General features: G+C 34.5%; 1 protein-coding gene, 1 long non-coding RNA gene and 1 pseudogene across 2 annotated transcripts; 1 reads left to right on the plus strand and 2 right to left on the minus strand.

The window, feature by feature from the left end:
- Window positions 1-2563: 2563 nt before the first annotated feature.
- On the plus strand, window positions 2564-6562 carry LOC117933040. The gene is made up of 2 exons (XR_004654275.1): window positions 2564-4328; window positions 6194-6562. It is a non-coding gene; the product is annotated as an uncharacterized LOC117933040 (long non-coding RNA).
- A 29782-nt stretch (window positions 6563-36344) lies between these two features.
- On the minus strand, window positions 36345-37544 carry LOC117933202 (annotated as a pseudogene).
- Window positions 37545-40824: 3280 nt separating this feature from the next.
- Window positions 40825-41540, minus strand: LOC117933203. The gene is made up of 2 exons (XM_034854596.1): window positions 40980-41540; window positions 40825-40902 (listed from the first exon to the last, which is right to left on the minus strand). The coding sequence occupies exons 1-2, from the start codon at window positions 41538-41540 to the stop codon at window positions 40825-40827; spliced, it is 639 nt and encodes a 212-aa protein (XP_034710487.1).
- Between the last annotated feature and the right edge of the window lie 28185 nt (window positions 41541-69725).

Below are 69725 nucleotides of genomic sequence, written 5' to 3' on the forward strand. Positions count from 1 at the left end.
TAGTTTTTTGGATGATAATTTTGTTAGTTTATTTGATTAGGAAGTTATAAATTTGTTGCCTTAGCGATTATTGGTCAAATTTTTTTGAGGGCCACTGGAAAACCCATGAAGGTTGGCCTTTACCCTGACCGTTTTAATTGACAAGATTTTCTAAATCCTTTATTTCGTGATCTTTGTTTCCTTTTGTTTTGATTGATATTTTGTTTTCTATTTTTGTTATTTTAAAAATTAATTTCTTTTATTTTAAAACAAAACTTTTTTTCTAAAAAAAAACCCTTTTAAGAAATTTTTAATATTCATTTAAAGCCTCTAGAATCAAAATCTCTTTTCTATTTTAAAAATAACATGCAACCACATCTTAATCGATTTGCATCCTTCTCAATTTTCAACAAAAATTTTGGTTTTAAACGAAATGTGAATCAAAGCTTGTGGTCCCAAATAAATGGGACAATTTTAGGTTAAATTCGTGTATATTAATTTGGGAAATTGGTGAAACCCCTACATAAGAAAATCTTTTTCAAAATTTATTTTCGCTACCATCCTGCTATTTATTGTAATTATATTTACACTTTTCTTTTTAGGAATTGTGTACGAGATATGTATGATAATTAATTATTCCAAATTCTGATAATTTTTGCTAATTAATTAGATAAGCATGCTAGGATTTATTATTTATTATTTATTATCTAACCCCCATGTCTTGAGGAAGCGCATTAGGAGTTATATATGCTATCCAGGTGCGTTCCCAAAATTTCATGAATATGCATGTCATTGTCCTTGTTTGATGTCATATGTGATTGTCTCGATGCTTGTTTGATCATCCTTGATAAAATGCATGTCGTGTGTCATATTTCTGAATTAACCATTGATGTTTTATGATAGCGCTTAAGAAGTAGTTCAAGTATGCACCTTAACTTTCCTTTATTGTGATTGATCTCCTTATTTAGCATGCTACTTTTTGAAATCACCTAGTTTACTTAGGTATCTACAATTAATCAATTAATTGCCCCATTTCCCCAATTTAGTCAGTAAAGACCTCTTTAGGGCTTAGAGGGGTGCTACCTCCTAGAGTTACCTTCCCAATAAGTAACCTGATCCTTGGAACTAGACTCGGGTTTTTTTCAAAGACATGCTTTATTCCAAAAATTATGGAGTCACATTTTAGGGTTTTTATTTCTTGTTTTATTTTCCCTTTAAAATAAAAATAAAATAAGTGACGACTCCAACTTTTCCAAAACTAAATAATTTTTCACAAATAAAAAGCGAGTCTCGCCAATCGAGTGGGGACGCAAGTGAAAAATGCGGGTCCACACAACATTTTTATTATTGCCATATACATCAAGTCAACACTCATGTATATTTAAACATAGTATCAATAAGAATTTTCAATGTGTGCTTTCTCGTTTATCCCTGCAACCCTTCGTCTTTCTTCTTCTTAATTGTGGCTAATCCTGGTTTGAGATATCTTGCAAGGAAAAAGAAAAACTACAAAATGAAAGGAAATAGAATCAAAATCAACAATGTGATTGAAGTATTCACAAGTGATTGAAGTATTTAAATAATTGTCTAGAAATTGAACAACAATAAAAATAATTGATTTTAACTATTTCTTCATAGTAGGAAATAAAAAAGAAATGTATGCATTTATCGTGATAGCCTTATAAAAAAAATCTTTTTTTATTGTTTTTTATATAACTTAGTTTAATGATTATATTATTATGACTTTGTTTTTATTTTTCTAAATAATATTTCAAGATTATTTTTTTAAGAACTCATTTATCTTTATGTTTATAATTTTAATGGGTTTAAAAATACTTAAATATATCAAATTCTAAGATAAGTTGAATGACTTAAAAAATATTTAAATATTTAAAAGATCAAATTATAATATTTAAATTATTATAGGTATTTATTTCTAAATATTTAAGTCTATAATAAATATGCACCCCATTTCACCATCTACCAAGTAAGTCTAACGGTTGAAGTAGGAATCAAACTTCTTGATTTCATTACGAGAAATGAAGTAAACACATCATTAATTATCGGATTTATCTATCCAATTATCAATTATTATCCTCTCATTTAAATTTTTGATTTAACTACCCAACCTCATGAATTAGCTCTTAAAAATAAAAAAAATAAAAATCAAGGCAGCCATTATTTTAATAAACTTATCTATTTTATTATTTTTCTGTCCCTGCGAAAATCTTTTATGGATTACAACTTACAACCCAATGAATTTATTGGGCCGGGCTTGGGACTTTAGAGACTTTGCTTTTGTACCTAATTTAACTCAAAACCTTTTGATTGCAAGGAAGCTTATAAAAAGGGTTTCTTCATCAGTTTATTTTGGCAATAATAAGTGCCGTATTGTTGATGATAAAAAACAATCCCACAATGACCAGACTATTGTTGAAATGTCCATGACTAACAGCCGGTTTGATTATATTTTTTAAAACTTGTTTTCAAAAACTACTTTTAAATTAAAAAATAAAAAATAATTTTTTAATATTTTATAAAAATAAGGGTCTATTTGATTGGTGTCTCCGACAACTGTTTTCTATTCTTCGAAACAAAACACACAAAAAGCAAGTTTGGGAAGTGGTTGTTCTCTTGATTCCCATCGTTCTCCGTGTTTTCGAATCTCCCTTTTCAAAAAGTTGTTTCCCTTGTTTTTCCTACTGTTCAGAGAACAAAGAAAAAACGGCATCTCTCCGTGTTTTCAATTTGGTGTTCTCCGTGCTGTCCCTGTGATATTTCCTCCGACACGTCTGCAACCTCCAACACGTCTACTACGAGTCTCTCTACCAGCACAATACCAAGGTGCGATTCGCTCATTTTTTTCTATCAAATCCCTCTCATGGACGCAAATCCCAGGTGCGATTCGCCACCCTAGCTTCGCTCTTGTCTAATTTATCATGAAATTTCTGTAGGGCTTTTAGTTTTCAAGCATGCTTCTTCTTGGTTACTCTGTTTGGTTTTTGAGAAAATCTGGATTTTTTTTCTTGGGGTTTATAAGATTTAGGGATTTTTTTTTCTCCATAAGGGCAGTGATTCGCAAGTTCTTGGTAGTTCTGGGTCTAAAAACAAAGTACCAGAAAAGGAGAAAAAACCAGAAAGAGGGAAAAAGTTTCTGATGTTCATTCTAGAAAATACTGAAAGGTTGTGATGGGTTCTTGTGGTTCTCATTACCTCTGTTATGATATTGGATCACAGATCAGTTTTCGACCCTACCCTTTAATTTCTGTATACTCACATTATATACAAGAACTGGTAAATGCAATTAATGATTGAACTTAAAATTGCAGTACTGGTAATAATCACTTCTGGATGCATTTCAAAATTAACAAGTATGCAGAATGGAGTTTCTACAAGGTTTCCCATTAAAGATCTTTGGGCACTTCATTACTTCTTAGGTGTTGAAGTTCTTACCACTGCACATGGGTTGTTACTTACTCAAGGTAATTACATTTAGGATGTTCTTTCTTGTACCAAAATGTCTGGTGCTAAGGAAGTTCACATTTCTCTTTCCACCAACTCCGTTTTATCTCTCCATGATAGTGCAAACCTTTCTGATGCTACTGAATATCGATAGGTTGTTGGTAGCTTATAGTACTTGTTTATTACACGCCCTAATGAATTTATTATGGATTACAACTTACAACCCAATGAATTTATTGGGCTGGGCTTGGGATGGTTGTAAGAAAATCCCTGCTTTAGAGACTTTGCTTTTGTACCTAATTTAACTCAAAACCTTTTTGATTGTGAGGAAGCTTACACAAAAAGGTTTCTTCATCAGTTTATTTTGGCATTGTTGATGATAAAAAACAATCCCACAATGACCAGACTATTGTTGAAATGTCCATGACTAACAGCCTATTTGATTATATTTTCTAAAACTTGCTTTCAAAAACTACTTTTAAATTAAAAAATAAAAAACAATTTTTTAATATTTTATAAAAATAAGGATCTGTTAGGTTGGTGTTTATGAGAAATGTTTTCTATTCTTCAAAACAAAAAACACAAAAAGCAAGTTTGGCAAGTGGCTGTTGTCTTGATTCCCATTGTTCTCCGTGTTTTCAAATCTCCCTTTTCAAAAAACAACAAAAAGTTGTTTCCCTTGTTTTTCCTACTGTTCAGAGAACAAAGAAAAAACGGCGTCTCTCCGTGTTTTCAATTTGGTGTTCTCCGTGTTGTCCCTGTGATATTTCCTCCAACACGTCTGCCACCCCCAACACGTCTACTACGAGTCTCTCTACCAGCACCATACCAAGGTGCGATTCGCTCATTTCTTTCTATCAAATCCCTCTCATGGACGCAAATCCCAGGTGCGATTCGCCACCCTAGCTTCGCTCTTGTCTAATTTATCATGAAATTTCTGTAGGGCTTTTAGTTTTCAAGCATGCTTCTTCTTGGTTACTCTGTTTGGTTTTTGAGAAAATCTGGATTTTTTTTCTTGGGGTTTATAAGATTTAGGGATTTTTTTTTTCTCCATAAGGGCAGTGATTTGCAAGTTCTTGGTAGTTCTGGGTCTAAAAACAAAGTACCAGAAAAGGAGAAAAAACCCGAAAGAGGGAAAAAGTTTCTGATGTTCATTCTAGAAAATACTGAAAGGTTGTGATGGGTTCTTGTGGTTCTCATTACCTCTGTTATGATATTGGATCACAGATCAGTTTTCGACCCTACCCTTTAATTTCTGTATACTCACATTATATACAAGAACTGGTAAATGCAATTAATGATTGAACTTAAAATTGCAGTACAATAATCACTTCTGGATGCATTTCAAAATTAACAAGTATGCGGAATGGAATTTCTACATTTTAAAAATGCATATTTTGTATATTTAGTAGTAATAATCATTTTTAGATCCAATATTATAGCTCTCAATCCATTCTCTTCCAGAGATGTGAGACCCCAATAATTATTAAAAAACAAAAGTCAGCCCATGTTGCAGGTGTTTTGGACCTTTGGTTGCTCAGAGTGCTTAGGAATTGATTGCTAAGTCAGTTGTTTGGAAGGCCTCATTCTTGGGCAAACACAAGATACTTAATATTAAATTTATATTTTGGCTTCGTGTATTATATTAGAGAAGATACATTTTTCAAAATAAAAATCTACCGACACCATTCTTATATATTTTACAGACATTTTAGCAATAGACTATGGATTATTTTTGTTTGTTTTCAAACAACATTTTTAGCAAATGTGAGAAAGAACCTTCCATCATCAATGAACATTTGTTTCTTCTCACATAAGCATACCTACTAATATTATTGCAATTATTATATGAACTAGCTAGTAATTGAAGTTTTCAAATTCTTAATTGTTTTCTTCAAAAATCCATTTGGATTTAATCTTTGCCTATTGCAAGTTGTGTGACTCTCTAAGTGAAAACAGCCGACAGACATAAAATAAAAAGATGTGAAAGTCCATTTAGATGGGCTGGAATTTTCATAGCTTTCATCTTGTATTTAATTTATATTGTTTTGCCTTGGTGTTTTTCTTCCTCTTTATTGCTGATTTTGATATGGGTTTCTTGTATTTTTTCTGAATTCCATATGGGTTCCAAATTTGATCTTGAAGTGATTTTTCTTGTTCCTTTATCTTGATGTTCACTTGCATTTATCATTATTTTTTTCAATATTCAATATGAGACTCATTAATTTTCTCCATTTTTTCCCAGTGATTCTCAACTATATATATTTTTTTTTCTCCATTTTGGTTGATAAAAAACTAAGACCATGAAAAAGGGTAAACACTTTGAAGCCCTTATCTTGCTTTGTAGTTTCGAAAAGATAAAGAAATTGTTTGTCTTTTTCATTTGTTGGATGTTGGATTCAATATTTCAATTTCTCATAGTAGCAACCAAGTGGAGAATCATATGTTCTTGCAATTATAAATCTTTTATATTAACATTAGGCTAAGATAGATCACTTTTATGATTTCTTTGAATATTTCCTGGTTCATTAATGCATCTTCTAGAGTGCCGTAGGTTTTGAATGACCTCTGCTCTATTTAAAATGATTGTGATTTGTGTTTCATTAATTTGATTTCTCATTTCTTGCAAATGGGCCATTGGTTTTGGACCTTCGGTTTTGTATTACTGTGATTTTACAAGTCCTGCTCTTGGTCTAGTTCTTGTAGTGTAACAAAAAATGGTTTTTGTCTGTTCCCTTTCTTTGATTTGCAGGTGCTTATAGCATTGGAGTGCTTCACTACAAATTCTTCCTAGACCATTTGTACAACTTCCAAGGGAAGTAGGCCTGACCCAAGTATTAACTACACCACTGGGTTAGGTTCGGCTCAATTGTTCAAAGGTGGGCTGACAAGGAGAGAAGGTGTTGTATTCGCTTGTTGAGTCTATCTCCTGCTAGTTTGCGCTTTATTCTTTGCTTGTCGCTACCCAAAATGTCTCTTGTAATGATCTGAAATGTACTAATACTTGAATCGTTATTGTTTTTACATTTTTGTTTTAGCTACTAGATTACATCAATGGTTGATACCTTTTCACTGGATGTAGATGAACAGATTTATGAGTCCCTTTATTGCCTTTCATCAATTAGACTACAATGAAACATTCTTCTCATTGTAGTGTGTGCTTTGACATGGGGGTTTTCATGTAATGACTACTTTTAAAGTGAGTATAAACCAAAGGTGCATGCAAAGGGAATGACTACAAGCAATGAAGAACAATTAGTCCAAGGATGAGGTGAAGAAGTAGTGGTGGACAAATTTGTAGACTTCCATGCTGTATAATATACTAGTAAAGTAATCCTTTGTTCTAAAAAAAATATAACTCACACAGATAAATTTCATAATATATAGAATAGTTTTAAAAAAAAATTTAAATGAATCTAAAAATTATTTATATAATTACAATATCAAGTTAATTAAAAAAAATACTCAATTTTTTTTTTAAAAAAAACTTCCAAACATATTTTTTGCTTTTCTTGTTCTAAAATGCCTTTTTTATTAACTCAATCAAACATGTTTTTTTTTTTTTGAAAAACAAAACTATTTTTCAAAATTAAAATTCTCAAACGTAATTTTGTTTCTAAAAATATCAAAAACTGTTTTTTCATAATAATTTTTTAAAATACTTCCCAAACAGGCCGAAAGATGTTTGATAAGTTGTTTTTAAAAACAATTTAAAAAAATGAAAAACAAAAAACTTATTTGGATAAGTTGTTTTTTAATTTTTTTTGTTTTTAATTTTGTAAGAATTTGTAAATTCAATTTATATAATATAATTTAAATGTAATTCAAATCTTATTAAAAATGAAAATATTTATAATTACCAATAAATTAAAAAATAAATATATGGCTTTTAGCAAAACATGAATAATAAAATTATAAATTATATTTTTTATAAAAAAATTATTTTAGTATATATTAGAAAATAATTTTCCTCCAGACCAAACAACACCAAAAGAGAAAGATAATAAGTAGTACCTCATATATTATTATGGAAGGCATTAGAAAATAACCCAGATTTTTGCCTTCAAAACCTTACTTTGTCTGCTTCTCCCTTCCGGTTCAAACTCACACCTTCCAACGACGTAAGTGACTACACCTTGTTCAATTGTTTCTCAAATAAAACAGACAGCTCAAATTACTTTTTGTCCATCCCTTGCACCATTCTCTTCAGCAACCCAGTCTATGATGTTGGTTCTTACTATAATCTTGACCGCTTGGACCTATCCTCTTGCCACAAGATTTACAACGTTACGCTCCCAGATGATATAGTTAATGGGAAAATGATTTTTCCTTAACATGGTCAGAATTGATATGTGGAAACTGCGAAAGACAAGGTAAGAAATGCAGACTGAAGAGCAATGTTGGCAAAGAACCAGAAACTGAATGTATTGATAAGCCAGAAAAAGGTACTATATGAATTCATTCCTCTATTATCAATCTGCTTCCTCTGTGTTATTTCCTGGTCATACGACTTACTTTAGGGGGTGTCGTTTGTAGTAGATAAATTATATAGGAATTGGATCTTGAAAATATCAAAGCAGAAGGAAACATAATAACAGAAGAGGGAATGAAATTATAATTATAAATAAAATATATATATTTTTTCTTTTCTTTGACTTTGCATTCTATGTTTGAACTCTTATTTTTATTATTATTTTCTTAACTTAGGATTGAACCAGTGTGACAGATCCATGGTGAGCACTGTGACACACAGTAGTGATGAGAGGGGCTTACCAAGCTTAACAATCTAATAATTGTATTATTTTCCTTACAGGTGTATCAAAAAACAAACTGGTTACAGGTGACTTTCTACTCACTCATACTTACTTTTGATTAAGGATTAGGAAGAGAAAAGATTAGTATTTGACTCTTTCAGCATCTATTTAGAAAAACCTTTTCTTTCTTTTATTTTATTTTATTTTTTTCTGATCACATGCAGCGATAATCCTCAGTTTCTGTCTTCTGACTCTTGTAGTCATCACACTCTATCATGTGTATTGCTCAGACAAATTAGAAAGAGAGAATACAAAAAAGATAGAACAGTTTTTAGAAGATTACAAATCATTTCAAGGAAAAAATGGGTCAAGGAGGTTATGGAACTATGTATAGAGGAAAGGTTTTTAGTGATGTTCTTGTTGCAGTAAAAATCCTATACAATTCAAAAGAAAATGGAGAAGAGTTTATTAATGAGGTGGAAACAATGGCTAAGATCCATCATGTCAATGTGGTTTGCTTGGTTGGATTTTGTGCCGATGGAGTTAATTGAGCTTTAATTTATGAGTAAGACCAATGAGTCTTTGGAGAAGTATATATTTTCAAAATTTGTCAAGGGTTGTTAACTTAGGTGGGAGAAACTTCAAAATATTGCTTTAGGCATAGCCAAAGGAATTGAGTATCTTCATCAAGGTTGTGATAAAAGAATTCTCCATTTTGATATCAAACCTCATAATATTTTTGCTTGATCAAAAGTTAAATCCAAAAATCTCTGATTTTGGTCTAGCCAAATTGTGTTCCAAAGAACAAAGTGCAGTTTCAATGACAACAACAAGAGGGACCATGGGCTATATTGCACCAAAAGTATACTTGGAGAAGACTAGCCAAGTATACTTCCCAGAATAGGTTTATAATTAGTTAGATAAGGGAGAAGAGGTGTGTATTCGAATTGAGGAAGAGGGAGACACTGCAATTGCAAAGAAGCTAACAATTGTGGGATTCTGGTGCATTCAATGGTATCTAGTAGATCGCCCTTCTATGAAAGTTGTGATTCAATTGTTAGAAGGAGGAGACAATTTAACCATGCCATCCAACCCTTTTGCTTCCATAGATTCAACAAGAACAAACATCAGAAGGCGTAAAAGATCTCTTCAACAAGAGTTGGTAGTCATCTCAAAATTAATAGAGTGAAAGAAAAGTAATCTATATTTTTTATTTTTATGAGTGTGCAGCCTAGATATTGACCATATTGTACTCATTCATCAATGTAAGTTTATTGCTGCTATTTAGATAGTATTGTTTGTGCAAGAGATTTTTTCTAAACAAAAAATATAATAAATGGACAGGAGATTGTTATTCAAAGAGAGTAGGCTATAAAATTAATAAGTGGCTTTAAGAAAACTTATGGATTGGTTTGATCTCAAAGAGACTTCATAGGAAAAATTATCATGATTTGTAGAGAAATAAATGACAATTGAAAACTACTTCAAACTATATGGATATGTTACTTTTTGTCAAGCCTTGCATGAGTTTAAAACTAAAACCTTTTATTTTTATTTTTACTCAATATGGCAGCCTTCCAACACGTAATATTTTTTTCTACCCTAGTACTAGATTTACCCATAATATTTCCCTATAAAAAGTAGTTTCTGCCTCCCCTGCATCTCACATGATTAAAGTAAGGAGTTGAAACTCTTTTTAAACTAGGTGTTGGATCATATAGTGAGACACTCATTTGTTAGGGTACTTCATAATCATTTCATTAAAAAATAAAAATTAAATAAACAACCCCATTTAGAGATAGGAGTTACATCAATTTAGTACAGTAATTTTGATCATATAAGAATGCATGTGTATCAATAATCCTACATGCCAACTAAGAAAATAATGCTGAAAATTGGCCTATGAATTTTGAATTGTGAGGGTTACTGGTAACAAATGCATTACAAAAAAATTACTAAACCTCTCCAAGATTTACAACTATACATAAATAAGAATCTAAAAACAAAGGGAATTGGCTTACATTTTGTTTAGATAACACATTAATTTACATATAGAGAGAGAGAAAGGGAGGGAATGAGAAAAAGAAAGAGAGCATTTGCAAGTAGATTCATTGTTAAGTTACCTCCCATCTAAGCTAATTGCAATACTTGCATTATGTGAGGAAATTGAAACCCCCATTGGGTTGTTCTCCAGATCCAAAGTTGATATTTCATGAGAATATAAGGTAGGTTTAGGAGGTAGTTACAATAGTTCAACATCACCTTCCAACATGTCGAGTGCTTTGCTCATAGAAAGATGGTCCATGGGCCTCATTTGCACACACTACAATGCAACTATATATTTCTTTTCATCCTTTGTGACAACTTGCATTCCCATATCTTCTCTTTGTTCAATTCGATCATAAATCCATGATGGGAAGAATAATTCACTAAGATATTTGTTTTCATATCTGCTAAAATGTCTTTGTTTTCCCACCATTTCCATCAACAACATTCCAAAGCTATAAACATCAGCCTTATAAGACACATGTCCAACGTTTTTATAAAACAACTTTGGAGCAATGTATCCTAATGTTCCTCGGGCTGTAGTGAGAGATACAACCCTTTCATTTGTTGAATACAATTTTGCGCAAAGCCAAAATCTGAAACTTTTGGTGTAAAGTCTTCATCCAAAAGAATATTGTGTGGTTTGATATCGAAATGTAGAATTTTCATGTCACACCCTTGATGTAAGTATTTAATCTCATTCCCTACTCCAAGTGCAATTTTGTACAATCTGTCCCAACTTAAAGGAATGTTTTTTTCTCCTTTAAGGAAGATAAACTTATCAAGTGACCCATTTGGCATAAAATCATATATAAGGGCCCATTTTGACCTTTCTACGTAAAATCCAAGAAGTTGAACTATATTAACATGGTGAATCCTCCCAATTGTAGTGATTTCATTGATAAAATCTTGTCCATTAGCTTTTGACATGACCAATACTTTTACTACTACAACGTGGCCACTATGAAGTATTCTTTTGTACATAGAGACAAAGCCTCCTTGGCCTAACTTATTCTTGAAATTATTTGTTACCTTCTTTAAATGTGAATATGAGTACTTGATGGGTTGGAGATTTTTGTGATTTTGAAGAAACTCTTCAATATCATCATCTAATGATAAATGTCTTTGTTGAAACTTGTAGATTAAATAGCCCAAAAGACAAGATATCCCGAGTACAAAGCGTCCTCCAATGATTATCATGACTAATAGATCAAGATGAAAAAAATGAATATTTAAGAGTTATAATCATAGGCATGCTTATTATTGAAAATTTGTTTAATGGATATGAATAAATAAGCATAACGGCTTACTTTAGGTTCCCTTTAGCAATCTAATACAATAAAACAATCCAAGCAAGGGAGGAACCTAGGAACATCAACAATTGAATAGAACTTTAAAACAAAAAAGAAAAAACAACAACAACAACTAGTTAAACTGCATTGTGTAGTTTATTAAAAGTAGTTGCAACTAATATTTCTCTTAGAAAAAATTAGTAAACAATAGTAACAAGCACCATTCATGCAATTGGTATAAATAAAAGTGACATTTAGACATATAAAATACATAATATATTGAAAGCAAAAGAATATACCAATGCATCATCTTGTGGAATAAAAATTCAGAAAAAATGGTAAATAAGGAAAATACAAGATAGGAAGAATTGAATATTTACGTTGACCCAACCTTCAAATGTAACTTGATCACATAAAATCATTTTCCTTTCAATGTCCCTTAAAAGCCTAGTACCATGGGTTAGCATATACATTATGACATTGAATCATCTTTTTAAAGTCTTCCCACACGATTCAATAGGTGGATGATTACTACTCAAAAAGTACTCTTTTATAGCTTGAAACTAACTATTTTAAATACTTTTAAGTAGTAGTTAGTACCTCTTAACTCAATTGGCACATTAAGGAACCTAGTAAGGGTTACTAATCAGTTTTTGACAAGTTTTGGTGTTTTTGATAGCTATTTGATCATTGAAACAAGCCAAGAATGAGAGAGAAATTGGTGAAATCCATGGCAATGCAAGTTAAAGCTCAAATACATGAAGAATCTAAGCTTTGGAGCACTTCATAGCCCTTTGCCAAGCCAATCAGAGATGCAAGGAAGAAAACCAGAGGAAAAAAATCCAACAACTAGCATTTTTGCATGGCTATGCGAAATTTCGCACACCATGCGAAACCACTTGAGGCAACAAAAGGATTTTGTACACCATGCGAAATTTCGCATGGTATGCGAAATCTTCCTGTGCACCGACTCTGTTAGATTTTTATCTTCAAATATTTTGTGTAATTTCCTAGTTTCTCCTTGTAACCAACCTAGATATTTTCTTATATATCTTTTTGTATCTGTTGGAGGTAACATCATATATAAGAAGGGAGACAGAGGGAGAGAGGATATATGTTATGTTTTTCATAAAACACTTGTAAATTTCCCGTAGTAAGAAATATACAGAGCTTTTGCTCTACCTTTCATTCTCATTTTTGTTTTCACTTTTCTTTCTAGCCAAACACCCTCTGAGGATGATTTCTCAAGGGATGAGTGGCTAGGTTTTACGTTTCTTGGAGTGATAGAATCTAGGTGAAGGACCTGAATGCAAAGGTGGGAGTTGTCCTTGCTTCAAATGACAATAGTTGTTAACCATCAATGGTTTTTATTTCAAGGTTTAGCCTTAAATCCCTTAAAATCACCTTGAATGGCCAATACTTGGTAAGCTTTTCGGATTCTATGGATGCTTATTGCTAGATCCATGGATGTCTATTAGTTATCATTTACGAGCCATTGGAAGGTGGTTCAAGATGAGGATCTTTAGTGTTTGAAGCCATTAATGGGAAGCAATTACCATTTTCCATGAACCCTTAGGATTAGCTCTTAATTGCTAAATATAAAACCGGTTCGGGAGATAACCATCCTTTATGTTATTATCCCCAACGTGAGGAGAAGATCCGAAATCTCCCCCTTTGCCTAAGGAACATGATCCTAGTGACCTAAAGCTCCAAGAGATTTTTCTTTATAGTTAACTTCACTTATTGTTTTTGCTTAACTTAAAATCAATCTTTGCAACCACAATTCCATTTTCTTTAAAAGCTAATTTTTATAAGGAAAAACACCATTTTATTTCCTTCACTAGTGTCAATTGTACGATGAAAACCCATCCCTGTGGACGATCTTAGAGACACTATACTATGTTAGCTATGCTACCCTAGTGTGAGGTGATTTAGGTTTTATAAATTTTGTTGATAACACCTGTCTGAGCCAAAATCAAATGGCATGACTGCAATGGGGACGAATCAATGGACTTGCTTTAAGTCCACTATTTAGAAACATTTCCTCTAGCTACTTATCCACTTGTAAAAATGTTCCTAGTTTAAACCCGTTATCTCACTTTAACTTCCATGAAACACATAATTCAACAAAAAACTTAACTAATCTTTCATCTTTGTTGGGATTCCACACTTGTTTGAACACTTGATGTAGAATTCATCCTATGTTTCAAAAATATAAAATTATATAACTATATTTTAAGAACAAATATAATATAAAGACAATTATAATAAATGTAATCTAACTATATCTCAATTTTACCAATAGAAAGACATTATCAAATACAATTCAAACTAATCCATTATATAATAATCCATACAAACCATTCACAATTTACAAATGATAAGTCTAAAACATCTAATAGATTTTTTTTTTAAAATAAACAACATACTACAATGTCCTCCATTCATTAAACATTTGAATTGCTAAATTTCTTCTCTAAGCACTCTAGTGATCCGATGGTTCAATTATAGCTATTGGTTCACCTATAACTTGGTGGTCTTGCATATCGAACTCTTGTTCCAATGGGTCCATAGACATTTTTTTTTATGAGATTATGAAGAAGACAACAAGCAAGAATGAGTTTACATTGTATCTTCATTGGATAGAAACAAGCGCTCTTAAGTATAGCCCAGCGTAGTTTGAGCACACCAAAACATCTCTCAATAATATTTCTTGCGACAAAATGTTTTATGCTGAAAAACTCCTCATGGGTTGTTGGCATGTGTTCTTCTCTCCAATCATTGAGATGATATCTTTGCTCTCTATATGGGGCAAGAAAACTGTCTCCATTTGTATAGTTATCATCAACAAGATAGTAATAACCTAAAATGAATATTCCAAAATATATTTTGAAAAATAAATCATATATTAAAAAAATTAATAATTTGTAAGAAACACATAGTTACAATGTGGCATTATTAATCCATTTCCCCTAGTAACTGCATCTCGAAGCACTTGGGAATCAAAGGTTGATCCCTTCCAACCTAGTAATCTATAAATAAACTACATATCCTAAGATCAAGCTCCTATGACATTTGTTGCAATTTCATTCTTCCTTGTTCGATATTTAGGCTTGTCACTATAAGGTACATTCACTTGAATGTATATTCCATCTAAAACTCTTAGACAATTCTATACAAATAAGAGAATTAGTATTGCTATATTATGAATTAATTAAATCTACATAAACTAAATTTATATTTTATATTCCTTAAACCATTTCCATCTCTCATATGTGGAGCTTTTAGAGACCGGTTCTTGACTTTTTAGTAATACTCCTTGTAGGGGAATAACCACATTCAATACTGCATTGAAATGCCTACTAATAGATTCTTAATCTAAACCTTAAGAATCGAAATTTTATTACTCGATTCTTTACATGATGTGCAAGAATATGTAAAAATAATGCAACCATTTCTTCTACATCAACATATCTTCAATCCTTTAATTTACTAATAGGAGAAGGATTGAACATAACATGATGAAAATATGTCTATCCATCCTAAGCTGCTTCATACATGCTATATCACTCCCATAAATTAATCAATTAAGATTTTCAACTCGCAAAAACACTTTACTTGCAGGTCTTTCCATTAATGTCCATTGTTGATAACACTTCCTTGTAGTAGTACAAAGTTCAATAAACATACTAAGTATATTCACTATGACAGATTGAATCAGGTAAGTTTTTTTCTCTTTTCCATTTCAATAAGGTCCATAGCTATGCAAGAGTCTTAATCACTAGGGTGAAAAAAAAAAACCATTTTATGTTTTTAATAATAATAATAATAATAAAAAATTAAATGTTGTCTATAATTTATTTGATAAATTATAAAGAAAAGGTGTTTTGCTACTATAGAAAAAACCCATGATGCAAACAATTGTCGATCCATTTCATTAAGTTTTGCTTTAAATTTAATAATCTTTATAGTTGATGACAATGACTAATCAACTTTAGAATGAAATTTTGTAATGGAGCTTAACACTTCCTTGAGAAGAGTGGTATACAGGAGAGGTTCCCATCCAAAATCAAAATAATAAATAAAAATATTAGAAAATTTAAAATCCTATTCTTGTATCCCTTTCTTCCTAGTTTCATAAACCAAGGCAAAATCCTAGCCAATTTGTATTGAAGATCAATAACACAAATGCAAATACAAATTGAAGGAAAGTTAAAAATGATGAACAAATTATCGTAATTCAACTAGAATTAGACCACAAGATAAATGGTGATTAAAATGGAAATTGAAAGTAAAGTAGTTGTATTTCTGAAGAGAAAATACAAGAAATAGTGAAGAAAAACTGAAAATCCAAGAAAGTACCAAGATTTACAAAAATGCAAAGAAAATTTGATGGAGAAAATTTTCAAAGCTCTACAAAGTGCTAGCCTTTATACTGTGTTAGAAGGTAACAAAAAATAAAACAAGGGTTCAACACTCTGTTATGACAGAAAGTGCTGAGAAAGTGAACTATTAGGGCTCAACCCCAAAATTCCACTTAATCAACAATGGTCAAAGTCGTCATTAGACAATAAAATGTTGCTTGCAACTTTCTACAACTAAAGTAAATAAAAAAAATAAAGCAATACTCAAGTACCAACAATAAAAAAATGTTGCTTGCAACTTTCTACCACTAAAGTAAATAAAAAAATAAAGCAAACATTAAGTTGGGTTCTATGCTGAACAGAAGATATGCCCCAATGGGGCCAACCGACCTCCAAGGCCCCAAAAGTTCCCCTTCCAGCTAAAAGACCAGCCTTATCATTATTGATAGAGATAATTTTGGTAATAGCAACAACAACATTTCCAAAAGATATTATTCTGATGCACCCAATAAGAGAGATTTCAAAGAAAATTCTGGTAAAATAAGAATTCCTCAAATCAAGGCTTGATCATTGTATATATTCTTTGTAATTACTGTAGACTAGAATTTTCTATAGGAACATTTTTTAGTATTGCTATATACATCAAGTCAACACTCATGCATATTTAAACATAGTATCAATAAGAATTTTCAATGTGTGCTTTCTCGTTTATCTTTGCAACCCTCTGCCTTTCTTCTTCTTATGGTATCAGAGCCTTCCTATAACACACCAAAAACCATGACTTGCTCATCAATTTCTTCTCCTATCAAATCAACAACTTCTCTTCTCTTTGATTCTCAAAATCAAATCATCACCATTAATGTTGCTTCTCAAACCCCCTTGAAACTTACGTCCAACAACTATACTACTTGGAGAGCACAATTCAACTCGTTGGTTGTTGGTCTTAATTTCAAAGATTATATTGATGGATCAACCCCTTGTCCATCAAAAACCATAACTAAGAATAATACTGAAATTCCTAACCTTGCTTACCTATTTTGGATTCGTCAAGACCAGCTCATTTTTAATGCAATTTTGGGTTCTGTTTCTGAAGATATTTCTCCTTTCATTACACTGTCTGAATCATCCCAAGCAGCCTGGAAGAAACTTGCCACTATATATGCCAAACCATCCCATAATCAGATCCATCATCTAAAGGAAAATCTTACTCATCTTTCACATTACACTCTCACTATTACTCGATACATGTGGCAATCAAAAGATTATGATGATGCTCTAGCACTTGTTGATGCCCCGATTGGTGAAACCTTCCTCATTATACACATTCTTAATGGTCTCAGTAGTGAATTCAAGGAGATTGTTGTTGCTGTGAGAGCATGTGAGACCTCTATTATCTTCAAGGAACTTCATGACAAACTACTTGCTCATGTAGGTTATCTCAAAAGAGAAGACTTGAAACAAAACAAAACATCACTACAAATATAGCAACCAAATAGAATCCCAATAATCGAAGCAACTACAACCCCTATAAGTAAGGTAGATTTTACAACACTGGTGGTAATAGCAGTACTAAATAAAATCAAAATCCAAATAGAAACTCTAACCCAAAGCCTTATAAAGGGTATTGTCATCTATGTGATGAATAGGGTCATACAATTAAGCATTGCCTGAGGATTTGTGTCTTTCCATTGTCATTGTAGCCACAATTGCAATAATTTTTTCAACAGTTTTCACAACCTCCACTCAACTATCAACCGCCTTCATTTTCTTCCCAACTAAGAGCTCACTTTGTAGTACAATCAAATGGCTCTAATACAGGATGGTTGATGGATTCTGGTGCGTCTCATCATGTCACTTCTGACTTGCAAAATATGTCTATTCACTCAGAACATAATGGTACTAGTTTGCACATAACTCACACTAGTTTTACTAAACTTTTCTCCCTCTATTCTAATTTCTCTCAACCTTTTACCCTTTCTAATGTCCTTTGTGTTCCATCAATGAAAAAGAATTTAGTATTTGTTTCTAAATTTTGTCAATCTAACCATATCTCAGTTGAGTTTCTACATTTTTATTTTGTGGTGAAAGATCTTCGAACGAGGGCACCACTAGTGATAGGGCGTAATCGAGATGGTGTTTATGAATGACCATCCCGTGTGACTTCATCGACAACTATCCTTGTGTTTGCCATCTCAAAACCTCTTTAAAGTAATGGCACAATTGTCTTGGCCATCCCTTCATCAAAATTCTCCAACAAATTGTCTCATCTAGTAAGTTGCCTTTGTCTTCTTCCTTACGTGGTGAAGTTGCTTGTAATGCTTGCAAATGTAATAAGTTGCATAAAATTCCTTTTTATGTTTCTACTTTGACAAGTCATGTACCTCTTGAATTAATATATTCAAATGTTTGGGGGTCATCTCCTATTCAATCATTTGATGGTTTTCGTTATTATGTTGTGTTCATTGACCATTTCACAAAATATTTATGGTTGTTTCCAACAAAATTCAAATTAGATGTTCCCATTGTGTTCAAAAAGTTTAAATTGGTAGTTGAAAATTATTTTCAAAAACCAATCATTTCCTATGGTGGAGGTGAGTTTATTACTCTGAAAAAAAATATATATATTGAATCTCATGGTATAAGTCATTTTATCATGCCTCCATATACACCTGAACATAATGGATTCTCTAAATGTCGTCATCACCACATTAGAGAAACGGATCTCACACTCTTGACACAAGCCTCTTTCCCTTTTCAATTTTGGTCTTATGCCTTCATGACTGTTGCATACCTTATCAATCGCATGCCCACTTTCACATTATCTTTTCACACTCCTTTTGCAAAATTGTTTGGTTGCTCCCCGAATTAGTCAAAGTTGTGGGTTTTTGGGTGCCTTTGTTATCCTTGGTTGAAGCCATACATTAAACATAAACTTGACCCAAGGTCGAAACCATGTGTTTTTCTTGGTTACTCAAAGAATCGAAGTGCCTATTGTTGCTTTGATCATTCCATGAAACGTTTTTATATATCTTGGCATGTTGATTTTCTTGAAAATATCTTAATTTCCTTATTCTTTGCTTGACCAAAACTTGTCCAGATTAACACCAGACAATGTTTAGAATTGGTACCAACCAATCAACCCCACACCTTTATTTTCCATTATGCTTCTTAATCTCTCTCAACCCTTTTCTTCTCAACCTCTCCCCATTGATTCCTCTTCTTTCCTTATTCACAAATCCCCTAGGTCATTCTCTCCACTACCTATAGGTTCCCAAGTTCCCTTTTGCCCATCTCTCTCTTTGTCATCTTTATCATTGTCAGATTCTACTCTTTCCCCTAGTGATGCTCTTATTCGTGAAGAGCCCTTTTCCACTAAACCTCGCCCACCTCTCATTCATCAGAGTGGTCCACAACAAGTATGTTATTATCCTCCTACTCATACTCACCCCATGGTTACATGTTCTCAAAATAATATTTTCAAACCTAAAACTCTTTTTATTTCTACCATTTCTTCACCCCATTCTCTTATCGAACCTACTTGTGTCTCACATGCACTGAATATTCCTGAGTTGAGACAAGCAATGTCTAATGAGTTTGATGCTCTTGTCCATAATCAAACTTAGCAACTTGTTCCTTCTAACTCTCAACATAATCTCATTGGTTGCAAGCGGGTTTTTCGAGTTAAGAAAAATCCTAATAGCTCAGTTGCTAAATAAAATGCCCGTCTTGTGGCCAAAGGCTTTCACCAACGACCTGGCCTTGACTACATCGACACTTTCAATTCACTTATCAAGCCTACCACTGTTCCCCTTGTACTTTGCCTTGCACTTTCACAAAATTGGTCTATTCGGCAACTTGATGTGAATAATGCATTTCTTCATGGTTCTCTTTCAAAAGACGTCTACATGAATCAACCACCTGGCTTTGTTCATCCAAATTTCCCTGATCATGTCTGCAAATTATAGAAGGCTTTGTATGGACTCAAACAAGCTCCCCGTGCAAGGTATAATGAGTTGAAAAAATTTGTCCTTTCTACTGGTTTCTCTAATGCTCGATCAGACACCTTCTTATTTATTTATGCTTATGATGGCATCATTGCTTATTTTCTTGTTTATATGGATAATTTTATTCTCATTGGTAATCACTACGCTTTTCTTACAAGTTTTGTCCAATGATTATCTACAAGGTTTCCTATTAAAGATCTTAGGGCACTTCATTACTTCTTAGGTGTTGAAGTTCTTACCACTGCACATGGGTTGTTACTCACTCAAAGTAAGTACATTTAGGATGTTCTTTCTCATACCAAAATGTCTGATGCTAAGGAAGTTAACATTTCTCTTTCCACCAGCTCCGTTTTATCTCTCCATGATAGTGCAAACCTTTTTAATGCTACTGAATATCAACAGGTTGTTGGTAGCTTATAGTACTTGTTTATTACACGTCCTAATATTTCTTTCACAGTCAACAAACTCTCATAGTTCATGCATTAACCCACCACTGCCCATTGGGTTGCTATCAAACATCTTCTTTGTTACTTGAAAGGTACCATCTCACATGGTCTCTTTTTATGCAAGAACTCCCCACTTCATCTCCATGCCTTCTTTGATTCTAATTGGGCTGGGAATAAAGATGTTAGGACATCAACCATTGCCTACATTGTCTTCTTTAACCACAATCCAATTTCACGGGCTTCTAAGAAGTAATGCTCTGTTTCTCGTTCATACATTGAAGTAGAGTACCAAGCAGTTTCTTTTACTGCTACTAAACTTTCATGGATTCTCTCTTTACTCGTGGAACTCAATGTCTTTTTTCCACAACAACCCACTATATATTGTGATAATGTGGGGACCACCTACTTATGTGTCAATCCTGTTTTCCATTCTCGTATGAAACATGTTGAAATCGATTTTCATTTTGTCTGTGACCAAGTCAATAATGGCAATCTTAGTGTATCTCATGTCTCCTCCCAAGATCAGCTTGTTGATGCCCTAACCAAGCCCCTATCACACCTACGGTTGCTCTTATTATGGTCCAAGATTGGTGTCCTCCCAGGATGCCCACTCTTGCAAGGGCATGATAGAGATAATTCTAGTAATAGCAACAACAACATTTCTAGAAGATATTATTCCAATGCACCCAATAAGGAAGATTTCAAAGAAAATTCTAGTGCAATAAGAATTCCTCAAATCAAGCCTTGATCATTGTATATATTCTTTGTAATTACTATAGACTAGAATTTTCTATAGCAACATTTTTGTTATTGCCATATACATCAAGTCAACACTCATGTATATTTAAACATAGTATCAATAAGAATTTTCAAAGTGTGCTTTCTCGTTTATCCCTACAACCCTTTGCCTTTCTTTTTCTTAATTGTGGCTATTCTCTCAAGGAAAAAGAAAAACCACAAAATGAAAGGAAATAGAATCAAAATCAACAATGTGATTGAAGTATTAACAAGTGATTGAAGTATTTAAATAATTGTCTAGAAATTGAATAACAATAAAAATAATTGATTTTAACTATTTCTTCATAGTAAGAAATAAAAAAAAATGTATGCATTTATTGTGATAGCCTTATAAAAAAATCTATTTTTATTGTTTTTTATGTAACTTAGTTTAATGATTATATTAGTATGACTTTTTTATTTTTCTAAATTATATTTTAAGATTATTTTTTTAATAACTCATTTATCTTTATGTTTCTAATTTTAATGGGTTTAAAAATACTTAAATATATCAAATTCTAAGATAAGTTGAATGACTTAAAAATATATTTAAATATTTAAAAGATCAAATTATAATATTTAAATTATTATAGGTATTTATTTCTAAATTTTTAAGTCTATAATAAATATGCACCCCATTTCACCATCTACCAAGTAAGTGTAATGGTTGAAGTAGGAATCAAACTTATTGATTTTATTACGAGAAATGGAGTAAACACGTCGTTAATTATCGGAGTTATTTATCCAATTATCAATTATTATCCTCTCATTTAAATTTTTTTTGTTTAACTACCCAACCTCATGAATTAGCTCTTAAAAAAAAAAAGAAAAAAAATCAAGGCCAGCCATTATTTTAATAAACTTATCTATTTTATTATTTTTCTGTCCCTACGAAAATCTATTATGCATTACAACTTACAACCCAATGAATTTATTGGGCTGGGCTTGGGATGGTTGTAAGAAAATCCCTGCTTTAGAGACTTTGCTTTTGTACCTAATTTAACTCAAAACCTTTTGATTGTGAGGAAGATTATACAAAAAGGTTTCTTCATCAGTTTATTTTGGCAATAATAAGTGTGGTATTGTTGATGATAAAAAACAATCCCACAATGACCAGACTATTGTTGAAATGTCCATGACTAACAGTCGGTTTGACTATATTTTTTAAAGCTTGTTTTCAAAAACTACTTTTAAATTAAAAAATAAAATAAATTTTTTTAATATTTTATTCTTCAAAACAACAAAAACACAAAAAGCAAGTTTGGCAAGTGGTTGTTGTCTTGATTCCCATTGTTCTCCGTGTTTTCAAATCTCCCTTTTCAAAAAACAACAAAAAGTTGTTTCCCTTGTTTTTCCTACTGTTCAGAGAATAAAGAAAAAACGGCATCTCTCCGTGTTGTCCCTGTGATATTTCCTCCGACACGTCTGCAACCTCCAACACGTCTACTACGAGTCTCTCTACCAGCACAATACCAAGGTGCGATTCGCTCATTTTTTCCTATCAAATCCCTCTCATGGACGCAAATCCCAGGTGCGATTCGCCACCCTAGCTTCGCTCTTGTCTAATTTATCATGAAATTTCCGTAGGGCTTTTAGTTTTCAAGCATGCTTCTTCTTGGTTACTCTGTTTGGTTTTTGAGAAAATCTGGATTTTTTTTCTTGGGGTTTATAAGATTTAGGGATTTTTTTTTTCTCCATAAGGGCAGTGATTCGCAAGTTCTTGGTAGTTCTGGGTCTAAAAACAAAGTACCAGAAAAGGAGAAAAAACCCGAAAGAGGGAAAAAGTTTCTGATGTTCATTCTAGAAAATACTGAAAGGTTGTGATGGGTTCTTGTGGTTCTCATTACCTCTGTTATGATATTGGATCACAGATCAGTTTTCGACCCTACCCTTTAATTTCTGTATACTCACATTATATACAAGAACTGGTAAATGCAATTAATGATTGAACTTAAAATTGCAGTACTGGTAATAATCACTTCTGGATGCATTTCAAAATTAACAAGTATGCAGAATGGAGTTTCTACATTTTTAGATCCAATATTATAGCTCACCTTCCTCCTAACCTAAGCTCTCAAATCCATTCTCTGCCAGAGATGTGAGACCCCAATAATTATTAAAAAAACAAAAGTCAGCCCATGTTGCAGGCGTTTTGGACCTTTGGTGGCTCAGAGTGCTTAGGAATTGATTGCTAAGTCAATTGTTTGGAAGGCCTCATTCTTGGGCAAACACAAGATACTTGATATTAAATTTATATTTTGGCTTTATGTATTATATTAGAGAAGATACATTTTTCAAAATAAAAAATCTACCGACACCATTCTTATATATTGTACAGACATTTTAGCAATATACTATGGATTATTTTTGTTTTGTTTTCAAACAACTTTTTTAGCAAATGTGAGAAAGAACCTTCCATCATCAATGAACATTTGTTTCTTCTCACATAAGCATACCTACTAATATTTTTTTTTTTTGATAGTTAAAGACGAATTAAATAACACAAGGCAAAAAAGCCACAAAGCATACAGAGAGTATACAAGACGGCTAAGGTCTCACAACAAAAAAAAAAAGACAAAAAACTCACCAACCCTTAATTGGAGGCTAACCACTCCAAAAAGCCTATAAGGGAGTGCGACTCCACTCCACTATACAAATTTGCCCAGCCCCACAGATTACAAACAAAAGAATTTTTAAGTTTCAGAATACCTAGCTCCCCCCATCCCCCCTAAAAGCTAGTCGATCTATTCCTCTCTTTCTAAACCGTCAAAAAAATAAATAACAGATTGAATCTCCAATTTTTTTTTTTACCCACAAAAAAGCCCTTCCAGCTAAGTAGAACCTCCTTTACATTTTCTGGAAAAACCCACTAGGCACCGAACAAACCAAGGACCATCTCCCACAACACTCTGGCCACTGTACAATGTATGAGCATATGATTTACATTTTCCTCTTCGCAACCGCATAAGAAACATCGATTCGGAAGCTGCCAGCCTCTCTTTTGGAGTCTATTAAGGGTAAGAACCTTCCCCCAAGTGGCTTCCCACGCAAAAAATGCTCTTTTAGTTGGAACTCTATCCACCCAAATGCCATTTTTGGGGAAAATGAAGACAATGGGGCTGATCAACAAGCTGTACGCATTCTTAACACTAAACTGTCCGTTTTTTCCTCCCTTCCAAAAAATCGAGTCTTCCTCCAAAGTAACCCTTTGACCCCTTAAGACTTGAAGTAAATCACCTACCAAGTCCAATTCCCATTCATTGAAGTCTCTGAAAAACCTTAAATTCCAGCCACCTTGACCAAAGTTCTGGTCCCACATCTCTCCCACTGTGGCGTTCCTATGGGCAGCCACGACATAGAGATGAGGAAATCTTTGGGATAGCTCTACACACCCACACCAAGGATCAGTCCAGAATTTGATTTTGGTGCCTTTTCCCACATTGAAAGCTATATTATCCCAGCACCAATCTGCTTCCTTCAGAATTTCCTTCCAAACCCCGACACCGAATGCCCCATTTGCCTTCTTAATCCTCCAGCCAAGGTCCTCTTGCCCATACTTCACCATAAGCACTTGCTTCCAAAGATCATCCTTAGCTCGAGTGAATCTCCAAACCCATTTACCAAGCAAGGCTTTGTTTAAGAGGACTAGCTTTCTCAAGCCAAGCCCCCCCTTCTCCTTATCCGCATACACCCTTTCCCAATTGACTAAGTGGGTTTTTCTTTCCATATTTCCCCCTCCCCACAAAAAGTCTCTTTGCAACTTTTTTAGTCTTCTTTCCACAACCTTAGGCATACGGAACAAGGACAATTGATACAAAGGCATACTAACCAACGTATTCTTTATGAGAGTGATTCTTCCACCTTTGGAGATGTACTGCCATTTCCAAATTGCAAGTTTCCTCCTCATTCTCTCTTCCACCCCATCCTACACGGAGGAAGCCCTATTGGGCTCCCCCAAGGGCAGCCCCAAATAGGCTGAGGGTAACTAGCCTACCTTGCATCCAAGCTCCACAGCCATCTTAGCAACCTCTTCCACCACCCCTACTAGAATAATGTCACTTTTTGCCAAATTAATCCTTAACCCCGAAGCAGCTTCAAACCACAATAAAATCCAACTCAAGTAAGTTAAGTGTTCCTTCTTTGCCTCACAAAAAACGATTGTGTTATCAGCAAAGAGTAAATGAGATATGTTGGCAGCTACTCCACTACCCCGCCTGATGTTTCACCCAAAGATAAAGCCCCCTTCCACAACCCTCCTAATAAGAACACTCAACACTTCCATTCCCATGATAAACAGGTAGGGGGAAAAAGGGTCACCTTGATGCAACCCCTTAGAACTAGAGAAGAACCCAGCTAGCACTCCATTCACCAGAACTGAAAACTTGGCAGTAGAGATAGAACTCCACATCTAGCCCAACCACTTTAGCCCAAACCCCATTTTTTGTAAGACCCTCAGCAAAAATTGCCAATTTATGTTGTCATACGCCTTCTCAATGTCCAATTTGCATATTAGGCATTTCTCCCCCATTTTTTTGCCAAGAATCGATCACCTCATTTGCAATTAAGGAGGCGTCCAAAATTTGCCTACCCATAATGAACGCATTCTAATCCAAGGAAACCACTTTTCCAATCACTTTTTTGATCTTGCTAGCCAGCACCTTAGCCAATAATTTGTACTATCCCCCTAAAAGGCTGATAGGTCTGTAATCCCCCAAATCCTCTGCCCCTCCTTTCTTTGGTAATAGGACCAGAAGCGTGTTGTTGAGGCTCTTGAGGAAAGAGTTTTGTTCATGGAACTCCTTAAACATCTCTAAAATCTCCTCTTTCACGAACTCCCAATAGCTTTGCCAGAAAGCCATAGTGAAGACATCCGGTCTTGGAGTCTTGTCCCCATTTATGTCCATTAGAGTCAAATGGACTTCATCCTCAGAGAAGGGGTACTCCAAGGTTTCCGCTTCTTGCTAGCTGATCTGCTTCAAATTTAAACCCCCTATATCCGCCTTCCACTCCGAGTCTTCTATGAGCAACTATTGAAAGGCGTTTGCTACCCCTGCCTTTACATCTTGCTCCTCTGACAACCACACCCCATTAATTTTTATTCTGTCTAGGGAATTCTTTCTTCGATGTGTAGTTGCCATACGATGAAAATAACCTGTGTTTTTATCCCCTTCCCTTAACCATGACTCCCTTGATAACTATCTCCCGTGTATTTCCTCCAGGTTTACCCACTTAGCATAGCCCTCCTTGGCTTCCTTTTTAAAAGAAGTTTCCTCCTCTTTCAAACTCCTCTCACTTTCCACCTGATCCCAGTAATCCACTTGTTGGAGAGCTGCAGATTTATTACACTCCAATCTCCCGAAGACATCCCTATTCCAGATTTTTAGTTTCTTTTTAAACTCCTTCAGTTTTGTAGCCAACTTATAGCTAGCCCTTCCTCTGACCGACATCCCCTGCCACCAGCTATGTATAAGGTCTTTAAACCCTTCCACTTTAAGCCACATATTCTCGAATATGAAAGGTGAGGGACCTCTTCTTATGCATCCCCCCTCAAAAAGGAATAGCTACTAATATTATTGCAATTATTATATGAACTAGCTAGTAATTAAAGTTTTCAAATTTTTAATTGTTTTCTTTAAAATCCATTTGGATTTAATCTTTGCCTATTGCAAGTTGTGTGACTCTCTAAGTGAAAACAACCAATAGACATAAAATAAAAAGATGTGAAAGTCCATTTAGATGGGCTGGAATTTTCATAGCTTTCATCTTGTATTTAATTTATATTGTTTTGCCTTGGTGTTTTCTTCTTCTTTATTGTTGATTTTGATATGGGTTTCTTGTATTTTTTCTGAATTCGATATAGGTTCCAAATTTGGTCTTGAAGTGATTTTTCTTGTTCGTTTATCTTGATGTTCACTTGCATTTATCATTATTTTGTTCACTATTCAATATGAGACTTGTTAATTTTCTCAATTTTTTCCCAGTGATTCTCAATTGTATATTTTTTTTTCTCCATTTTGGTTGATAAAAAACTAAGACTATGAAAAAGGGTAAACACTTTGAAGCCCTTATCTTGCTTTGTAGTTTCCAAGAGATAAAGAAATTGTTTGTATTTTTCATTTGTTGGATGTTGGATTCAATATTTCAATTTCTCATAGCAGTAACCAAATGGAAAATCATATGTTCGTGCAATTATAAATCTTTTATATTAACATTAAGCTAAGATAGATCACTTTTATGATTTCTTTGAATATTTCCTGGTTCATTAACACATCTTCTAGAGTTCTGTAGGTTTTGAATGACCTCTACTCTATTTAAAATGATTGTGATTTGTGTTTCATTAATTTGATTTCTCATTTCTTGCAAATGGTCCATTGGTTTTGGACCTTTAGTTTTGTATTACTGTGATTTTACAAGTCCTGCTCTTGGTCTAGTTCTTGTAGTGTAACACAAAATGGTTTTTGTCTGTTCCATTTCTTTGATTTGCAGGTGCTTATAGCATTGGAGTGATTCACTACAAATTCTTCCTAGACGATTTGTACAACTTCCAAAGGAAGTAGGCCTGACCCAAATATTAACTACACCATTGGGTTAGGTTCGGCTCAATTGTTCGAAGGTGGGCTGACAAAGAGATAAGGTGTTGTATTCTCTTGTTGAGTCTATCTCCTACTAGTTTGTGATTTATTCTTTGCTTGTAGGCTACCCAAAAAGTCTCTTGTAGCGATCTGAAATGTACCAATACTTGAATCCTTATTGTTTTTACATTTTTGTTTTAGCTACTAGATTGCGTCAATGGTTGTTGATGCCTTTTCATTGGATGAAATAAATGATGTAGATGAACAAATTTATGAGTCCCTTTATTGCCTTTCATCAATTAGACTACAATGAAACATTCTTCTCATTGTAGTGTGTGCTTTGACATGGGGGTTTTCATGTAATGACTACTTTTAAAGTGAGTATAAACCAAAGGTGCATGCAAAGGGAATGACTACAAGCAATGAAGAACAATTAGTCCAAGGATGAGGTGAAGAAGTAGTGGTGGACAAATTTGTAGACTTCCATGCTGTATAATATACTAGTAAAGTAATCCTTTGTTCTAAAAAAAATATAACTCACACAGATAAATTTCATAATATATAGAATAGTTTTTAAAAAAAATTTAAATGAATCTAAAAATTATTTATATAATTACAATATCAAGTTAATTAAAGAAAATACTCATTTTTTTTTTAAAAAAAAAACAACTTCCAAACATATTTTTTGTTTTTCTTGTTCTAAAATACATTTTTTATTAACTCAATCAAACATGTTTTTTTTTTTTTTTTTTTTTTGAAAAACAAAACTATTTTTCAAAATTCAATTCTCAAACGTAATTTGTTTCTAAAAATATCAAAAACTGTTTTTTCATAACAATTTTTTAAAATACTTCCCAAACAGGGCGAAGGATGTTTGACAAGTTGTTTTTAAAAACAATTTAAAAAAATGAAAAACAAAAAACTTATTTGGATAAGTTGTTTTAAAATTTTTTTTTGTTTTGTTTTGATTTTGTAAGAATATTGTAAATTCAATTTATATAATATAATTTAAATGTAATTCAAATCTTATTAAAAATGAAAATAGTTTTATAATTACCAATAAATTAAAAAAATTAATATATGGCTTTTAGCAAAACATGAATAATAATATTATAATAAAATTATAAATTATATTTTTTTATAAAAAAAAAATATTTTAGTATATATTAGAAAATAATTTTCCTCCAAACCAAACAACACCAAAAGAGAAAGATAATAAGTAGTACCTCATATATTATTATGGAAGGCATTAGAAAATAACCCAGATTTTTGCCTTCAAAACCTTACTTTGTCTGCTTCTCCCTTCTGGTTCAAACTTACACCTTCCAACGACCTAAGTGACTACACCTTGTTCAATTGTTTCTCAAATAAAACAGACAGCTCAAATTACTTTTTGTCCATCCCTTGCACCATTCTCTTCAGCAACCCAGTCTATGATGTTGGTTCTTACTATAATCTTGACCGCTTGGACCTATCCTCTTGCCACAAGATTTACAACGTTACGCTCCCAGATGATATAGTTAATGGGGAAAATGATTTTTCCTTAACATGGTCAGAATTGATATGTGGAAACTGCGAAAGACAAGGTAAGAAATGCAGACTGAAGAGCAATGTTGGCAAAGAACCTGAAACTGAATGTATTGATAAGCCAGAAAAAGGTACTATATGAATTCATTCCTCTATAATCGATCTGCTTCCTCTGTGTTATTTCCTGATCATACTACTTACGTTAGGGGGTTTCGTTTGTTGTGGATAAATTATATAGGAATTGGATCTTGAAAATATAGTTATAAATAATATATATATATATATATATATATATATATATATATATATATATATATATTCTTTTTTTTGACTTTGCATTTTATGTTTGAAAAGGTGATCATCACTGAGGAAAACGTGAAGCAAGAATTCCCATGCTTGAACTCTTATTTTTATTATTATTTTCTTAACTTAGGATTGAATCAGTGTGGCAGATCCATGGTGAGCACTGTGACACACAGTAGTGATGAGAGGGGCTTACCAAGCTTAATAATCTAATAATTATATTATTTTCCTTACAGGTGTATCAAAAAACAAACTGGTTACAGGTGACTTTCTACTCACTCATACTTCCTTTTGATTAAGGATTAGGAAGAGTGAAAAGATTAGTATTGGACTCTTTCAGCATCTATTTAGAAAAACCTTTTCTTTCTTTTATTTTTATGTTTTTTCTGATCACATGCAGCGGTAATCCTCAGTTTCTGTCTTCTGATGCGTGAAGTCATCACACTATCATGTGTATAGCTCAAACAAATTAGAAAGAGAGAATACAAAAAAGATAGAACAGGCTTTAGAAGACTATAAAGCTCTCAAGCCCTCAAGATACTCCTACGCTGATGTTAAGAAGATTACAAATCATTTCAAGGAAAAATAAGGTCAAGGAGGTTATGGAACTGTGTATAAAGGAAAGCTTTCTAGTGATGTTCTTGTTGCACTAAAGATCCTAAACAATTCAAAAGAAAATGGAGAAGAGTTCATTAATGAAGTGGGAACAATGGGTAGGATTCATCATGTCAATGTGGTTCACTTGGTTGGATTTTGTGCCGATGGAGTTAAACGAGCTTTAATTTATGAGTTCTTATCAAATGAGTCTTTGGAGAAGTATATATTTTCAAAATCTATCAAGGACTACTCACTTAGTTGGGAGAAGCGTCAAAATATTGCTTTAAGCATAGCTAAAGGAATTGAGTATCTTCGCCAAGGTTGTGATAAAAAGAATTCTCCATTTCGATATCAAACCTCATAATATTTTGCTTGATCGAAACTCTAATCCAAGAATCTATGATTTTGGTCTAGCCAAATTATGTTCCAAGAAAACAAAGTGCAGTTTCAATGACAACAACAAGAGGGACCATGGGCTATATTGCATCAGAAGTATTGTCAGGGAACTTTGGAAATGTGTCCTATAAGTCAGATATTTATAGTTTTGGAATGTTGCTGCTGGAAATGGTAGGAGAAAGGAAGAATCTTGATGTCACAATAGAGAAGACTAGCCAAGCATACTTCCCATAATGGGTTTATAATCAGTTAGATAAGGGAGAAGAGGTGTGTATTCGAATTGAGGAAGAGGGAGACACCTCAATTGCAAAGAAGTTAACAATTGTGGGACTTTGTTGCATTCAATGACATCTAATAGATTGCCCTTTTATGAAAGTTGTGATTCAAATGTTGGAAGGAGGAGGAGACAATTTAACCATGCCATCCAACCCTTTTGCTTCTATAGATTGAACAAGAATAAACATCAGAAGGTGTAAAAGATCTCTTCAACAAGAGTTGGCAGTCATCTCAAAATTAATAGAGTGAAAGAAAAGTAATCTATCTTTTTTATTATTATGAGTGTGCAGCTTAGATATTGACCAATATTGTTTGTGCAAGAGATTTTTTCTAAACAAAAAATATAAAAAATGGATAGGAGATTGTTATTCAAAGAGAGTAGGCTATAAAATTAATAAGTGGCTTTAAGAAAACTTATGGATTGGTTTGATCTCAAAGATACTTCATAGGAAAAATTATCATGATTTGTAGAGAAATAAATGACAATTGAAACTACTTCAAACTATATTATTGGTATGTTACTTTTTGTCAAGCCTTGCATGAGTTTCAAACTAAAACCTTCTATTTTTATTTTTACTCAATATGGCATCCAACACGTACGCAATATTTTTTCTACCCCAGTACTAGATTTACCCATAATATTCCCCTATAAAAAGTAGTTTCTGCCTCCCCTGCATCTCACATGATTAAAGTAAGGAGTTGAAACTCTTTTTAAACTAGATGTTGGATCATATAGTGAGACACCCCTTTGTTAGGGTACATACTTCATAATCATTTCATTAAAAAAATAAAAATTAAATAAACAAACCCATTTAGAGATAGGAGTTACATCAATTTAGTACTGTGATTTTGATAATATAAGAATGCATGCCTATCAATCATCATACATGTCAACTAAGAAAAAAATGCTGAAAATTGGCCTATGAATAAATTGTGAGGGTTGCTGCTAACAGATGCATTACAAAAGAAATTACTCAACCTCTCCAAGCTTTACAACTATACATAAATAAGAATCTAAAAACAAAGGGAATGGGCTTACATTTTGTTTAGATAGCACATTAATTTACATATAGAGGGAGAGAAAGGGAGGGAAAGAGAAAGAGAGAGAGAGCATTTGCAAGTAGATTCATTGTTAAGTTACCTCCCATCTAAGCTAATTGTAATACTTGCATTATGTGAGGAAATTGGAACCCCCATTAGGTTGATCTCCCGATCCAAAGCTGATATTTCATGAGAATATAAGGTAGGTTTAGGAGGTAGTTGCAATAGTTCAACATCACCTTCCAACATGTCGAGTGCTTTGCTCATAGAAGGACGGTCCATGGGCCTCATTTGCACACACCACAATGCAACTATAACCATCTTCCATATATATTTCTTTTCATCCTCTGTGACATCTCCCATTCCCATATCTTGTCTTTGTTCAATTCGATCATAAATCCATGATGGGAAGAATAATTCACTAAGATATTCCTCTTCATATCCACTAAAATGCCTTTGTTTTCCCACCATTTCCATCAACAACATTCCAAAGCTATAAACATCAGCCTTATAAGACACATGTCCAATGTTTTTATAAAACAACTCTGGAGCAATGTATCCTAATGTTCCTCGGGCTGCAGTGAGAGATACAACACTTTCATTTGTTGAATACAATTTTGAAAGGCCAAAATCTGAAACTTTTGGTGTAAAGTCTTCATCCAAAAGAAAAATGTGTGGTTTGATATCGAAATGTAGAATTTGCATGTCACACCCTTGATGTAAGTATTTAATCCCATGCCCTACTCCAAGTGCAATTTTGTACAATCTGTCCCAACTTAAAGGAATGTTTTTTTCTCCTTTAAGGAAGATAGACTTATCAAGTGACCCATTTGGCATAAAGTCATATATAAGAGCCCATTTTGACCATTCTACGCAAAATCCAACAAGTTGTACTATATTAACATGGTGAATCCTTCCAATTGTTGCGATTTCATTGATAAAATCTTGTCCATTAGCTTTTGACATGACCAATACTTTTACTGCTACAATGCGGCCACTTTGAAGTATTCCTTTGTACACAGAGCCAAAGCCTCCTTGGCCTAACTTATTCTTGAAATTATTGGTTACCTTCTTTAAATGTGAATATGAGTACCTGATGGGTTGGAGATTTTTGTGATTTTGAAGAAACTCTTCAATATCATCATCTAATGATAATTGTCTTCGTTGAAACTTGTAGATTAAATAACCCAAAAGACAAGATGTCCCGAGTACGAAGCGTCCTCCGATGATTATCATGACTACTAGATCAACATGAAAAAAAAATGAATATTTTAGAGCTTATAATCATAGGCATTTAGTTATCAAATCAAACAAATACATTTGTTTCAATGGGAGAGGAAATTAGATGCATTTGCTTGCAAAAAATTTCAATTTTCAGTATCTTGAATTCATTATATTCCATGGCCTTGGATTAAATGAAATTCTTTCAAATTCAAAAAGATAATTCCATGGAAAAAGTAAAATTTTGAATTTCATAGAATTGAAATTTCAATTCAAATCCAATTTTGATCAACTGAACAAAGAGAAACCCTCTATTCAAGCAAAAGAATCTTGCAATCTGCAATCTTGAAAGCAAGAATTATTCGGATGATAAACAAAATACTGATCATGTTCATTCTACAACAAAGTAAGAATTGGAACTTGGAAGTATTACCAGTCTTTTCAAGAAACCAGGCACCTGATAAGAGAGAAAACATAAGCTAAATTAGAAATAAGGCAAATTAAAGAGGGATTGTTATTATTAGAGAAAAAGAAGAAACAACATTGAAAATAGGAAGAATGATAATGGAAAGTTCAATTTGTAAATCATGGAAGATGACGGAAGGAACTATCAAAGTCGTACCAATTCCAACGGTCCCAGAATACCCAGAGAGTTCAAGAGTATCTTTACGTCATGAATGATTAAAACCAGTAAATTTCATAATAATGCTTTTAATTTCATAATAATAATAAAAATAACTAAATATAAAACTAATTATTTTCAATTAAAAAATTTCCCAAGTTAATTCATTAGGCTAACCACCAGGCCGGCTAACTCATGACCAAGTTAACATTTGAATAGAACTAAACTTTATCTTGAACAAGAAAGGAATCTGATTGTAAGTCCAAAGGGGTCTATCATGATTTTTAAAAGTATTTCGAGTTTTTATCATGGTTTTAAAAATCGGACCGACTGGCCGGTTTTTAAATTATAATCCTCAGTTTCTGTCTTCTGATGCGTGTAGTCATCACACTTTCATGTGTATAGCTCAAACAAATTAGAAAGAGAGAATACAAAAAAGATAGAACAAGCTTTAGAAGACTATAAAGCTCTCAAGCCCTCAAGATACTCCTACGCTAATGTTAAGAAGATTACAAATCATTTCAAGGAAAAATAAGGTCAAGGAGGTTATGGAACTGTGTATAAAGGAAAGCTTTCTAGTGATGTTCTTGTTGCAGTAAAGATCCTAAACAATTCAAAAGAAAATGGAGAAGAGTTCATTAATGAAGTGGGAACAATGGGTAGGATTCATCATGTCAATGTGGTTCGCTTGGTTGGATTTTGTGCTGATGGAGTTAAACGAGCTTTAATTTATGAGTTCTTACCAAATGAGTCTTTGGAGAAGTATATATTTTCAAAATTTCTCAAGGGTTGTGAACTTAGGTGGGAGAAGCTTCAAAATATTGCTTTAGGCATAGCCAAAGGAATTGAGTATCTTCACCAAGGTTGTGATAAAATAATTCTCCATTTTGATATCAAACCTCATAATATTTTGCTTGATCGAAACTTCAATCCAATAATCTCTGATTTTGGTCTAGCCAAATTATGTTCCAAGGAACAAAGTGCAGTTTCAATGATAATAGTAAGATGGACCATGGGCTATATTGCACCAAAAGTATTATCAAGGAACTTTGGAAATGTGTCCTATAAGTTAGAGATTTATAGATTTGGAATGTTGCTACTGGAAATGGTAGGAGGAAGGAAGAATATTGATGTCACAATGGAGAAGACTAGCCAAGTTTACTTCCCAGAACGGGTTTATAATCAGTTAGATACGGGGGAAGAGGTGTGTATTCGAATTGAGGAAAAGGAAGGCATTAAAATTGCAAAGAAGCTAACAATTTATGGGACTTTGGTGCATTCAATGGTATCCAATAGATCACTCTTCTATAAAAGTTGAGTCAAATGTTGGAAGCAAGAGACAATTTAACCCAACCCTTTTGCTTCCATAGATTCAACAAGAACAAACATCATAAGGTGCAAAAAGATCTCTTCAACAAGAGTTGGTAGTCATCTCAAAATTAATAGAGTGAAAACTAATTTATCCTTTTTATTATTATGAGCGCGCAACCTAGATATGGACCATGTTGTACTCATTCATCAATATAAGGTTATTGTTGCGATTTAGATAATATTGTTTGTGAGAGAGATTCTTTTTAAAACAAAATTATAATAAATGGATAGGAGAATTAATAAGTGGCTTTAAGGGGAACTTATGGATTGTCTTGATATCGAAGATACTTCATAGGAAAAATTATCACAATTTGTAAAGAAATAAATGACAATTGGAGACTTGAATGGTGGATATGCAAGCATGATAACTTATATGTTATTCTATATCTCCATGAATCAAGGAACTTTTGCTTGCATTGTATCATTTGGTCTACGTATCAAAACTGATAACATTTGAGTATGTTGCTTTTTGTCAAGCCTTGCATGAATTTCAAACTAAAACTGTATATTTTTATTTTTACTGGATTAGTCTTGCACACTTTTAAAAGTATTTATTATTAACATAATATTTTTTCTAAGACAATTATGTCGGAAAGGAAAAGTGACATTTTTTTTTCTCTTTTCTTAACCTAAGCTTTTGCAATACACAAACATAAATCCTATCCTCTCTTTGCTTCCATTGCTATTCCAACACCACCATTCTCATTGGCTAAGAGCAATATGGGAGCCTTCCAACACGTAATATTTTTACTACCCCAGTACCAAATTTACCCATAATATTCCCCTATAAAAAGTAGTTCCTACCTCCCCTGCATCTCACATGGTGAAAGGAGCTGAAACTCTTTTTAAACTAGGTGTTAGATCACATAACAAGACAACCCTTTGTCAGGGTATTTCATATTCATTTGATTCAAAAATAAAAATTAAATAAACAACCTCATTTAGAGGTAGAAGTTACATCAATTTAGCATTGTGATTTTCATCATATAAAAATTCATTCCTATCAATCATCCTACATGTCAACTAAGAAGAAATGTTGAAAATTGGCCTATGAATTTTGAATTGTGAGGGTTGCTACTAATCGATGCATTACAAAATAAATTACTCAAACCTCTCCAAGCTTTATAACTATATTGACCTAAGAATTTAAAAACAAAGGGAATTGGCTTACATGTTTAGATGGCACATTAATTTGCATATATATATAGAGAAAGAGAGAGAAAGAAAAAGAGAGACAGAGAGACAGAGAGAGAAAGAGATAGAGAGAGCATTTGCAAGTAGATACATTGTTGAGTTATCTCCCATCTAAGCTAATTGTAATACTTGCATTATGTGAGGAAATTGGAACCCCCATTGGTTTGTTCTCCCGATCCAAAGCTGATATTTCATGAGAATATAAGGTAGGTTTAGGAGGTAGTTGCAATAGTTTAGCATCACCTTCCAACATGTTGAGTGCTTTGCTCATAGAAGGACGGTCCATGGGCTTCATTTGCACACACCACAATCCAACTATGACCATCTTCCATATATATTTCTTTTCATCCTCTGTGACATCTCCCATTTCCATATCTTCTCCTTGTTCAATTCGGTCATAAATCCATGATGGGAAGAATAATTCACTTAGATCTTCCTCTTGATGTCTACTAAAATGCCTTTGTTTTCCCACCATTTCCATTAACAACATTCCAAAACTATAAACATCAGCCTTATACGACACATGTCCAACATTTTTATAAAACAACTCTGGAGCAATGTATCCTAATGTTCCTCGGGCTGCAGTGAGAGATACAACACTTTCATTTGTTGAATACAATTTTGCAAGGCCAAAATCCGAAACTTTTGGTGTAAAGTCTTCATCTAAAAGAATATTGTGTGGCTTGATATCAAAATGCAGAATTTGCATATCACACCCTTGATGTAAGTATTCAATCCCACGCCCTACTCCAAGTGCAATTTTGTACAATCTGTCCCAACTTAAAGGAATGTGTGTTTCTCCTTTAAAGAAGATAAACTTATCAAGTGACCCATTTGGCATAAAGTCATATATAAGGGCCCATTTTGATCCTTCTACGCAAAATCCAACAAGTTGTACTATATTAACATGGTGAATCCTTCCAATCGTGGCGATTTCATTGATAAAATCTTGTCCATTGGCTTTTGACATGACCAATACTTTTACTGCTACAATGTGGCCACTCTGAAGTATTCCTTTGTACACAGAGCCAAAGCCTCCTTGGCCTAACTTATTCTTGAAATTGTTGGTTATTTTCTTTAAATGTGAATATGAGTACCTGATGGGCTAGAGATTCTTGTGATTTTGAAGAAACTCTTCAATGTCATCATCTAATGATAAATGTCTCCGTCGAAACTTGTAGATTAAATAGCCAAAAAGACAAGATATCCCAAGTAGAAAGCGTCCTCCAATGATTGCTATGACTAATAGATCAACATGAAAAAAATATATGAATATTTTAGAGTTTATAATCATAGACATTTAGTTATCAAATCAAACAAATACATTTGTTTCAATGGGAGAGGAAATTAGATGCATTTGCTTGCAAAAAAATTCAACTTCCAGTATCTTGAATTCATTATATTCCATGGACTTGGATTAAATGAAATTCTTTCAAATTCAAAAAGATAATTCCATAGAAAAAGTAAAATTTTGAATTTCACAGAACTGAAATTTCAATTCAAATCCAATTTCGATCAACCGAACCAAGAGAAATCCTTTATTCAAGCAAAAGAATTTTGCAATCTGCAATCTTGAAAGCAAGAATTATTCGCGATGATAGACAAAAAACTAATCATGTTCATCCCACACCAAAGTAAGAATCGGAACTTTGAAGTCTTGATTCATGCCCAGTCGGTGTATCAGCTGATTAATGTCCAGCTGGTGCTCCTTGATGGAGGGAGTAATCAACACAATTTATAACCTATTACACCATGAACTAGGGTAGCAAAGAAAAAGCTACTATAGCATAGTGACTCTAGGATCGTTCACTGGGAAGGGTTTTCAAACTGAAAATGATACCAATTCAAAGTGAATTGGTGCTGTTTCATTTCAAGATTAGCTTAAGAAATAAAACACAAACTTTGGTTGAAAAAAGTTTAGATTTAGACTAACGGCACAACAAGTAATAGAAATTACTTATGAAGAAAAACATTCCTTGGAGATTTAGGTTCACAGGGGAGGTTCCTCATGCAAAAACATACCTCCGGTCAGTTGGTTCATTTCCTCGCATTAGAGAATTAACATAAAGTCAATTCTCTAACCGGTGCTGCACAAATGCATCCCTTAATTGGATTTCAGCTCTAATTCTCTCTCACTGATGCAACTTGCAATGATTCGAGCCTCTCACTTAGCCTTTACCATTCAAGGTGATCTTTAACCTTGGACTTCCTTTCTCAAGCTCGCAAGAGATAACTAATGGATGTCTCCTTAGAGTCCAAAAGCTTACCAAGTGTTGGCAATTCTAGAAAATCCTACCTTTAAGTCACCTCCCAAAGGCTCGCAAGGGGTAAACTAGTGCATCTCCATGGATAGAGATCACTTGCCTTACCAAGTGTTGGCCTAGGTGACTCCAAGGCGTTTTAAGTTAACTAAAAATATAGAAACCATTCACGGGACACACTTTCTCTTCATTCATAGCTGAAACCACAAAGCTACTAATTCTTGCACTTGGAACCTTTCCTGGCAATCTTAGCTCCAAGGAACTAAAGGTTTAGTTACTCATTCTCTGGGGAAACCTCCTTAGAGAGTGCATAACTTAGTAAATGAAAAATACAATCAAAGTGAGAAGGTAAAGCAGAGCTCAAGCTCAGTATTTTGCTTTCTTTCAAACTTTTACAAAAGGTTTATCACCCCGAGAACAGGCTCTCCGGGCTCTATTTATATGAATATTACATTAGTAGCTATTCCATGGATATTTAGCCTTTTTCCTAACTTAGAAGCTAAGGAATCCTATAATTGGTGGGTTACAAGGAGAGTTTGGGGATTTAAACAACAAAAATCTAGTGAAAAATATCTCACAGTGTCGGTTACAAATATCGGGAAGCACTAAGGACCATTTCGCAGGTGAAAACGTGGTCTACGGAATTTCGCAGATGTACAAAAAGGGCTGCGAAATTACTTCGCAGCAAACGGCTAATTTCGCACTGCTGCGAAGTGGTCTTTCAGCTTGTGGTGATCGGCTTCCAACTTATCGTGAAACTTCAGGAGGAATTCCACAGTACTGTGCAAAAAGGCTGCGAAATCATTCCGCAACAAAAGGGTGATTTCGCAACACTGTGCAAAATTCTTCCTTCAGCTTGGAGTGATCGGCTTCCAATGGCTGTAACTCCTTCATTTCAACTCCGAATTGTGTACCATTTGAAGCATTGGATTGTTGACTTCCTAAGCTTTAAAATGACATATAGCATGTATAAATTGGACTTCAGGAAGTGCTCCAAAAGTGGCTGACATGACTGTCATCAAGAATGCTTCATGGCAGATTTCTCTTTACTTCCCCTCCTTGCATTCCGGATTTGCTTATGGCAAAGGACTTCAAAGTTTTGGTTCTTCATGCTTCTGCTCTTTCCATTGCTTTGCCAAGGATTCCAAATAACTCTCCTCAATCTCGTATTGCTTTGGTGATCAAAAAGCTATCAAAACACCAAAACTTAACACAATTTGATTAGAATTGATTGTAAGGGGCCTTAACATGTTAATTGGGTTAAAAGACAATAACTACTACTCAAAAGTGTTTAAAAGGATTAATTACAAGCTATCAAATAGCACATTTGAGTAGTAATCAAGTCTTACCGGTCTTTTCAAGAAACCAAGCACCTAATAAGAGGGAACATGGACTAAATTAGAAATGAGGCCCATAAAAGAGGGATTGTTATTATTAGAGAAAAAGTAGATACAACATTAGAAAATATGAAGCATGATGATGAAAAGTTCAATTTGTAAATCATGGAAGATGATGGAAGGAACTATCAAAGCCGTACCAATTGTAATGGTCGTCCCAGAAAACCCAAATTGGTCAAAAGCATCTTCACGTCCTGCATGATTAAAGCCAGTAATCAGCAGTACTTTTAGCTATAGAAGATCGAAAGCCTTATTACCAGAAATGAAAAATAATTGTACAGTCTACATTTACATACAAAGCCAAGTGTAAAACAACAATTCATTTAAAACAAAAAAGAAAAAAGTTTGTCTTCCAAGAATATAATTGGTAAAATCAAGACAACAATTTCAAGATTTTTAAATAAAATGAGCTGTCAATAATTGGGACTATTAAGGATTACCTTGGGTTGTATAGGGACTTCTAAGTGTATTAACTGTTAACAAGAGAAGATACAAAATTCAAAATGGGAAAGATATAAGAAGAAAGAAATTAATGGAAGTTGTCAAAAACTAAAAATGAAAGACGACAAAAGAAACTCCAAAGGCCTTACCAAAAAACGCGATCACTGGCATCAGTACATTTTTCAACTTATTAAGCCCTGCATGATTAAATCAAGCAACTGAAATTAGTTATAGAAATTGAAGACCCTTAGCAAACATAAGATTGTGTTTAGTTATCCTAATTACTTATAATTGCAATTGCAATGTATAGTTGGATTTCCAATGATTATTTTTTTCTTTTTTGTTTTAAAATTGATATTAGTGTTCATCAACCATTTGATTTGAAAATTTTCAGCACTCACAGTTTCTTCCATCATCATCAAGGCATTGTATAGTGTTGTTGCTGAAATTTGGCATGCACCATCTGCCTTTTGCTTCGCATTCATGGCAGCGAGAGCGCAAAAATGAAAGCTGGACCCCCATAAGCAGCTTTTCTTGCAAATCTGATCTTAAAAGATTGCTGGGCTCTGACACAGCCATGAAATTGCCAGTGACAACAGTGAAGCCAATGGTGCACGAATATGGAAGATCTCTCACATGCATGTAGCGTCCAGCTAGCGCATAAGCATATGGTTGTGAGGAAGAGAAAGTAGCATCGGTGCGGTTGCAGGGAACAATAGGAATGTAGTATTGATCAAAGATTGGTCTTGCGCAGTTCATCAAAACTACAGTATCCAGTTCTTCAGGATATTCATATCCATATACATATATATCATCTACTGTCAAGGAATAGAGAGGAAGGGAGAAACAGTTGCTCTTCTCTAGCCCAACAACTACAATTCTGATGGTATAGTTATCGTAGTTGATCTCCGCAACATGGTATTTCCCATATAAGATTGTACGGCTGTTTTCACAAGCCAATTCGTATGCAGGATCGGGATGACCACAGCCAAGCGGGTCACCTTTTAATCGAAATGGGTTGCTGATGTTTTGAATATCTCCGCAAGAAGAGGGCCTGCAGGGCTGATTTTCAGTAGCAGCGCAAAATGAAAGAAAACGGACATGGAGGAGTGTTATGAGGCCTACTCCCACAAGTTTTGCTTGTCTCAGCATCATAAATTCAGATGCAGAGAGAGACGCTTCTTTGGTTTGGGGCATCCCCAAGTTTCTGAAGATAAAATTACAATCCAAGGAGCAAAGCTGCTTAGAAATCAACTTTCTAGCCACTTGATTTGTCTATGCATTGGTGTCACAATCAACTACCCAAAATTTTCTTTTTTATTTTTCTCTTCATATTTGGCCGGCGGGTCATCATCAACGTAAAACCAAACTAAGTACATTGGAGTTATAAGGAAACCTTGTCAAACCACAACTAAGTACATTGGAGTTATCGGGAAACATTGTCTATATATTTATATACATACTTGGAAAACAAAAATGTTTTTAATTTCATAATAATAATAATTAAAATAACTAAATATAAAACTAATTATTTTCAATAAAAAAATTTCGTAATATCAATTTTTGAACTCAAGGTACGTGCAAAGTGACGTGGTTTATAGTCAAAATGATTTTGTTTTGAAGTATTAAAACAAATGAAATCAATTAGTTAATTCGTCGGGCCAACCACTGGGTCGGCTAACTCATGACCAAGTCAACATTAGAATATAATTAAACTCTACTTTGAATAAGGAATGGAAGTCCAAACTACGGAAGGCTGGAGGAACAGACCAAAATCTATGGGGATGAGCAATTGCTTAAAAATGGCAATCTCTTTCTGTTCTTGTTTATGAGATGGTTTGTAGAGATTGGAGCGAGCCAAGATGAGTGCAAGGTATCAAGATGCAGCGACCATGGCCCAGTTATCAGGTTCCACTTCCAGCTAAAAGACCAGCCAAATCGTTGTGGCTATCCTGGGTTTGAGATATCTTGTATAGAAAAGAAGCTGACCATTCTAGAGCTGCCATCCGTAAGCCTCTCTGTAAAGAAGATAAATTACAACTCTCAGGAGATTATCGTCCTTGAACCAAATTTTTACCTTCAAAGACAGCTTCAAAACCTTACTTTGTCTGCATCTCCCTGCCATTTCAAACTTACAATTTCCAACTACCTAGTTGATTACACCTTCTTCAATTGTTCCTCAAATAAAACAGACAACTCATTATTTTTTGTCCATCCCTTGCACCGTTCTCCTCAGCAACCCAGACTATGCTGTTGGTTCTTACCATAATCTTGAACGCTTGGACCTATCCTCTTGCCACAAGATTTACAATGTTATCCCCCCACAAGATATAGTTAAAGGGGAAAATTATTTTTCTTTAACATGGTCAGAAATGATATGTGGAAACTGAGAAAGAGAAGGTAAGCAATGCAGACTGAAGAGCAATGTTGGCAAAGAACCTGAAACCGAATGTATTGATAAGCGAACAAAAGGTACTATATGAATTCATTCCTCTATAATAGATCTGCTTCCTCTGTGCTATTTCCTGATCATACTACAGAAGAGGGATCTTGAAAGTAATAACAGAAGAGGGAAGGAAAATATAATTATAACTAAAATATTTTTTTCTTTTCTTTTCTTTTCTTTGACTTTGCATTTTATGTTTGAAAAGGTGATCATTACTGAGGAAAACGTGAAGCAAGAATTCCTATTCTTAAACTCTTATTTTTATAATTATTTTCGTAACTTAGGATTGAACCAGTGTGGTAGATCCATGGCGATCACTATGACACACATAGTAGTGATGAGAGGGGCTTCCCAAGCTTAACAATCCAATAATTGTATTATTTTCCTTACAGGTGTATCAAAAAACAAACTGGTTACAGGTGATTTTCTACTCACTCATACTTCCATTTTGATAAGGATTACGAAGAGAGAAAAAATTATTATTGGACTCTTTCTGCATTTATTTAGATTTTTTTTTTCCTGTGTTCACATACAGCGGTAATCCTCAGTTTCTGTCTTCTGGTGCTTGTAGTCATCACACTCTATTATGTGTATAGCTCAGGTAAATTAAAAAGAGAGAGTACAAAGAAGATAGAACAGTTCTTTAGAAGATTATAAAGCTCTCAAGCTCTCAAGATACTCCTATGCTGATATTAAGAAGATTACAAATCACTTCAAGGAAAAATTGGGTCAAGGTGGATATGGAACTGTGTATAAAGGAAAGCTTTCTAGTGACATTCTTGTTGCAGTAAAGATCCTAAACAATTCAAAAGAAAATGGAGAAGAGTTCATTAATGAAGTGGCAACAATGGGTAGGATCCATCATGTCAATGTGGTTTGCTTGATTGGATTTTGTGCCGATGGAGTTAAACGAGCTTTAATTTATGAGTTCTTACCAAATGAGTCTTTGGAGAAGTATATATTTTTAAAATCTATCAAGGACTGCTCACTTAGTTGGGAGAAGCTTCAAAATATTGCTTTAAGCATAGCTAAAGGAATTGAGGATCTTCACCAAGGTTGTGATAAAAAGAATTCTCCATTTCGATATCAAACCTCATAATATTTTGCTTGATCAAAACTCTAATCCAAAAATCCCTGATTTTCGTCCAGCCAAATTATGTTCCAAAAAAACAAAGTGTAGTTTCAATGACAACAGCAAGAGGGACCATGAGCTATATTGCACCAGAAGTATTGTCAGGGAACTTTGGAAATGTATCCTATAAGTCATATATTTATAGTTTTGGAATGTTGCTATTGGAAATGGTAGGAGGAAGGAAGAATTAATCTTGATGTCACAATGGAGAAGACTAGCCAAGCATACTTCCCAGAATGGGTTTGTAATCAGTTAGATAAGGGGAAAGACGTGTGTATTCGAATTGAGGAAGAGGGAGACACTGCAATTGCAAAGAAGCTAACAATTGTGGGACTTTGGTGCATTCAATGGTATCTAATAGATTGCCCTTCTATGAAAGTTGTGATTCAACTGTTAGAAGGATGAGACAATTTAACCATGCCATCCAACCCTTTTGCTTCCATAGATTCAACAAGAACAAACATCAGAAGGCGTAAAAGATCTCTTCAACAAGAGTTGGCAGTCATCTTAAAATTAATAGAGTGAAAGAAAAGTAATCTATTGTGGACCCCGCATTTCGGCTCATGCGTTTCCCACTCGATGGCGAAACTCGCTCTTTATTTTATTTGATGAAAATTCGATTTTTAGAAAAAGACTTGGAGTCGCCACTTATTTTTGTTTTATTTTTAAAGGGAAAAACAAAATAAGAAAAAAAAACCCTAAGTGTGACTCCTGAAGAAAAAAACGGGTCTGTGAAAAACCGAGTCTAGGTCCGGGGGTCAGGTTACTCATTGGGAAGGTACGGTGGTGAGCCGTAGCACCCCTCTAAGCTCGTATATGTACGACCTCTACTAAACGAATTGAGAAAATTGTGGCAATTAATTAATTAATTATGGATACCAAGAAAAATAATCAATATATAAGTCATGGTGAAAATTAATATGCACAAAAACGATGATGAAATCTAATTATAAGAATACACAAAATAAATAATAAGAGGATTATGCAAAATGATTTATTGAATTAAATAAATAAAAGATATTTAAAAAAAGGTTTTAAAGAAGTTTCAAATGATTCTATTAAAATGATTTTGAATTAGTGATTTCCATTTATTTACTTAAAAAAAAAACAGAATTAATTTATTTTCTCAATTTCAGTTGTGTTCAATTTTCAAAAAAAAAGCTATTTACACTGATTGTATCAAAAGAATTTATTACAAGATTTCAATTTGGGCACAAAAATTATTTTTACTTGCTTTTACTAGAAGATAATGAATGTTTACAATTTTATTTACAAAAGTATTTAGATTCATTTTCATTTAAAAGAATGATTTTTATAAATTATTTAAAATGACATAACTTTATTTACAAAAGAATTTTTAATTAAAAGAAAAAAATAAAAATAAAATAAGTAAATAAATCATCAATTTCTAAAAATGACTTTTAATCCAATTTTAATTAAGTAGAAAGAATTCATTAAAAAAAAAAAACATTTTTTTGGATGATTTTATTAAAAATTAATTTTTGGGACAACTTTATTTACAAAACAATATTTGGAGAATTTTTGTTAAACAAATAAATTTTTGGACAAATATTATTTAAAAACAAATTTTCAAATTCCATTAAAAACATTTCTTTTGGGATTTTTCTAAATGCATTTTTTTTTGAATTTTTATAAATAAAAAATGAAATAAAATAAAATAAAAACTTTCTTTTATTAAAAATAATATTTTAAAATTGTTGTTTTATTAAAACACATCTGTTGACTTCCCCTTCTCATTTAGACAAAATTTCTAGTTTGTTTGATGTTCAATTCTGTACACACTCAATAAATACATGCGAACGAATATTTATACAAACTAATAAAAATAAAACCAAATAAAAAGTAAGAAATAAAATATGTACCCAAATAAACTTACAATAAGTTCCACGTGTCATCAATTCGTACTCAGCCAACAAGATTGCAGAGTGGGTCCATGCAAAAAACAAGAATGACACAGATGTAAATATCCAGAGATGTATAAAATCCCAAACAAATATTCAAACCCAAATTCCAATTTCAAATTAGTCCCATAAATTTCATCAATTAAAATGAGCCCAAATTACTATAGGTCTTAACCTAGAACATCCAAATTAATAACAAAAAAAATACAAACACAATCAACCAAACCTAAAATTGGATAAATTAAAATAAATTCTACTAGACCTAAATTTAATACTCCCTAATTTAAGTCTAGTTCAATATACTCCACAATTGTCCCATGCCCAAATTAAACAATTCAAATTGGCTAAGCCCATATAAAAAAAAATACATAGTCAAGAGAAATAATATTCCAAGCCCAATACAATAAGCTCAAACAAATAACAACTTAACAATAGGCCCGAATCCAAATAAACAATATGCAATTGATATAATCCAAATATCCTCAAATTAATTACCAAATACAATATGCCCACAAACCCAAATTAACAAATTTCAAATTAATTCACTCACAATAAATTAAATCGAATTACGTATTGATCTACCAACAACAAATTAACCCCAAATTTCATGTTAATTCAACAATCCAAATTTCACAAACAACAATTACCATTAAAATAAAATTAAATAACAACAATAATAATAACCATAACAATAACAATAACAATGAAAATGACAATAATAATAATAATGATAATAATAATAATAATAATATTAATATTAATAATAATGGAAATGGGAAGGGGGTTGCCGACCGGCGTCATGCCACCGTCGTGGAGCGAGAGAAAAAAATGGAGAAAAAAAAAATGAGGGAAGGAGAAGAGGAAATGGGAGGCTCGGCCACCTAAAAAAATGGAAAAGAAAAGAAAAAAAACCAAAATCCAAAGGGAGAAATGAGAAGAGAGAAAGAGGAGAGAGATGAGAGCGTGGGTGTGTGGCCGGCCGGGAAGGGAAGTGGAGTGTGGGGAGAGAAGGAAAAAAATGGAGAGAAAAATAAAATAAAATCCATGGGGCATGTGTGTCTTCGGGTGGAGAAAAAAAAGAGTGGAAGAGTGAGGGGGGCAGAAGAATGGAGGGGGGAGCAGCGTGGAGCCGGCGGCAGAGAGAGGGTAGAAAAGAGGAAAAATGAGAGAGAAGACTGGAGGAAAAAAATGGGGGGAAAATCTTGAGAATTGGGGGGGAAAACAAATGGGGGGCAAAATGGGGAGAAAAACAAAAAATGAGAGGTAAGGAAAGTGGGGGGGCCGGCCATGTGGGAAGAGTGGGAAGAGAGAGAAGAAGAGGGTGGGGTGGTTGGGGAGTAGGAAAGAGAGAGGAGAGAGGAGAGAGAAAAATAAAAAAATAAAAAATAAAAAAATAAAAAATAAAAATAAAATAGATATAATAATAATAATAATAACAAATAAAATTAATAAGTAAAAATAAGATTTAAAATAATAATAATAAAATAATAAAATAATAATAATGATAATTTACAAAATAATGAAAGGGTGAGTGGGCCTAAAATAACACATGTAATTCGGATTTAAAATTGGACTTTAAATTAATGTAAAAATAAAATTGGGACAAATTTTGGGGTCCACAAATATGCCCCTCTTCGGTAGAGTTCACGAGTAAAGTGAGTGTATACACAAACGAAACGAAGTGAACTTTGCCGAAGAACAAGAAAGACCACCAAATTTGTCCTAGTATGACATGGGCTCTGAGCTCTCTTGAATGATAAGGCTAGGGAAAAATGACTCTGAACGCCAAAAAGAGGAATGATGGTGACTCTAGGTGCCTGAATGAGTATGCACGATAGCTCTGAAAGCCAATGCCAAGCTGGACAATGGCTTTGAATGCTTAAAACTGATAAAAGAAATGACTCTGAATGCCTAAAACTGGAAAAGATGGCTTTGAACGCTTATGAACGAAAATCGTGGCTCTAAATGCCAAAGCGATGATGTGGCTCTGAACGCTAAACCGAAAAAAGAGGATGGCTCTGAATGCCAAACTGGAAAGGAATGGTGACTCCGAACATCAAACTGGGCAGAAATGGTGGCTCTGAACGCCAAAATAAGAAAGGATGGTGGCTCTAAACGTTGAAAATGGAGATGCGGCTCTGAACGCCAAAAACTGTGAAACGATAATGGCTTCGAACACCAAAACTGAGAATGATGGTGACTCTGAACGCCGAAACTGGAGATGCGGCTCTAAATGACGAAACAGAGGAGTGATGATGGCTTCGAACGCCAAGACTGGAAATGTCGATGGCTCTGAACGTTGACTGAGAAGTGATGACGACTTTGAACGCCAAACTGAAAATAGTAATGGCTCTGAAAGCCAAAACTGAAAAGCGATGATGGCTCTGAACGCCAAACTGAAAATAGTAATGCCTATGAATGCCAAAACTAAGAAGCGATGATGGCTCTAAACGCCAAAACTGAGAAGTGATGAAGGCTCTGAACAACAAACTGAAAATAGTGATGGCTATGAATGCCAAAACTGAGAAGCGATGATGGCTCTGAACGCCGAAACTGAAAATAGTGATGGCTCTGAACGCCGAAACTAAAAATAGTGACGATGGCTCTGAACGTCAAAACTGGGGAATGTGACTCTGAACGTCAAACTAGGAAGTGATGATGATGGCTCTGAACGCCGAAACTAAAAAGTGATGGTGGCTTTGAACGCCAATCTGGGAATGTGACTCTAAACGTCAAACTAGGAAGCGATGATGATGGCTCTGAATGGCGAAACTAGTGAATCTGGCAGAAAGGCTCCAGAGAGGCTCCAAAGAGTGTCAGGACACAAAATCATCAATCCGACACATCTCGTAACTGAGGGCGATCACGCAAAAGCGAGAATCTGCAAATCATGCATCAACAGATATGTAATCTCGGTCATCCGAATCCATAACAGCATCACACTCATCAAGCTAAGATGCATCTCTCAGATAGAGGGGCATGATGGTATCTAAGTGCCGAGAAGTACGTGCCTGGATGACTCTCGAGAGGCTCCACTGAGGAATCATCATAACAATAGCGAACAAATCATCGTCTCGGCACGTACTCCATAAGTGGGAACGATCATGTAACTCTTTGGAGATCTCCAAACCTCATCCGAAATGGAAATATGCCCCAGTGTGGCATCAAATATACGATAAGTCAGAAATCCGGTAATACAGAGTCATCTATCATCGGACATGTGATCTCTATGATCCAAATCAAATCCAAACATCCAGGGAACTTCTCTCAGAATAAAAAAGTATGAAAACAACCCGATGTCGAGAAATGCAGACCTGGATGAGTGGCTCCACTGAAGGGTCATCATAAAATAGTGAAAACGTCATCGTCTTAGCGCATACCCCGCAAGTGGGGATAAACATGCAACTCCGTGAAGATCGACAAATCTCATCCAAGACAGAAATATGCCCCAGCATGGCATCAAGAGTATAGTAGGTCTGGCTGAATGGCCCCAAAGAGGCTCCACTGAAGGATCGTCATAAAATAGTGACCACGCCATCATCTCAACACCTATATCGTGAATGGGGATAAGCATGCAAACCCGTGAGGATCTGTAAAATCATATCTGAAACGGAAATATGCCCCAGTATGGGCTCTGAACGCCGATACTGAGAAGTGATGGCTCTGAACGCCGAAACTGAAAAAACGACGAGGATGACTCTGAACACCGATACTGAGAGAATAATAGCTCTGGAAGCCAAATCAAAAAACTAACTCCAAACACTAAACTAGAAGAATAATGGCTCTGAAGCCAAACCAAAAAACTAACTCTAAATGCTAAACTGAGAAAATAATAGCTCTGGAAGCCAAACCAAAAAGCTAACTCTAAACACTAAACTAGAAGGATAACGGATCTGGAAGCCAAACCAAAAAGCTAACTCTAAATGCTAAAATAAGAAAATAATAGCTTTGAAAGCCAACCCAAAAAGCTAACTCTAAATGCTAAACTGAGGAAGTAATAGCTCTGGAAGTCAAACCAAAAAGCTAACTCTAAAAGCTAAACTAGAAAATAACAGCTCTGGAAGCCAAACGAAAAAAGTAACTCTAAACGCTGAACTAGGAAATAATAGCTCTGGAAGCCAAACCAAAAGCTAACTCTAAAAGCTAAACTAGAAAATAACAGCTCTGGAAGCCAAACCAAAAAACTAACTCTAAATGCTAAACTGAGAAAATAATAGCGCTGAAAGCCAAACCGAAAAGCTAACTCTATACACTAAACTAGAAGGATAATGGCTCTGGAAGTCAAACCAAAAAGCTAACTCTAAATGCTAAAATAAGAAAATAATAGCTCTGAAAGCCAACCCAAAAAGCTAACTCTAAACACTAAACTAAAAGATAATGGCTTCGGAAGCCAAACCAAAAGCTAACTCTAAGGGTTAAACTAGAAAATGACATCTCTGGGAGCCTAAACAAGATGACAGTAATGGTTCTGGAAGCCTAAATGAGATGACAGAAATAGCTCTGGGAGCCTAAACAAGACGACGGTAATGGCTCTGAAACCTAAACAAGATGACAGTAATGGCTCTGGAAGCCTAAATGAGATGACAGAAATAGCTCTGGGAGCCTAAACAAGACGACGGTAATGGCTCTGAAAGCCTAAACAAGATGACAGTAATGGCTCTGGAAGCCTAAACGAGATGACAAAAATAGCTCTGGGAGCCTAAATAAGACGACGGTAATGACTCTGGAAGCCTAAACAAGATGACAGTAATGGCTCTGGAAGCCTAAATGAGATGACAGAAATAGCTCTGGGAGCCTAAACAAGACGACGGTAATGGCTCTGCAAGCCTAAACAAGATGACAGTAATGGCTCTGGAAGCCTAAACGAGATGACAGAAATAGCTCTGGGAGCCTAAACAAGACGACGGTAATGACTCTGGAAGCCTAAACAAGATGACAGTAATGGCTCTGGAAGCCTAAACGAGATGACAGAAATAGCTCTCGGAGCCTAAACAAGACGACGGTAATGACTCTGGAAGCCTAAACAAGATGACAGTAATGGCTCTGGAAGCCTAAAGGAGATGACAGAAATAGCTCTGGGAGCCTAAACAAGATGACAGTAATGACTCTGGAAGCCTAAACAAGATGATAGTAATGGCTCTGGAAGCCTAAATGAGATGACAGAAATAGCTCTGGGAGCCTAAACAAGATGACAGTAATGGCTCTGGAAGCCTAAACAAGACGACAATAACGACTCTGGAAGCCTAAACAAGACGACAGAAATGGCTCTGGAAGCCTAAACAAGATGACAGAAATGGCTCTGGAAGCCTAAACAAGAGGACAGAAATGGCTCTGGAAGCCTAAACAAGAAGACAGAAATGGCTCTGGAAGCCTAAACAAGACGACAGAAATGGCTCTGGAAGCCTAAACAAGAGGCTCTGGAAGCCTAAACAAGACGACAGAAATGGCTCTGGAAGCCTAAACAAGATGACAGAAATGGCTCTGGAAGCCTAAACAAGACGACAGAAATGGCTCTGGAAGCCTAAACAAGACGACAGAAATGACTCTGGAAGCCTAAACAAGATGACAGAAATGGCTCTGGAAGCCTAAACAAGATGACAGTGATGGCTCTAGAAGCCTAAACAAGACGACGGTAATGACTCTGGAAGCCTAAACAAAATGACAGTAGGGGGATGCCCTAGGTGATAACTCATAAAGATCAGTAAATGGGTATGACAATCATGAAACCGACACGAGACACGGCAAACCCAAAGAGAGGGGTGTATGACCCAGTGGAAAAGCGCTAAAGGGGGTATGCCCCAGTGTGACGACTCATGAAGATCAAGAAGTAGATCGAGCAGTAAAAGAATCTGCAAAAGATCCGATGAACTCAAGGAAAGGGGTATGCCCCAGTGTGGCATGCTGCTGCAAATCTCAATCCGCTGGAAATGGCTGAAAGGGACCCTACGAGTCTTGAACGACGCTCCGCTGAGAGCTCATATCGATGAAGAGCTCAGGAATAATGGTCAATGAGGCGAACACAATATATCTCGGCCGAGTGATGGAAACTGTAACGGATGTGTGAGAGAACGATCGCCTCCAGGGCTAAATGAGGGCAATATGCCCCAGTATGGCATCAGATGTACCCGATCTGTCCTGATGACCCGAGAATAACACCAATGGGACACGTAACAGATCTGATATGTACGCCACTGAAATGATGACGCGGGAAATCCAGGCGCCAGAGACAACTCCCTCCAGGAATCACGACTATATCAAAGGGTACGAATCTGGCTGAACGACTCAAAAGAGGCTCATCGGAGTATCCGGACAAAATGAAATCAAACATCAACCTGGTGTGTATCTCATAACCGTGGATGATCATGTAAACCAGTGGGGATCTATAAGTCTCGATCAAGATGGGGAATATGCCCTAGTGTGGCATCGAGAATGTAACATGTCGAAAAAAAAATCAGATGAGCTCAGATCATCTATGCCTGCAACTGAATCAAACCCACATATCGAAGAGGTGTCCCTCGGAAGGAAGCATGACGACATCCAAGCATCTAAAAGCGCAGACCGGGCTAGATGGCTCTCGATAGGCTCCCTTAAGGGATCATCGTGAGGATAGCGAATATATCATCATCTCTGCATACATCTCGCCAAATAAGGATAAGCACGCGACTCCCTCCTGATCTGTAAATCTCATCCGAACCGAAACATGCCCCTATATGGCATCGAAATGTATGATAGGTCGGAGATCAGATAGCATGGAATCATCTATCCTCAAACATGTGACCTCTGTGAAGATCCATAAAGACCCTCCGAAACGGAATATGCCCCAGTATGGCATCAAGTGCGCGACAGGTCCGAAGAACAAATGTCATGAAATCATCTATCGTCGAGCATGTGACCTCCGTGAAGATCTGTAAATCTCACCCAAAACGGAAATATGCCCCAGTATGGCATCGGATGCACGACAGGTCAGAAATCGAGCGACATGAAATCATCTATCATCGAGCATATAACTCCAGTCGTCCGAATCCATAACTGAATCATGCACATATATCCTAGATGTGCCTCTCCGATGGAGAGGCATGATGGCGTCCAAGTGTCGAGAAATGCGGACCTAGCTGGATGGATCTCAGGGGCACCATAAGGTAACGACCATGTCCACGTCTTAGTGAGCATCTAGTAAGTGATGATCGTGCAAGTCTGTGAGGATCCATGAACCTCCAAATGAAATGGGATATGCCCCAGTGTGGCACCAGAGGCATGATAGGTCAAAAATCAGGTGACACCAAATCAATCATCATCAAACTCACGATCCTGGTAATCCGAACACAACTGAATCAGACCTACACATCAAAGAGGCGACTCCCAGAATAAGAAGCATAACAATATCTAAATGTCAACCAGATCTCAATCACCTGTCCAAGTAGAGGCTGCCGAAGACGACATCTGATCCCATGGCCTCAGGGTGGTCTTAAGACACGGGACGTAACGTAGGCCAAGGTGATAGGGTGATAGAAACGAAAGAAAACTAAGCTCAAATACCCGATGATCAAAACTCATGCCCTCATATATGAAATGCAACGTGTATAGTGAATCCCATGAGCCATGGACCTGAGGATGTCTAACGTGAATATGATATCGATAAGGAGACAAATGAAGCAAAATGAACTGATAGTGATATGTGTAATGATGATGCGAAGTGAGCATCGAACCCGAGATGGGTCGCCGTAAGGAGAGAATAAGATGTGAAGGGAATGAGATGAATCACAAGCAACGATAAAAGCGACAGCGAAACAATGAATGTGTGAAGCAAAGTGGTGATCAACTCAGATCAAACATGAAGTGAAGTCACATCAATAATGAATGTAATGATGGAAAGGACAATGACTCGGAGTCCTTAGGAGAAGGTCACTCATCTCTCTCACAAATAGATATGACAAAGCAATACAAATAACATGGGATCTCAGATAGCTCACATACGAACTCCCAATAACGAACATACTCGATAAAAATGACCCCCAAACATCAATATACATACTCAATGATAAAAAATAATACACACCTGCGTTTTTTTTTTTTATTATTATTATTTTTTTTACATATATACAAACACGCGTACCCTGAACATGAACAAATAAACCCCAAAGATGATATCAATAACAAATGGACACACTCCCAAGTGCTAAGGTAACAAACAAACTCTCTCTAACAAGATGACCTTCTCAAACTAAGGATCTCTAAACCAGTGTCCGCGAGATAGATGGTGGAAATGATGTGACTATCCCCCATGTGATGAACTGAGGAGGCTCACCACTCAGGGTGGAGAGAATATGAGACAAACAAATAGTAGATAGGATAAGGAAGAAGAGATGAATAACACAACCAATAAGATGAGATGAAAATGCAGAGGTGCAGTGATAGGAAAAGATGATGAGAAAAACATGCCCCTAGGTCCAAGGCTCATGAAACTCCCAAACAATGCATGCATACATTAAATGGCCCCTGTCCCGGTGTGAAAATGTGAGCAAGGCGATAAGAAAGAAAGGCTACAATACGCATGTGAGGCTCAATGGGCTAGCAACGGACTATGTATCACAAGGGTGAAAGGGTATATGGCTAACCGAAATGATGGCCACCCATCCTGCGACCATGGTCTCAAGCATAGTTCCTCTTTAGCTGATCCACATTGGTTGGCTCTGAGAATCGATTTCCATCTAGATCCATCAACCATGTAGCGTCCTCTGGGGTCAATTCCCTAATGAAATAAAGTCCGCTCCAGCTGGGTCCGAACTTCCCTCTAAGATCTCTAATCAATCCTCTGATGAACCTCAAGACTAGTCACCTCTCCATAATGGTCAATCAACAATCTCTGCTATCTTCCCCCACCAGCGGGAGATGAAGGAAGAAATGGACTCATCTGATCTCTGTCTGAAACCCTCAAGCTCTCTCCTCGGCACATCTACGACAGTACTAAATGAAAACTGTCACAGAAACTCCTAAACTAGGTCATCCCATGTCCTGTGTCGCGAGGACTCCAAAGATGCGAACTAATGCTGGGCTGCACCACTCAGAGATAAAAGAAACATGGTGACCATCTGTGACTCGTCTAACCCATGGACCCTCATCACAGTACTGTAGAGTCGAAGATGAATACATGGACAACCAACGCTTGTGTACCTCTCAATGTCAAGCATCCTGAACTTGGCTGGTAGATTGGCTACTAGTATACTATCAAGATCATCCCAAGTCCATGAACTGTCAGATACTTTCAACTGCTTGATACGCTACTCAATACAATCCATACATGAATGAGTATCCTCAAGGACTGTCTACTCTACTGACTGTTTATCTCCTGCTTGAGACTGGTCAAGGCCTCCTAATAGAAACCATGGCGGCCGTGAACTGATCAACTGTGACAATCCGCCGATCCATGTCTGATCTCTCAAAGAAGTGAACTAATCTCCCCTCTACTCTGACCCAAGATGACAAATCCACACTGAGAATGAAAAACCAATCCCGAAGAGCATGAAGCACAAGATACCTGAATAGAATCCATGGCGTCTGTGAACTAGTCAACCGTGACAGTCTACTGATCTATGCCTGACCTCTCGAAAAACCGAACTGAGCTCCCCTGTACTCTAACCCAAGATGGTAAATCCACACTGAGAATGAAGAACCAATCCTGAAGGGCATGAAGCACGACATATGGTAGGCACAGGGAAAACATGGAAGAAATGCTAGTCTGAACTGGAATGAGTAAGACATCAAAGTGTAGAAGAACTGTCCGACTGTAACTCAAACCCGTATTGATCTCTATGTACCCTTAATTGGAGACTAAAAGAGGGAATACTGAATCCCAACTATGACTAAAGACGCCCTGAAGGCCCTTAGATGCACCCACGTGTAGGTAGGGAGTCCTAATAGAAGGATCTACGACTCAACCTACGAGGTCAAGGTGGCTCTAAATGGATATGGGTGGACTTTAAAAGATCCCTAGCAGAAGCGATCATACCCTCCGGCGGTACGCAACCCTCTGCACGCCTCCAAAGAGACGGGGCGCTTCCATGCAAGGTGGTCATCACATCCACACGTGCACTACCTCGACATCCCAGGGGGTTTCCTATGGTGAAACCTCTCAAACTCTCAACACTCAATGGTCAACTAGAGTGCACAGTGAATGGTGTGGGTGCATCCGAAAACCCTAATGAAACTAAAAGAGAAGGGGAAACACACTGATCGCACAACTATCCATGAAACCTAGCTCGGGGCTATACAGGTCTTCAATGATCAGACTCCAATCAGCATCGATATGTCGGTCTCCTCTAGAACGCTCCCAGACATCGGTATAGCCCATCGCTAGACCCTACTCCTAATCGCTAGCTCGGTCGAAGAGCAAACAAAGCAACAAATCTCATATCATAATACGAGATCAAGAAAAACAAGATTGACCGAGACTAGAGAGTTGGAGGTAAGGGGATAGATGTGTGTCCCACACAGACAAACAATACATGCATCACATAAAAGAATAGCAGTCATGCACCAAAGCAGTCATGCAAATAACAGGTATATAACTCATATCTACACACAAGCTAGGCAAGAATATGATAAGCAAGATAGAAATATAACAAGAATAGGCAATATGTCGAGATAAACAAGATGATATACAACAAATAGAATCAATCATCCCAAGATGAATGAGATATACAAAAATGAGAACATACATGTCCAGGAAAGCAAGATAATCATACAACAAGAAGAGTCACTATGCTAAAGTAGGTAAGAGAATCAATCGATGTAATCAACATGTCAACATCACAAATGAACATAACAGTTAAACATATATTACAGACAAACATATCAAAGCTCTCAACGTGTAATCAACAACCAATCATACCAAGACACATAGAGAGGGGTATCAATTAATCAATCAATCAAACGCCACATTCCCCTCAACTCGAGTTCAAGTTTGACCCTCTAAAAATTCCCCAGTGGAGTCGCCATTTTGTGGACCCCGCATTTCTGCTCATGCGTTTCCCACTCGATGGCGAAACTCGCTCTTTATTTTATTTGATGAAAATTCGATTTTTAGAAAAAGACTTGGAGTCGCCACTTAATTTGGTTTTATTTTTAAAGGGAAAAACAAAATAAGAAAAAAAAAAAACCCTAAGTGTGACTCCTGAAGAAAAAAACGGGTCTGTGAAAAACCGAGTCTAAGTCCGGGGGTCAGGTTACTCATTGGGAAGGTACGGTGGTGAGCCGTAGCACCCCTCTAAGCTCGTATATGTACGACCTCTACTAAACGAATTGAGAAAATTGTGGCAATTAATTAATTAATTATGGATACCAAGAAAAATAATCAATATACAAGTCATGGTGAAAATTAATATGCACAAAAACGATGATGAAATCTAATTATAAGAATACACAAAATAAATAATAAGAGGATTATGCAAAATGATTTATTGAATTAAATAAATAAAAGATATTTAAAAAAAAGGTTTTAAAGAAGTTTCAAATGATTCTATTAAAATGATTTTGAATTAGTGATTTCCATTTATTTACTTAAAAAAAAAACAGAATTAATTTATTTTCTCAATTTCAGTTGTGTTCAATTTAAAAAAAAAAAGCTATTTACACTGATTGTATCAAAAGAATTTATTACAAGATTTCAATTTGGGCACAAAAATTATTTTTACTTGCTTTTACTAGAAGATAATGAATGTTTACAATTTTATTTACAAAAGTATTTAGATTCATTTTCATTTAAAAGAGTGATTTTTATAAATTATTTAAAATGACATAACTTTATTTACAAAAGAATTTTTAATTAAAAGAAAAAAATAAAAATAAAAAAAGTAAATAAATAATCTATTTCTAAAAATGACTTTTAATCCAATTTTAATTAAGTAGAAAGAATTCATTAAAAAAAAAAAAAAAACATTTTTTTGGATGATTTTATTAAAAATTAATTTTTGGGACAACTTTATTTACAAAACAATATTTGGAGAATTTTTGTTAAACAAATAAATTTTTGGACAAATATTATTTAAAAACAAATTTTCAAATTCCATTAAAAACATTTCTTTTGGGATTTTTCTAAATGCACTTTTTTTTTGAATTTTTATAAATAAAAAATGAAATAAAATAAAATAAAAACTTTCTTTTATTAAAAATAATATTTTAAAATTGTTGTTTTATTAAAACACATCTGTTGACTTCCCCTTCTCATTTGGACAAAATTTCTAGTTGGTTTGATGTTCAATTCTGTACACACTCAATAAATACATGCGAACGAATATTTATACAAACTAATAAAAATAAAACCAAATAAAAAGTAAGAAATAAAATATGTACCCAAATAAACTTACAATAAGTTCCACGTGTCATCAATTCGTACTCAGCCAACAAGATTGCAGAGTGGGTCCATGCAAAAAACAAGAATGACACAGATGTAAATATCCAGAGATGTATAAAATCCCAAACAAATATTCAAACCCAAATTCCAATTTCAAATTAGTCCCATAAATTTCATCAATTAAAATGAGCCCAAATTACTATAGGTCTTAACCTAGAACATCCAAATTAATAACAAAAAAATACAAACACAATCAACCAAACCTAAAATTGGATAAATTAAAATAAATTCTACTAGACCTAAATTTAATACTCCCTAATTTAAGTCTAGTTCAATATACTCCACAATTGTCCCATGCCCAAATTAAACAATTCAAATTGGCTAAGCCCATATATAAAAAAATACATAGTCAAGAGAAATAATATTCCAAGCCCAATACAATAAGCTCAAACAAATAACAACTTAACAATAGGCCCGAATCCAAATAAACAATATGCAATTGATATAATCCAAATATCCTCAAATTAATTACCAAATACAATATGCCCACAAACCCAAATTAACAAATTTCAAATTAATTCACTAACAATAAATTAAATCGAATTACGTATTGATCTACCAACAACAAATTAACCCCAAATTTCATGTTAATTCAACAATCCAAATTTCACAAACAACAATTACCATTAAAATAAAATTAAATAACAACAATAATAATAACCATAACAATAACAATAACAATGAAAATGACAATAATAATAATAATGATAATAATAATAATAATAATAATATTAATAATAATGGAAATGTAAAGGGTTGCCGACCAGCGTCATGCCACCGTCGTGGAGCGAGAGAAAAAAATGGAGAAAAAAAAATGAGGGAAGGAGAAGAGGAAATGGGAGGCTCGGCCACCTAAAAAAATGGAAAAGAAAAGAAAAAAAACCAAAATCCAAAGGGAGAAATGAGAAGAGAGAAAGAGGAGAGAGATGAGAGCGTGGGTGTGTGGCCGACCGGGAAGGGAAGTGGAGTGTGGGGAGAGAAGGAAAAAAATGGAGAGAAAAATAAAATAAAATCCATGGGGCATGTGTGTCTTCGGGTGGAGAAAAAAAAGAGTCGAAGAGTGAGGGGAGCAGAAGAATGGAGGGGGGAGCAGCGTGGAGCCGGCGGCAGAGAGAGGGTAGAAAAGAGGAAAAATGAGAGAGAAGACTGGAGGAAAAAAATGGGGGGAAAATCTTGAGAATTGGGGGGGGGGGAGGGGAAACAAATGGGGGGCAAAATGGGGAGAAAAACAAAAAAATGAGAGGTAAGGAAAGTGAGGGGGCCGGCCATGTGGGAAGAGTGGGAAGAGAGAGAAGAAGAGGGTGGGGTGGTTGGGGAGTAGGAAAGAGAGAGGAGAGAGGAGAGAGAAAAATAAAAAAATAAAAAATAAAAAAAATAAAAATAAAATAGATATAATAATAATAATAATAACAAATAAAATTAATAAGTAAAAATAAGATTTAAAATAATAATAATAAAATAATAAAAATAATAATAATGATAATTTACAAAATAATGAAAGGGTGAGTGGGCCTAAAATAACACATGTAATTGGGATTTAAAATTGGACTTTAAATTAATGTAAAAATAAAATTGGGATAAATTTTGGGGTCCACATCTATATTTTTTATTATTATGAGTGTGCAGCCTAGATATTGACCATATTGTACTCATTCATCAATGTAAGTTTATTGTTGTTATTTAGATAATATTGTTTGTGCAAGAGATTTTTTCTATACAAAAAATATAATAAATGGACAAGAGATTGTTATTCAAAGAGAGTAGGCTATAAAATTAGTAAGTGGCTTTAAGAAAACTTATGGATTGGTTTGATCTCAAAGATACTTCATAGGAAAAATTATCATGATTTGTAGAGAAATAAATGACAATTGAAACTACTTCAAACTATATGGGTATGTTACTTTTTGTCAAGCCTTGCATGAGTTTAAAACTAAAACCTTCTATTTTTATTTTTACTCAATATGGCAGCCTTCCAACACGTAATATTTTTTCTACCCTAGTACCAGATTTACCCATAATATTCCCCTATAAAAAGTAGTTTCCGCCTCCCTTGCATCTCACATGATTAAAGTAAGGAGTTGAAACTCTTTTTAAACTAGGTGTTGGATCATATAGTGAGACACTTGTTTGTTAGGGTACTTCATAATCATTTCATTAAAAAATAAAAATTAAATAAAAAACCCCCATTTAGAGATAGGAGTTACATCAATTTAGTACAATAATTTTGATCATATAAGAATGCATGTCTATCAATAATCCTACATGCCAACTAAGAAAATAATGCTAAAAATTGGCCTATGAATTTTGAATTGTGAGAGTTGCTGCTAACAGATGCATTACAAAATAAATTACTAAACCTCTCCAAGCTTTACAACTATAAATAAATAAGAATCTAAAAACAAAGGGAATTGGCTTACATTTTGTTTAGATAACACATTAATTTACATATAGAGAGAGAGAGAGAGAAATGGAGGGAAGGAGAAAGAGAGAGAGCATTTGCAAGTAGATTCAGTATTAAGTTACCTCTCATCTAAGCTAATTGTAATACTTGCATTACGTGAGGAAATTGAAACCCCCATTGGGTTGTTCTCCCGATCCAAAGCTGATATTTCATGAGAATATAAGGTAGGTTTAGGAGGTAGTTGCAATAGTTCAACATCACCTTCCAACATGTCGAGTGCTTTGCTCATAGAAGGACGGTCCATGGGCCTCATTTGCATACACTACAATGCAACTATAACCATCTTCCATATATATTTCTTTTCATCCTCTGTGACAACTCCCATTCCCATATCTTCTCTTTGTTCAATTCGATCATAAATCCATGATGGGAAGAATAATTCACTAAGATATTTCTCTTCATATCTACTAAAATGTCTTTGTTTTCCCACCATTTCCATGAACAACATTCCAAAGATATAAACATCAACCTTATAAGACACATGTCCAATGTTTTTATAAAACAACTCTGGAGCAATGTATCCTAATGTTCCTCGGGCTAAGTGAGAGATACAACCCTTTCATTTGTTGAATACAATTTTGCAAGGCCTAAATCCGAAACTTTTGGTGTAAAGTCTTCATCCAAAAGAATATTGTGTGGTTTGATATTGAAATGTAGAATTTGCATGTCACACCCTTGATGTAAGTATTTAATCTCATGCCCTACTCCAAGTGTAATTTTGTACAATCTGTCCCAACTTAAAGGAATGTTTTTTTCTCCTTTAAGGAAGATAAACTCGTCAAGTGACCCATTTGGCATAAAATCATATATAAGGGCCCATTTTGACCCTTCTACACAAAATCCAACAAGTTGTACTATATTAACATGGTGAATCCTTCCAATTGTGGCGATTTCATTGATAAAATCTTGTCCATTGGCTTTTGAAATGACTAATACTTTTACTGCTACAATGTGGCCACTCTGAAGCATTCCTTTGTATATAGAGCCAAAGCCTCCTTGGCTTAACTTATTCTTGAAATTATTGGTTACCTTCTTTAAATGTGAATATGAGTACTTGATGGGTTGGAGATTTTTGTGATTTTGAAGAAACTCTTCAATATCGTCATCTAATGATAAGTGTCTTTGTTGAAACTTATAAATTAAATAGCCCAAAAGACAAGATATCTTGAGTACAAAGCGTCCTCTAATGATTATCATGACTAATAGATCAACATGAAAAAAAAAATGAATATTTAAGAGTTATAAACATAGGCATGCTTGTTATTGAACATTTACTTAATGGATATGAATAAATAAGCATAATGGCTTACTTTAGGTTCCCCTTAGCAATCTAATACAATAAAACAATCCAAGCAAGGGAGAAACCTAGGAACATCAACAATTGAATAGAACTTTAAAACAAAAGAAAAAGAAAAAACAACAACAACTAGTTAAACTGCACTGTGTAGTTTATTAAAAGTAGTTGCAACTAATATTTCTCTTAGGAAAAATTAGTAAACAATAGTAACAAGCATCATTCATGCAATTGGTATAAATAAAAGTGACATTTAGACATATAAAATACATAATATATTGAAAGCAAAAGAATATACCAATGCATCATGTTGTGGAATAAAAATTCAGAAAAAAGTTAAATAAAGAAAATACAAGATAGGAAGAATTGAATATTTACGTTGACCCAACCTTCGAATGTAACTTGATCATATAAAATCATTTTCCTTTCATTGTCCCTTAAAAGCATGCTACCATGGGTTAGCATATACATTATGACATTGAATGATCTTTTTAAAGTCTTCACACACGATTCAATAGGTGGACTTGCTTTAAGTCCACTATTTAGAAACATTTTCTCTAGCTACTTATCCACTTGTAAAAATGTTCCTAGTTTAACCCGTTACCTCACTTTAACTTCCATGAAACACATAATTCAACAAAAAACTTAACTAATCTTTCATCTTTGCTAGGATTCCACACTTGTTTGAACACTTGATGTAGAATTCATCCTATGTTTCAAAAATATAAAATTATATAACTATATTTTAAGAACAAACATAATATAAAGACAATTATAATAAATGCAATCTAACTATATCTTAATTTTACCAATAGAAAGACATTATCAAATACAATTCAAACTAATCCATCATATAATAATCCATACAAACCATTCACAATTTACTAATGATAAGTCTAAAACATCTAATAGATTTTTTTTTTTTAAATAAACAACATACTACAATGTCCTCCATTCATTAAACATTTGAATTGCTAAATTTCTTCTCTAAGCACTCCATTGATCCGATGGTTCAATTATAGCTACTGGTTCACCTACAACTTGGTGGTCTTGCACATCGAACTCTTGTTCCAATGGGTCCATAGACATCTCTCTTTTTATGAGATTATGAAGAAGACAACAAGCAAGAATGAGTTTACATTGTATCTTCACTGGATAGAAACAAGCGCTCTTAAGTATAGCCCAACGTAGTTTGAGCACACCAAAACATCTCTCAATAACATTTCTTGCTACAAAATGTTTTATGTTGAAAAACTCCTCATGGGTTGTTGGCATGCATTCCTCTCTCTATATGGGGTAAGAAATCTCTCTCCATTTGTATAGTTATCATCAACAAGATAGTAATAATCTAAAATATTCCAAAATATATTTTGAAAAATAAATCATTTATTAAAAAAATTAATAATTTATAAGAAACACATAGTTACCATGTGGCACTGTTAGTCCATTTTCCCTAGTAATTGCATCTCGAAGCACTTGGGAAACCTAGGTATCTATAAATAAACTACATATCCTAAGAACAAGCTCCTATGACATTTGTTGCAATTTCATTCTTCCTTGTTTGATATTTAGGCTTGTCTCTATCAGGTACATTCACTTGAATGTATGTTCCATCTAAAACTCTTAAACAATTCTATACAAATAAAATAATTAGTATTGCTATATCATGAATTAATTAAATCTACATAAACTAAATTTATATTTTATATTCCTTAAACCATTTCCATCTCTCATATGAGGAGCTTTTACAGATCGGTTCTTGACTTTTTATTAATACTCCTTGTAGGGGAATAACCACATTCAATACTACATTGAAATGCCTACTAATAGATTCTTGATCTAAACCTTAAGAATCGAAATTTTATTACTTGATTATTGACATGATGTGCAAGAATATGTAAAAATAATGCAACCCTTTCTTCTACATCGACATATCTTCAATCCTTTAATTTACCAATAGGAGTAGGATAGAACATAACATGATGAAAATATGTCTATCCATCCTAAGTTGCTTCATACATGCTATATCACTCCCATAAATTAATCAATTAAGATTTTCAACTCGCAAAAACACTTTATTTGTAGGTCTTTCCATTAATGTCCATTTCTGATAACACTTTCTTGTAGTAGTACAAAGTTTAGTAAACATACTAAGTATATTCACTATGACATATTGAATCAGGGTAAGTTTTTTTCTCCTTTCCATTTCAATAAGGTCCATAGCTATGCAAGAGTCTTAATCACAAGGGTGAAAAAAAAAAACCATTTTATGTTTATAATAATAATAATAATAATAATAATAATAAATTAAATGTTGTCTATAATTTATTTGATAAATTATAAAAAAAATGTGTTTTGCTACTATAGAAAAAACCCATGATGCAAACAATTGTCGATCCATTTCATTAAGTTTTGCTTTGAATTTAATAATCTTTATAGTTGATGACAATGACTAATCAACTTTAGAATGAAATTTTGTAATGGAGCTTAACACTTCTTTGAGAATAGTGGTATACAGAAGAGGTTCCCATCCAAAATCAAAATAATAAATAAAAATATTAGAAATTTCAAAATCCTATTCTTGTAACCCTTTCTTCGTAGTTTCATAAACCAAGGCAAAATCCTAGCCAATTTGTATTGAAGATCAATAACACAAATGCAAATACAAATTGAAGGAAAGTTAAAAAAGATGAACCAATTATCGTAATTCAACTAGAATTAGACCACAAGATAAATAGTGATTAAAATGGAAAATGAAAGTAAAATAGTTGTATTTTTGAAGAGAAAAGACAAGTAATAGTGAAGAAAAACTGAAAATCCAAGAAAGTACCAGCATTTACAAAAATGCAAAGAAAATTTGATGGAGAAATTTTTCAAATTCTGCAAAGTGCTAGCCTTTATGCTGTGTCAGAAGGTAACAAAAAATAAAACAAGGGTTCAACACTCTGTTATGACAGAAAGTGCTAAGAATGTGAACTATTAGGGCTCAACCCCAAAATTCCACTTAATCAACAATGGTCACAGCCATCATTAGACAATAAAATGTTACCTGCAACTTTCTACCACTAAAGTAAATAAAAAAATAAAGCAATACTCAAGACCAACAATAAAGTAAAAGGATCATGATATAGCAAACATTAAGCTAGGTTCTATGCTGAATGGAAGATATGCCCCGATGGGGCCAACTGACCTCCAAGGCCCCACAAGTTCCTCTCCCAGCTAAAAGACCAACCTTATCATTATTGATATAGATAATTCTGGTAATAGCAACAACAACATTTCCAGAAGATATTATTCTGATGCACCCAATAAAAGAGATTCCAAAAAAAATTATGGTAAAATAAGAATTCATCAAATCAAGGCTTGATCATTGTATATTTTCTTTGTAATTACTGTAGACTAGAATTTTCTATAGGAACATTTTTTAGTATTGCTATATACATCAAGTCAACACTCATGTATATTTAAACATAGTATCAATAAAAATTTTCAATGTGTGCTTTCTCGTTTATCCTTGCAGCCCTTTGCCTTTCTTCTTCTTATGGCATTAGAGTCTTCCTGTAACACACCAAAAACCATGACTGGTTCATTAGTTTCTTTTCCTATCAATTCAATAGCTTCTCTTCTCTTTGATTCTCAAAATCAAATCATCACCATTAATGTTGCTTCTCAAACCCCCTTGAAACTTACATCCAACAACTATACTACTTGGAGAGCACAATTCAACTCATTGGTTATTGGTCTTAATCTCAAAGTTTATATTGATGGATCAACCCCTTGTTCATCAAAAACCATAACTAAGAATAATACTAAAATTCCTAACTCTGCTTACCTATTTTGGATTCGTCAAGACCAGCTCATTTTTAATGCAATTTTGTGTTCTGTTTCTAAAGATATTTCTCCTTTCATTACACTATCTGAATCATCCCAATCAACCTGGAAGAAACTTGCCACTACATATGCCAAACCATCCCATACTCAAATCCATCATCTAAAGGAAAATCTTACTCATATTTCACATGACAATCTCACTATTACTCGGTACATGAATCAAAAGATTATGATGATGCTCTAACACTTGTTGATGCCTCGATTGGTGAAACCTTTCTCATTATACACATTCTTGATGTTCTCAATAGTGAATTCAAGAAGATTGTTGTTGCTATGAGAGCATGTGAGACCTCTATTACCTTCAAGGAACTTCATGAAAAACTACTTGCTCATATAGGTTATCTCAAAAGAGAAGGCTTGAAACAAAACATAACAACATCACTACAAATATAACAACCAAACAGAATCCCAATAATTGAAGCAACTACAAACCCTATAAGTAAGGTAGATTTTACAACACTAGTGGTAATAGCAGTACTAAATAAAGTCAGAATCCAAATAGAAACTCTAACCCAAAGCCTTATAAAGGGTATTGTCATCTATGTGATGAATAGGGTCATACGGCTAAGCATTGCCTGAGGTTTTGTGTCTTTCTATCGTCATTGTAACCACAATTGTAATAATTTTTTCAATGGTTTTCATGACCTCCACTCAACTATCAACCACCTTCCTTTTCTTCCCAACTAAGAGCTCTTCAAATTGATAAATGGTAGTTTTTTCATTCTTCCTTTCATTCGTTCATGTACAGAGTATATATAGAGGGTAATCACCATTCTAAGAATGGGAAATAATGATACAAGGAAAGAATGATATAAGGAAAGAACAACTAATATCCTAATATATCAACTTTCCTAATATCTCAATATTCCTAATATCTCAACTTTCCTAATATCTAAACATTCCTAATATCTCAACACTCTTCCTCAAGTTGGTGCATAGATGTCACACATGCCTAACTTGTCCAAAAATTTTGAGAACACTCGACTTGAGACTGTAGCTTTGGTGAAGATATCGACCAATTGATCTTCTGATCGAATCTTAGGCAATTCCACAATCTTATCGTCCAACTTCTCCTTAATGAAGAATCTGTCCACCTCGACATGCTTTGTACGATCATGTTGTATTAGATTATAAGCAATATCGATATCACATGCGACGTTATTGTCACAAAACAATCGGATTGGTTGCCCAGATAAGTAACCTAAATCCTGTAAGAGGAGTCTTAGCCATAATGCCTCACAAAGTCCTAGAGCCATACCCCTAAATTCCGCTTCTGCACTTGAACGAGCGACGACATTCTACTTCTTACTTTTCCATGTCACAAGATTACCACCTACAAAGGTAAAGTAACCAGATGTAAATCGCCTATCATCCACTGTATCGGCCTAATCAGCATCAGTATATACTTCTATACTCTGATGATCAACATTTTTAGTGAACAAAATTCCCTTCCCAAGAGCATTCTCCAAATACCTCAAAATATGCATGACTGCCTTCATATGTTGCTCTCCAGGATTATGCATGTATTGACTCACTACACTCAATGCATAAGTGAGATCTTGTCTTGTATGAGCTAAGTACATTAATCTCCCCCACAAGTCTCTGGTATTTTCCCTTATCGATTGATACTTGATTAGGCTCAACACAATTTCAAACCTTCTTCTATTGGTGTATCAACTAGTTGACATCCCGACATTCCAGTCTCCTGTAAAAGATCTAAGGCATACTTTATTTGAGAAAGAAAAATTCCTTCACTTGATCGAGAAACTTCAATCCCAAGAAAGTATTTCAAAGGACCTAGATCTTTCATTTCGAATTCTCTAGATAGATAATTCTACAGAGTTTTTCTTTTTTCAGGATCATTTCCTGTAACTACCATGTCATCCACATCTACAATGGGTGTCGTAATCTTACCATGTTGTTTTTTCAAGAACAAAGTGTGATTTGAATTACTTTGACAATAGTGAAAAGCTCTCATTGACTTTGTGAACCTTCCAAACCATGCTCTTGGGGATTGCTTCAACCCATACAATGACTTTTTCAATTTGCACACCTTCTGACATTGCTTTTCTGACACCATGCATCTTGGTGGAAGATCCATATATACTTCTTCAGATAACTCGCCATGTAGAAAGACATTTTTTACATCAAACTGTTGTAATGGCTAATCCAGGTTTGCAACTAAAGACAGTAATACTCAAACTGTGTTGATCTTAGCTACAGGTGAAAATGTCTCTGTGTAGTCAATTCCATAAGCTTGAGTGTACCCTTTTGCTACCAGTCTTGCTTTAAATCATTCAATACTACCATCTGCCTTGTACTTCACAATATAGATCTATCGACACCCAATTGGCTTCTTTCTTGGTGGACATTCTACGAGTTCCCATGTTTCATTCTTCTGCAATGATTTCATCTCTTCATTCATGGCTGCTTTCTACCTTGGATCAACTAAGGTTTCCTACACACTGTTAGGAATAGCTATAGTAGATAATTGATTTACAAATGACTTATTTGATTTAGACAAACGATGATTAGACACATAGTTGCTCATGGGATATTTGACTTCGGTAGACAATTCAGGTTCATATGTGGGTTTAGGAATACCTCTATTATGATGGTGTGGTAACCGTTTTATGAATGGATCGGGTTCCAAATTAAGAACACCCTCAACAGACGACGATTGGTTCAATATTTCAGTGAAGACATCTTCGGACCCAAATTGTTCAGATGGTGGTGATGGTTCAATTATACTGTCTCTTCCTTCTTCTATCACTTCTTCAGTTTCTGGGTAGTCATTACTACTTGGTTTCAAAGTTGTACCACTCATATCCAACTCACCTGCTTCCTAGTTCACTAGTTTAGATTGTCTATATTCATCATCCTCAGATATATGATAATCATAATCAGGAGTTTGAATTTCCTTCTGGTACTCTTTCTGAAGTTCAGACTCAAATGAAAAATACATCGAATCTTCATGAAACACCACATCCATTGTAATAAACAATCATTGAGTTGGAGGATGGTAACAGTGATATCCTTTTTTGTGCCATGCATATCCAAGAAACACACATTGCAATGCACAGGAAGTTAACTTGGTGCGTTGGTGTTTATGTAGATGCACAAATGCCACACACCCAAAAACATGAGGAGGTAGATTTGGGACGGTTGGGGCAACTACGACATTAGTAAGAGCTTAGAGAGGTGTTTGAATGTCAATTGAGTTGGAAGGTACCCGATTGATCAAGTATATAACAGATGTGATTGCTTCTCCCCAATAAGATATCGATATTTTTGCTGCTATCAAGGAAGCATGAACAACCTCTAACAAGTGCCGATTTTTTCGTTCAGCGACTCCATTTTGTTGGGGTGTATTGGAACAAGTAGTATGATGAATGATGCCATGTCCTTCCAAATACTTTTGAAGATCAGAACTCTGATATTCTCCACCATTATCGCTACCCATAACTTGAACCTTTGCATTGTACTGAGTTTCAATCATTTTATGAAAATTTTGAAACAACAAGTTCACTTCATCTTTGGTATTCATCAAGCATAACCAAGTCATTCTGGTACAATCATCAATAAAAGTAACAAACTAACGTGAGCCACTCAAAGTTGGGACTTTGGATGGGCCCCAAACATCATTATGTATAACCATAAAAGGAAGCGGACTTTTATTCAAAATTAATGGAAACGAAGCACGATGGCTTTTAGCCAATTCACAAATATCACAACGGAAACCAGAAATATCACTCTTTGCAAACAAACTAGGAAACAATTTTTTTAAATAACCAAAGGAAGCATGTCCCAGACGTCGATGCCACAAC

The sequence above is a fragment of the Vitis riparia genome, chromosome 16, assembly GCF_004353265.1.
Source record: "Vitis riparia cultivar Riparia Gloire de Montpellier isolate 1030 chromosome 16, EGFV_Vit.rip_1.0, whole genome shotgun sequence".
In the NCBI taxonomy this organism is placed as follows: domain Eukaryota; kingdom Viridiplantae; phylum Streptophyta; class Magnoliopsida; order Vitales; family Vitaceae; genus Vitis; species Vitis riparia.

What these genes read in the sequence shown, in the direction of transcription:
- LOC117933203 (XM_034854596.1), bottom strand. Translation starts at nt 41,540, where the DNA reads ATGCCCCAAACCAAAGAAGCGTCTCTCTCTGCATCTGAATTTATGATG. An exon ending in TAGCTGGACGCTACATGCAT is followed by an intron (nt 40,903 to 40,979) that starts GTGAGAGATCTT and finishes GTCAGAGCCCAG; the next exon opens with CAATCTTTTAAGATCAGATT.